Source organism: Melitaea cinxia, chromosome 2 (assembly GCF_905220565.1).
Source record: "Melitaea cinxia chromosome 2, ilMelCinx1.1, whole genome shotgun sequence".
Taxonomy (NCBI): Eukaryota; Metazoa; Arthropoda; class Insecta; order Lepidoptera; family Nymphalidae; genus Melitaea; species Melitaea cinxia.
Genome location: NC_059395.1, coordinates 7,408,995 through 7,481,083, shown reverse-complemented (window position 1 = coordinate 7,481,083; position 72,089 = coordinate 7,408,995). Strand labels below are relative to the sequence as shown.

The following is a 72,089-nucleotide window of genomic DNA, read 5'->3' as shown; positions in this document are numbered from 1 at the left end:
TGCTCCTACATGGGGAAAAAGGCCTATGCCCAGTAGTGGGATATTAAGGCTGAAGCGATACAAAGGTGCACGTGACAATATGATTCTAATTTTTGTCTCATTTGTGATGTTTCTCACATTTCAATCCGTTCCTGATTTTTATTATATTCTTCATTTCAGATTAAACATAATAAATTCCTCATATTTCAGGTATTAATGTATCTCTAAATGGTACACATACATGCGTATATTTAATGTTCCAGTTAGGAGGGGATGGTCTAAGTATGTAAGCAAACCTAGAAAAATAATATGTTAAATAATAGTTAAAATACGATTAAATTTACGCTTTTTAATTTCAGCTTATGAATTTGACTGAATGCATTTATCTACTGACATTTAATTTTTTTTGTTGTTACGTAAATATCTTTAATTTATTAAATTATAGTTTATCAATATTTTGCCTTTCACAATTGTTTTTGGTTCTCGTTCTGATTCTTGATCATATATTTTTTTTTTAATTAAAACTAAATGTTGTTATTTTTATTTATGTATTTATTTATTAATATAGATCACAAACAATATAAAAACAAAGCTCAAAGATAGTTACAGATGTGTAGCTATACAGAACAATGAGAGGACTTATTAACTACGAGTATTTAACCGTTTATTCCAGACAACCCCATCATTAGTTATTATATTGAATGAAGAAATAATAAAAATGTCTTTGTTGTTTGTATACTTTACGTATGCTTTATGATCACGATAACGACCAATTCGTAACATCCCACTGCTGGTCAAGGCCTCTATCTCCATATATGAGAAGGAGCTCAATCCATCAGACTGCTCAACTGCGGGTTGGCGGATATATTCCCTACTATTAGTAACGATCGCTACCGGTGAACATGATAATAACCGGGACCAACAGCTTAACGTGTTCTTCGGTAGGACCCACAAAGATGGACATCCAAACTGGAACGAAATATTTGTACAATACAAATATCCATTCTGAGTAGGAATCGAATCCGCAAACCACCGATAGTTAGGCGCATTCATGGTGCGCGCACTACTACACCAGAGCAGTTATTTTATATTATTTACGTAATTCTATATAACAAATTAAGAAATAAGATCAATAATAATTACTTAGTACGTTCACTAAAATGTACAACATACTCTTTATATTTATTATATGAGTATAGACATGTATGAAATGCACTTCTTTCACATTTCACAGGGTAAATATAAATTTTTACTACTTTCGAATACTAACTATATTAATACATCATGGGTATTTCTATTCTAAGACTGTAGGTTACGTAAAGGCATGTATCGGCTGCGGTGGCACGTACTATTCCAGTATCTAGGCGTTGTTTACGTACACGAGTGTTACGAATTTCAAATTTCGTATACGGTTGCGGATACCTATTGCCTATCGATATTCAAATAATGTATGAATCATGAAAGCGCAATAGATGAAGTGAATCCGATTCAGTACTGATGAAATGAAAACTCGCAATGAAAATTATTTCTCAAAACCCACGTTTGTCTGGTGTGTGTGTGAATGTGCGTGCGTGCGTGTTTGCGTGCGTGCGTGCGTGCGTGCGTGCGTTCGTGCGTGCGTGCGTGCGTGCGTGCGTTCGTGCGTGCGTGCGTGCGTGCGTGCGTGTTTAAAATATAATATGTTCGTTACAGGCAACTTAATGCCTGTGTTTAAGGCAACAACCTTATCATATACGATTTAGTTATAAATTTATTTTTAAATAAATAGATATTACTTACGTAAATATTGCACCCACACTCAGGGCGAGAATCGAACCCAATCTTGAGTGGAAAAGCAGGTACTGTGCCTACGGGCCATTGCTGCCTATGTGTATGCGTCTGTTATGTATGCTGTAATACACATAGCTTTAAGTTACTCAACAGGATAACGCACGCTAAGCCCCATTGCCCGACGCAGTCCTCTTAAACGGCCAACAAAGGATCTTGTTTTTTAATTAAAATGCAGCAGATAAAATAAGGGTTTAATTTTTAAATTTCATTAATTTAACTTCTTTAAATAAATATTTAGTACATTTAGTACGCTTAGCAGACTATTTAGTACGTTTCTCTCATTCGAGTGTCTGACAAGTTCCTATCAATTTGATATTATTTTTTGTCATGATAATTACAGGTTTTGTGGAGAACTATTTTTTTAATAATTATATATCCTATAAATATTTTTAAATATTTTGATCTAAAAAATTATCTAATATTTTTCTGTACTTATAGCGTTTAGATAAATTCAAAAAAAGGCACACTAATAAATCAAATTATAATTATTCGCACTAAAAATAAATAATTGTGTTTGCTCGCAAACAAAAAAAACCGACCACTTAAATCGACAAGTTTCGTTAATACAAAAATAGCCAAGTAACGCATTATTAGATATAACTCAAAAAGCATTTGTTACCCTTAGTTATGTTGAACCCGAGATTATTAACTGAGGTAGGGTACAGCAGGAAATTTTCTGCTCAAAATATGGAGCAGCCCGACTAAGGTAGTACCTCGACCTTACAGAAGATCACAGCTAAATAACACTGTTTTCAAGCAGTGTTGAGTTCCTGTTGGTGAGTAAGGTGACCAGAGCTCCAGAGGCTCCTTTTTGGGAGACGCTTAATAAATATCAATTCACGTTAAATTAAGGACAGAACGTTAAACGCGTCGTTGAATAGCCATTCTAATTCTCTAGTGAAAAAAAATACAAAATGACAATATTATATTAATGACATAGTAATTATAACAATTTTTAATATATATTTTATAACATTAAATTACCTATTACATATTAATCGTAAAATCAACACTTTAAAAAACGAAAAGAAAATTATTTCCTAAAATTGATTTAATCAGAAGAGTAAGAACGCTGAAAAAGACCTTGACTTAACTTATGAAAGGAATCTTGATCAGTTTAATCGTTAAATCTTCACTCGCGTTCTCGCCCGCATAATAACTAAGAATCAGTGATAAGGGAACAACGGCGGAAGAAACAGCGCAAGACAAAGGGCGTAGGGAAAATGCGAGCGTTGAGACTTAACTGTAACCGAGAAAATGAAAACGAAAAGAAAACCGAGTTCAATTTTATTAAATTAAATGGACCAGTAGTACAACGTAGGTAGACGTAAAAATAGTCAAGCAAATACACCTTACACCGAACCAGATTTTGATTAAAAAAATTATTATCGAAATCGGTCGGTCGATGAAGTATAAATACAACGTACATCGACGAAAAAATACTCAAGTAAAAACGCATTATTAGTGATAACTCAAAAAGTAGTTATCAGATCTCAATAAAATTTATATGTGACCACATGACAAACATCAGGTTTCGATTAAATTAAAAATTATTAAAATCGGTACACCCGGTAAAAAGTTATTGCGGATTTTCAAGAGTTTCCCTCGATTTCTCTGGGATCCCATCATCAGATCCTGGTTTTCTTATCATGGTACTAAACTAGGGATATCTTCTTTCCAACAAAAAGAGAATTATCAAAATCGGTACATCCAGTAGAAAGTTATGCGGTATATACAACGTAGGTCGACGAAAAAAGCGTCAAGTAAAAACGCATTATTAGTGATAACTCAAAAAGTAGTTGTCATTTCTCAATTAAATTTAAATGGCACCACATTTTAAAAGCGTTTATTTAACTTACAATATTATATGTATGATTTTTAGGGTGGAATCTTGCAATACAATTTCGAATATATATAGCGACAAGCTCTTATCTAATATAAAAAAATCTCATGTCACAGTGTTTGTTACTGAACTCTTCCTACGGCTGGACCGGTTTTTATGAATTTTTTGAAGTTAAAACTTCTTTTGGTGCAACGCACATACATTTTTTTCGTAGTTAGTAAGTTAGGCTGATCCGTGACGTTCTGAGGTGAAAGGCTCAATCGGGTGAACTCAGAACCGCCGAGTGTACCCGAGCGAGAAGGATACAGACAGCTCTGCTCATCGCTGCTGAACGGTGAACGTCTCGATCAGGTGAACTCGGGACCCTGCTCGGGCTTCGATCGGTTCTACCGAGCCGGGGATCGCAGTAGAGACTGAACCTTCTATCAGCTACTGTATCGCCGCTTTAGATTCGGGGAAATTTTTCATAGAGGCTTTCGTCCTGGCGGTCCGGCCAGCTAAGGTCCCGGAACCCTCTGTCCCGTACGTGGCCTGTCATAACCATGACACCACGAGACGGGATTAAGAGAGGACTTTATGATTCATGTTTTACAATCTATTCGATTTTATTATTCTTTAAGAAAAAATCGGTGGAAATATCGAAGATTCTGTCATTAATTGAAAGAATTAAAAGAGAAGTAGATGATTTATCTATATAATCTATAATATATATAAAAGCGAAAGGTCACTCACTCATCACGAAATCTCCGAAACTATAACACCTACAAACTTGAAATTTGGCAGGTAGGCTCCTTATAGAACTTGGACATCCGCTAAGAACGGATTTTACAAAAATCGACCCCTAAAGGAGTAAAAAGCGGTCTGCAAGTTTGTATGAAAGTCCTATGTTTTTGAAGTAAGAGACTTGAAATTTAAAATATATGCTCTATAGATGACGAGAAGGTGTCCAAATAAGGTATCTTTAGAAATCAACTCCCTTTTGGGGTTAAAACGGGGAATGGTAGGTTGACTCACTCATCACAAAATCTCCGAAACTATAACACCTACAAACTTGAAATTTGGCAGGAAGGCTCCTTATAAGGCGTAGACATTCGCTAAGAACGAATTTTACGAAATTCGACCCCTAAAGGGATAAAACGGGGGTTGAAAGTTTGTATAAAAGTCCTATGTTTTTGAAGTAAGAGACTTGAAATTTAAAGTGTTCGCTCTTTAGATGGTGAGAAGGTGTCCAAATAATGTGTCTTTAGAAATCAACTCCCTTTTGGGGTTAAAACGGGGGATGGTAGATTGATTCACTCATCACGAAATCTCCGGAACTATAAAATCTACAAACTTGAAATTTGACAAATAGGCTCCTTAAAGGGCGTAGACATTCGCTAAGAATGGGTTTTACGAAATTCGACCCCTAAAGGGGTAAAACGGGGGTTGAAAGTTTGTATAAAAGTCCTAATATGTTTTTGAAGTATGAGACTTGAAATTTAAAATATATGCTCTATAGATGGTGAGGAGGTGTCCAAATAATGCATCGTAATCTATATATATAAAAGAGAAAGGTCACTAACTCACTCATCACGAGAACTCAAAAACCGTTGGATGGTATATCCATCGAGGTTGGACAAAGATAAAATTTGGCAGGGAGGTACATTATAGTTAGTAGACGTCCGCTAAGAACGGATTTTACGATATTCCACCGCTAAGGGGGTTTAATTGGGGTTGATGGTTTGTATGAAACATATTATACAGCCCGAAAATAAAACTAAAAATGTGGTGTATAGAGAGGATTTATAAAAATAACTATTAAATTATACTAAATTGTGCCTTTTAAAAAGTTACTCAGTTTGATAAGCATTTCAAGTGACTGAAATAAAAAAATAATTTGCGTTAAACATCTTAATAGTAATGCATATCTTCATAACCACGCGGAAGTAGTCGCGAGCAACAGTCAGATCGATTCGCTCAAAAACTACTGAACGGATTTTCATGCGGTTTCACCATTGGAGAGAGGGCTCCACCATTGGCAAGACGAAGGTTTATGGAACGGCTAAGCCGATTTTGATGAGAGTTTCACTGGAAGTTTGCCGGGAAAACTTTGTGACACACTAATTTCAAGGCGGGCGAAGCCGCGGGCACAGCTAGTAATAATAATATATATAAAAGCGAAAGGTCACTCACTCATCACGAAATCTCCGAAACTATAACACCTACAAACTTGAAATTTGGCAGGTAGGCTTCTTATAGAACGTAGACATCCGCTAAGAACGGATTTTACGAAACTCGACCCCTAAGGGGGTAAAACGGGGGTTGCAAGTTTGTATGAAAGTCCTATGTTTTTGAAGTAAGAGACTTGAAATTTAAAATGTATGCTCTATAGATGATGAAAAAGTGTTCAAATAATGTATCTCTAGAAATCAACTCCCTTTTGGGGTTAAAACGGGGGATGATAGCTTGACTCACTCATCACAAAATCTCCGAAACTATAATACCTACAAACTTGAAATTTGGCAGAAAGGCTACTTATAGGGCGTAGACATCCGCTAACAACGAATTTTACGAAATTCGACCCCTAAGGGGGTAAAACGGGGGTTGGAAGTTTTTATGAAAGTCCTATGTTTTTGAAGTAAGAGACTTGAAATTTAAAATGTATGCTCTATAGATGGTGAGAAGGTATCCAAATAATGTATGTTTAGAAATTAACTCCGTTTTGGGGTTAAAACGGGGGATGGTAGGTTGACTCACTGATCACGAAATCTCCGAAACTATAACACCTAAAAACTTGAAATTTAGCAGATAGGCTCCTTATAAGACGTTGGCATCCATTAAGAACGGATTTTACAAAACTCAACCCCTAAGGGGGTAAAACGGGGGTTGAAAGTTTGTATGAAAGTCCTATGTTTTTGAAGTAAGAAACTTGAAATTTAAAATGTAAGCTCTATAGATGGTGAAAAGGTGTCCAAATAATGTATCTTTAGAAATCAACTCCTTTTTGGGGTTAAAACGGGGGATCGTAGGTTGACTCACTGATCACGAAATCTCCGAAACTATAACACCTACAAACTTGAAATTTGGCAGGAAGGCTCTTTATAGGGCGTAGACATTCGCTAATAACGAATTTTACGAAATTCGACCCCTAAGGGGGTAAAATGTTGGTTGCAAGTTTGTATGAAAGTCCTATAGTTTTGAAGTAAGAGACTTGAAATTTAAAATGTATGCTCTATAGATGATAAGAAGGCGTCCAAATAATGTATCTTTAGAAATCAACCCCCTTTTGGGGTTAAAACGGGTGATAGTAGGTTGACTCCCTCATCACGAAATCTCCGAAACTATAACAGCTACAAACTTGAAATTTGGCAGGTAGGTTCCTTATAGGGCATAAACATCCGCTAAGAGATGATTTTACGAAACTCGACCCCTAAGGTGATAAAACGGGGGTTGGAAGTTTGTATGAAAGTCCTATGTTTTTGAAGTAAGAGACTTGAAATCTAAAATATATGCTCTTTAGATGGTGAGAAGGTGTCCAAATAATGTATTTTTAGTAATCAACTCCTTTTTGGGGTTAAAATGTGGGATGGTAGGTTGACTCCCTCATCACGAAATCTCCGAAACTATAACAGCTACAAACTTGAAATTTGACAGGTAGGTTCCTTATAGGGCGTAAACATCCGCTAAGAGATGATTTTACGAAACTCAACCCCTAAGGTGATAAAACGGGGGTTGGAAGTTTGTATGAAAGTCCTATGTTTTTGAAGTAAGAGACTTGAAATTCAAAATATATGCTCTTTAGATGGTGAGAAGGTGTCCAAATAATGCATCGTTATCTATATATATAAAAGAGAAAGGTAAATAACTCACGCATCACGAGAACTCAAAAACCGCTGGATGGTCTATCCATCCAGGTTGGACAAAGATAAAATTTGGCAGGGAGGTAGATTATAGTTAGCAGACGTCCGCTAAGAACGGATTTTACAATATTCCACCGCTAAGGTGGTTTAATTAGGGTTGATAGTTTGTATGAAAGATGTAGAGCCTGAAAACAAAACTAAAAATGTGGTGTATAGAGAGGTTTTATAAAAATAACTATTAAATTATACTAAATTGTGCCTTTTAAAAAGTTACTCAGTTTGATAAGCATTTCAAGTGACTGAAATAAAAAAAATAATTTGCGTTCACCATCTTAATAGTAATGCATATCTTCATAACCACGCGGACGTAGTCGCAGACAACAGTTAGTGTACTATAAAACAAAGTCCCCAAAAGTGTATGTGATCGATTCGCTCAAAATCTACAGAACGGATTTTCATGCGGTTTCACCATCGGAGAGAGGGCTCCACCACTGGCAAGAGGAAGGTTTACGGAACGGCTAAGCCGATTTTGATGAGAGTTTCACTGGAAATTTACCGGGAAAACTTTGTGACACACTAATTTCAACGCGGGCGAAGCCGCGGGCACAGCTAGTAGTAATATATATTTATATATAAAACATTATAAGTATAGAATAAATAGAATAAAAGAGGGTAGAATATGTCAGGGGAAAAGCTGACTAAGGAGACTGACTAAGGAAAATTGACCGAGTAGGCAATATGATAAAGAACTTGAAGGTTTTGCACGTTTCTTTGTTAAACTTCAAACGTTATAAACTGTGAAGTGTCACTCATGTAGTCCCGTTCATTCACCATGGATATATCAGCATATCTACCTGCTTTTTTTCAACATAATGTTTTAAATATAATGTTAATCTTAGTGTGACAACTGTATTGCTTGCTATAACGCTCTATTTTTTTATAATGTAAAATATTTTGTCACAGTAGGTACATATATGTACATATATACAGAATGCTCGACTCCCTAACTGCAAATGGGGGGTGGGGGTGGTGGTGTGGTTCATTTTGTAGGTGTTTAGATCGCGCTCCGTGTAAAAAAAATCTAAGCCCCTTTTTCAAAGTTACTTTAAAGCCATGCTTCCGCGCTCAGGAAAGGTATCATAGTAGCTCATCCATTTAAACAAATTAAAATTTAAAAATGGGACACATGACTTAAGCCCGAAAGAATCGCCCATTTGAAGGAGCGTTCCTTCGTTAGGAGGCGAACACCTTAAATATATACTAGCGGACCCGGCAGACGTTGTCATAGCAACGCCACCTACTGGGTCCAATTGAGATAAAAACAACCCTATCTCCCAAGTTGGACAAAATTACAGATGTTTGCAAAATTTGATAAAAATTGGTTCAGTAGTTTCGTAGTTTATCTGAAATACATCGTGACCCGAAATTTTTAATTATATAGATTGGAGTCTTTCATTTGTATAAAGTTTTTAGTATTACCTGGTAAAAAAATAAAAAATTTATTAGCTCTTTATATATTTCGCCGTAAAATATAAGAAGTTTACCTCACAACAAAAATTTTCCTTATCAATATTCCTGGCAAAGATTCAATGCTATTATACCTATAAAAAAAAAACAAATCCAATAAAAGAATTTATATTCTCGTTCGAAAAATACAGTCGACGAGCAGACGCTGCCGACATGTCCCGTAGTTTGGTGTCTAAATAAAAGAATTATTTTGATAACAACCGAGCGAATTGTGTGACTTTGTTGAGAACTTTCTTGGCGTTTATTTGATTCAATTGAGAAAATACACGCTATCCACGCTAAACACCTGCTACAATACAGATTTTGAAATAACATTAATGTGTGACGTTCTATTTCTTTCCAAAAATAAATCAATTCATTTTGATATATCGTCAATATCTTACTCATATTATAAATGCGAAGATTTGTATGAATATGGTACTTAGATAGCTGCTGATAGAGAAAAACAAATACGATATATTTTATCCCGACATTCATATGACGACGACATAAAGAGACCAGAAATTACGCGGAAGAAACCGCGAATCACAGTATTAATATTAAAATTAATAATAAGTTATTGATGAAAGTTTAGTTAAGTAAGTTAAGTATTATTATTACGAACTAACACTCTACTTTGTGAAGTATAAGGTAATATTAGGTTAACTACAAAGGTGTATAGATCTCGTCAAAGTGTCAGCACTATTGTTTAACTAATACGAGCAATAGAGCTTTGAACAGTATACAGTCGTAGCAAAACACTTAAGTTTAGTTTGTGTTTCAAGGCAAGGATAATGTCACATCGTGACTATACGTTAATAAAGCCTTAAAGACAAAATATATGTAATATCAAAATACATACCATAATAATTTTATTGCAAGGTATAAAAAGAAGACTGAGAAGCAATAATTATAAACATAATAAATAACTCCTGCCATTTTGTTTTTTTTTTTTCAGTAGGTATACAACCTGAATACAAACAAAAAATCAATATGCATTTAAAGGTCGAAATAACGTTCATCGTTTGTCAGGAATGTTTTCCATCAATCAGGAAAAAATAACTTCAGGGTGGAAAGAAAGCATCTTCGGACCTGATTCATAAATTAAACGAATTTTTAACTTCTTCATAAAACAAGGAATGTAAGTAAACAAAATAGTGTGCCATCAAAATATATTAAAAATATAGTCATAGTGAATGGTGACGAAATGCAATGTCAGGAGAAAAGGGTGAATGAGGTAGAATTTTCCACTTCAATCTTTTTACCGCCAACGCCCTCAGCGATGCACCACCTAGTTAATCAATAAACATACAATAACATACAATGTATAGAGTAAAACAGTTACAGGACTATCGATCTGTAGTTTTAAGTAATAAATCGCCTGTAGGACAAGGATAACTATAATACACGCATGCACAATAAAAAGCATGGGCATTTTAGAACCTTTAAATGTTAAAATTTAAATGTTTAATTTGTCGTTAGTAAAGGTTTTTTAAACTAAAAAAGTATAAAAAAAATGCATTAGCCCTTTTTTCGATAACATTGTCACTATGCCAAAGTAATGTTGATATATGTATGTTTATGACGACATTCTATATTATTTGACAGTTCTATAGAAATCGTTGGCGATTAGGGCACTGAACTAGTCGTTTCGTAGAAACGAAAATATTATTATTGACAAGAATGATTTAACCTTATCACATTTAAATATGGCTTTTAAATATTTTAGTATATTTACCACTAATTACTCATTTTATATTGAAGTCAATATAGAGTAATTAATACTTCTTGGGAATGAAATGATTGGCGCCAATTAGGAGTTCGATATTGGTCAGGTTTCTTTCTAGTAAACTTAAAAAAATATAAAATTTACCGTTACTAAATTATGAATATTTAGTTCAATTTAATTTTTTTATCTATACAAATAACAAAAAATGAAGTGTCTGTTTGTAATATTAAAATAACCGCTTTTTACTAAATTCATATGTATAAAGTGTGTACACGGTACATATACCAAAATAACATTTTTACAATTTTTGTCTGTCTGTCTGTTCCGGCTAATCTTTGAAACGGCTGGGCCGATTTTGATGGGACGATTTTGTAACTGCGAACTAAATTTATAAATTTTTTGTTACATTCCACGCATACGAAGTCGCGTGAACAGCTAGTTATATATATAATTAGTTTGTATCCATAATACTCTTTCAGAACTAAATCAAAAACTTCACTAAAGTTGTTGGCGTTCAGAGCATGATAAAATTTTCGTTTAGTATTCGATTCAGCCTGTAACATCCAACTACTTATATAGGCACAGGCCTCTTTTCTAATGTAGGAGAAGGATCGGAGCTTAACTTATGTTTAGTATTATTATTATTATATTTAACATAATAATATTTATATGTATAAGATACACCTACGAGAATGATGCCTAAGAAACTAATAAATGTTGTTCGTAGTTTACATTTATGTTAGCTTAAGACACGCGTTAAGCGCAACTGTATATATACATGCCAACTTAAGTTTAATTTACTTTCCCTTTATGAAGACTGGCCGCTGAAACTCTTTTGTCCAAGGACTGTAGCTGTAGCACAAAGTCAGACAAATTAATTTATTATTTATATTTAGGTTCATGTTTTAGTTTTAAAGTTTTAGTTATTTTGAGCGAGGGGTAAATTGTTATTGTGTGTTTGACATAGATTTAATTGTCGAAAATAAGTTTTATATTCTCAAAGATAATCAACTTGCGTTGCATATTTGAATTTTTTTAAGTGTACAATTTCATCAATTGAACAAAACGCGGACTTAGCCATAGAGATTAATCCAACTCATCATCAGTCATCTTTAGGACATGCATGAAAAAATGTCAGGTAGATGTCGAAATGAAGAAGACTATCTTTAAATTATTTCAACGTAAATAATTGGTTTATTTTAATTTAAAAATCGAATAAAATGCCCACTTATTTGTTTACAACTACGAGTAGCTGACCCGGCAATCTGCATACCACTAATTTGTTTTTTTTTTTGACGTGACAACGTCTAATAAATCGATGAACGTCGGCTGCATGCACGAAAAAGGATTGACTCATTGTAGCATTACGCTCATAGTGGCGTTTCGCTCAGTGTAGCGTTACGCTCACTGTCCCGTTACGCTTATTCTACGCTTGCGCCGCATCTATTTCTCTTCCACTATAAATTCCTGCGATACAATTTTCTTTAATAGATGACGTACTTCAAAGACTCTTTTATTTAAAAATAGTTTTAAACGAAATTTACGATCTCTTAAAACTATTCATAAAATAATTAAAATCATCTTACAAAGTATGATACTAGGAAAATATTTGACGCGCCATAGATATTAAAAAAAAAATACCACTCTTTACTCTGTGGCAATTTAGATTAAAGATAAAACTGAAAGATTAATTGAACACAAAAAGTTATCGTAAAGAACTTTTTTGATTAATTAAGCGACCAAGAAAAATTGCTTTGTATGTTCAATTTACCTATTAAAAGTACATTAGTAGGTAGGCTAGGTAATATTTACTACCGGTAAAGTTGTTAAATTAAACTAACCTATTTTTTTCAACCTGCCTGCCCGACGTGGTGACTATGGGCAACACAGATGAGTTGACGCCATTTTGGCGCGAACTTGTGGAGGCCTACGTCCAGCAGTGGACTGCGATAGGCTGAAGTGATGATGATGATGTGGTGTTTTTTTTTTTCAATACAAAGAAATAAAACTATTATATTTTAATTGAAATTTACATAATTTAAAATAGCAGGACAGGAAATACAAATATATTAATTAAAATATATTTTGGAGAAACATTAATGGCTAGCGGTTACAACTATAACTAAAAGTCAGGGCTCAAGGCGCAGTGTTCAATCTATTTCTTTACGGATGAGTTCAAAGAATCGTAAATTATTTCCGGATGACATTCACAGAACCGTTTCGGGTTTCTGATGGCACAAGAATGTATTCCGGTTGCATGATAATGCGTACCCCTCGACACTTACTAGAAATTTGATCGTTTTAATATGCGCCTGATGTATTCCGACGGATGGAGATTGAACGAATGTGTAAATATTTTAATTTTTCCTTTAACCGTGTGAGAATAACTAGGCAATTTGAAAAGTAAAAAAAAAAATTAAACTTGCTTTATAATATTTAAGCATTATATTTATAATATAAATTATGTACTTACTTGTTTTTAAACTTAACATATTGAAACGTGTATGACAAAACATGCTATCAATAATCTCATCACCGTGCTACGCTGATACATAATAAGGATACTGACCTAATTCGTTCGTTATCAAGTCCAAAGCAATTGTTTTCATTAGCGAAGTCAGTTGTTTTGTCCCATTGATACCCGTATTTCTAAACACATTTACGAAAATCCTTAACTCACTATTCATAGAGCTCTCGCTATTCAGGCCTCTTCCTAAATATTTATAGAAAATTATAGGGAAATATAACACAAAGAGCTGCTTTGTAATGTAAACTTTAAAATTTTTATCCTCAAATTTACATTGTATGCTTAACCTTCATTACATTTTCACTCCGTCTTCATTGCAAATTCAGCATTTCCAGCTTTATTCCATTTTCTAGAGGAGGTTGAGATAATTTTTGTCTCCATATTTTCTGATTTTGAGTATTCTTATATTTAAATTTTTAAGTTAAATTTGCAATACTTATTAATATTTGTTTGTGTGTCTACATCTACTATTTACTATGTTACTATATTTAATAACATTCGGAATTTATTATTATTTTATTTATTTCGGAATTATTATATACTGTTTTGTTTAATGGATACATTTTTAAATAAAAATCAATAAAGGAACTTAAAGAAAATAGAAATAACGATGTCTTTGCATCAATTATAGTAAACAAAACTCATCATCATTTAACTCATACAACATCTATCAATTTGCGAAAAATACGATATATTTTATAAATCATTGTATTACAGATTATGTTATTCTTCACTTTCCAATTGCGTATAACACAATTTATCATATTAAGAGGAATCACACAGTATATATTATTTGGAACAAACTAAAAAAAATATATAAAATATTATCCTTTCCCATAACTTGTCACCGTGTCACACGCTGTCACGTCGAAAGGGTCCAACGTCAACAAATCGACGTTAATATCTTTTCGATTACTGCGCAACGTGACACGCTGTCACGTCCCGTCACGTCGCGTCACGCTGTCACAGATGGGTCACTTGACACCATGCTTTAATTAATATCACGTTACATTACATGTTTTAATTGTGCCTTAAATCGTGTACCGGTTATTTGATATCTTCAAATTACGTGTTTACATTGATGAGTGGCGTATGACTGATCTTATGTGATCTTGAAATATATTTATTATTATGGTATTTGATGGGCCGTATCTCTCTAAGAAGTTTTAATATTGATAGGTGATTAGAAAATTTGTTTTGTTGTTATTTAGGGTAATTTTCTAAGACTAGATGAGCCAGATTACTGTTCTTACCGTTATTGATATACAGAATTTTCTTAAATAAATGAATTGGCCTGTTACTCAATTGACAGTGAACCTAATTTTCGTTGCATTTTCTGTAAAAAAAATTGTACTTAACCCTTTAATATAAAGTTGGAAATCGGCATTTTATTTTTTACATTCAATAATTACTCATTACATGTAATAATATGAAGAAGAACCTATTTTTAAACGATTTCAAAAAAAGGAGGAGGTTACTCAATTCGACCATACGGTCATATATTTTTTTATGTATGTTCGGGAATAGCTCCGTCGTTTATGAACCGATTTTGACAATTCTTTTTTTGTTGGAAAGGAGATATCCCTAGTTTGGTACCATAATAAGGAAACCAGGATCTGATGATGGGATCCCAGAGAAATCGAGGGGAAACTCTCGAAAATCCGCATAACTTTTTACTGGGTGTACCGATTTTAATGATTTTTAATTGAAGCAAAAGCCGATGTTTATCACGTGGTGATATTCAAATTTCATCGAGATTTGATTACAATTTTTTGAGTAATCTTTGATAATGCGTATTTTCTTGACTATTTTTTCGTCTACCTACGTTGTATTATTTGTTAATATAATTGAAGTCGGTTTTTCTTCGTTTACCTGCAAACACAATTATAAATTTAGCGAATAATTATCAACTTGAAGCGTGTTGCATCCATTTATTAAAAACTGATACCTACTGACCGTTGATTTCATAATGTATCTTATATGTCTCAATTTAATCATCAAATTAAATCAAGTGTTGAAACTTAGCGATACATTCATCCTTTACGTAGATATTCCCATAGCTACATAGCTATAGCAATTATAGCTAGATAGTTATTCGTCCGAACCCGCCGGATGTCCCACTTATCAAGCACCGTACTCGCGCTAAAAGAGCTTCACTCTTCACAACTTATTCAAAGGCAAAACATATAACTAAATCCTTGACTCGTTTCATCATATATTACATCATATTTTAAGAGCTGGTTTGTGTACATATGCATACATATGCCCCAATTTAGTAAAGGAAAAAACATTTAATTTAGCTTAGGTTTGGTTTAATTTAACTTTAGGTTGTAAACTTGTGAAAGATATTGAGTAATCTTGTTGAGTAGTCTTGTAAGTGATGTATAAACACTGATGAAGTGAAATGCGAAAAGTTAGTGTACAATACACAAAATTACTCAACAACGCAGGAAATATATTTTGCATGTACGTTCAATGAATTTAATGTATGGTCTATTAAGAAAATAGTGAGTCATCAATCAGTCAGATAATAATAATAATAATAATAAATACTCTTTATTGTACACCACAAAGAAACATTACAAAAAAAGTGATATATGCAAAGAAAGATGTACAAAGGCGGTCTTATCGCTAAGAGCGATTTCTTCTAGACAACCTTTGGGCATAGGACATAGCGTAGAAAAAGAGAAGCGGTAGGGAAGTATACAAACTGTTGATAAAGAATTGGCATATAGTTAACAAGCAAAGTAAATATACATACATATATACACAATATACATACACATACACATGTACCAATATATATATATATATATATAATATAAACAAAATACATACATAAACATAATCACAATTACTTAACTTAGCTACGCCCCTTGACCAATTAAATCATAGTTAATTATTAGAACATTATTGTTTAGTTCGCAGAGTTATAAAATAAAAATAGCCTAATTTACTCCTTATTACATCAGCTATCTGCCAGTGAAATCCCGTCAAAATCGGTTCAGCCGTTTCAGAGATTAGCCGGAACAAACAGACAGACAGACAGACAAAAATTGTGAAAAATGTTTTTTCGGTATATATACCGTGTATACATCCATATGCATTTAGTAAAAAGCGGTTATTTTAATATTACAAACAGATACTTCAATTTTATTTGTATAGATTGAGGTCAGAGATATATCCTGTTCAAGATCTGAAGCTCCTCGCCGGGGGAAGTTCCTTAACTTTACAGAAGACCACAGCGAAATAGCAGTGCTCTCAAGTAGTGTTGCGTTCCTGTGTGAGTGAGACGACCAGAGATTCTACGGAGGGTCGAGGGGAGGATCGACAACGCGCTTGCGATGCTTCGGTGTGCTGGCGGCGTGCCGGTGCTGCGGGCGTCCATATGCTACGGTAACCGCTCACTATCAAGTGAGCCCTACGCTTGTTTGCGGGACCTAGTCGTATAAAAATATATAAATTAGTAGTTAAAGTAGGGCCATTCTCACAAAAAAATGTACCTAAATATTTTTTCGACTTTTTCCGCTCTCTTGGGACAATAGATAAAATAAAAATATAATAATAGAAAAAAAATTTTTTTTTTGCTTCAACTTATTACTTAATAATATAACCACCAAACGAATTTATTACGACTTTATTACGACTCAATAAAATATATTACGAAAGTAAAAAAATGTCACTTGTATTTTTATTGCACCATATTTTTAAAATTAAATTCAAAGAATGGACCAGTGAAAGCCAGTAGAAACCCTTATGTTTATGTGTCTTGACTCTAGACAAACTTATCTTACTTTAAGTGAATTGAATTGAATTTATATCGATAGTACCGATTGTTTAAAATACTCTGCTTTATAAGGAATTATGTGAACTAGACGATATCATCGGTTTTATCTTGTTGTAACATTGAAGTGTAACGTTCCGCCAGTTGGAATCATTTCAAACAGAATAAAATGAAGAATTTTCATAGTCGAAATTTTATTTTCAAGTGGAACGTAATCGATACGTTCTACAAAACCCCTCATTTAAAGGAAAGCAGTTAGGAATCGAACAAACTATACGTAATGCGTCATGTATATAGTAAGCACGTGTGTGATAAGAGTAGGTACAGTTTCATACATATTCATTAAATAAAATAAAAAATCATATTTTTTCAAATTTAAATTGAACAATGGAAGAGATCTTTATATCGCGTAGTAAAATATTAGAAACAAGTGTTGTACGGACGACGATTGTCATGTTATTATCAAACCAATCATATTGATATTTACAGACGTACCCACATACAAAATCATACACGCGTGTGCGTGTGCAACGCCATAGACGCACATATAGATTATAGACACATACATACATGTTACGCACACGCATAGACACGAACACACGCATAAAGATACAAATGCACGCCAAGACTAGTACGAGTACGTACAAAAGTTATGAAGATTAATTACTTCAGCGGAATTTCATATTTACGCACATATTTCGTACAAATAAGTTTTTATTAGACAGGTATTAAGTTATGCTTTATGTGTTACCTTAAAATATAATAAAGTCAATATTATTATTATTGTTGTTGGCAGTTTCATACTTACGTTCATTAATACGTATAACAAGAGGATAAATAGTGAAAGGCTTCAAGTGCTTAGTTTATAAGTTAATTAAGCTATTTATTTGATAAATATTTTGCACAAATCTGCAAGATCAAGAAACAATTTCAACATACATATAAATCCACTAGTTATTAGAACCGCAGAGTAGAGAACTCTTCTCCTTCTTCGCTTTACAGCAGATCAAGCATTTCGTTTACTTTTTCTAACCCAACCTAAAGGAGAAACTTTTATTGCTCAGCACAGTACAATTTGTATTGCATACTTGCTGTGCCCGCGACTTCGTCCACGTTGAATTAATAAAAATATTGTTTAGTTCGCAGATTTACAAAATAAATAAACTTCTAAAATAAATGTAGCCAAAGTTTTTATTTTTATAGAATAGAATAGATTTATTTGTATAGAATACGAGAAAAGATTACGAGAGTGTAACCGCGGGCAAGCACTAGTTTGTAACTTTACAAAATTTCATTAGCTTTAATTAAATCGCTTTCAAACAAAATATTCTAAAACTTTTATGTTAATACTTCGCATATGTCTACATAGTTCACAAACAATGTGGAATGCTACTTTTAATGAAAAAAGCATTTGAATTAATTAACTATATATAACCAGTAAAGACTTTTCATGGCAAAATTGAGTTATTAAGAATATCGTTATAGAAGTTTATGGTATAATTATTGTAAATCAATACAAATTAAACAAAAGTAGGAAAGTTTGTTTGTTCAAATACTCACCTTAAAAACTGTCGTATCAATTGATACAAATATAGTTTGCATGAAACTTCTTTATTAAGGATAATCAATGCCTGGCTGGCTCTAAAACATAATTTTGCTCAAAAAAAAATTGAACATTTTGAGGACGGGTTAGCAGGTAATGTTAGCACTGGCTGCTGTTCTAGTATTAGCATAGTTGCATCCTACTTACGTTAAATATTTGTAAAGGTTCAAGCTGATTAGTATTTTCTATAATCTAAGCGTAGGTGACAATGTTCAGTGTATTTTCAGTTCCGACACAGGATTTAATCCAACAACAACATAATCAGTGCGATCATGAAAAAGCTACAAAAAATCACAACTCAGATGTCATCACTATATTTTACAAAAATCTTTTATTTAGGCTTTTATTCATATATTTATTTGATTAGTAATGACCTGACATATATCAAAATCTAATGCAGGCGGAGTTGCACGGCAAGTGTAGTGAGTTATAAATATAGTACGTCAACACGAACTTATTAAGCGCCAGAGTATGGCGCCGGTGAGGAACTAATCACAAAGCAATCGCATTAACTTGTTAAGTTCGTTCATTCCTTCGAAGTAATGAAAATTACGCACAATGTACAGTTTTTATCGAATTTTGTAACGTAAATATTTGATGTCATGTTTGATGTCGTGTGTTCTTGGTAATATTATAAATAAACTAAGTATTACAACTGTCTTTATAAACATGCCCAAAAGAAGTTTCAAGCTGAATGGTTGTCACAGGTTATGTAACTTTTTTGTGCAATATAAAATCTCTTTCCTATAAATCTCTAGTATCTCCTAGTATCTATGGCATACCCCAAACGATAACGAAAATGCACTACGGACGTTATATTTAATTAATATATCGTCAATTTCATCATACACACACACACACATCTTACACACTTACAAGCAATATTTGAATGAAATAAAGTGGAATAGATTGTAAGCATCGAGCAATGTTTATGTAGATAGACTAAAATTGTGCGACAATCTATTTATTACTTCATCATACTTTTTTCCTGTCAGTTTAAAAAAATAAGAGGTTAATAAATGTCACTTGTAAGAAATTTTCTACTATAATAAACACATAATTAAAATAAAAATTGATCTAAGATTTTTTTCACCGACCCTGTGGAACACCTGAGAAAACATACAGAAGACTTGGTTCGTTTATGAACTGGTGATATGTTGGATTCTGTCGACTAGATATCTATAAGGCAACTAGGTCAAAGGTTTTTGTTTAAGATGACACGCACGACTCTGACACTTTTGATAGATTACATCAGAACATCCAAATAGCATTCTGACTTTTCCCAGATCCCAAAAAGCTTATAAAGATACCGCATCAGACAGACATCACATCAACGACTTTTAATTAATTTACATTAATAATTTACATGGTTATCAAAGTATCCATATTTTTGTGAAATAAAAATGTACTTCATGCTCATTCAAAATAGCCTATGTGAAAATGTTACGTGTATGTTGTTCAGCCGCTTACGTATTATATAATATACTTTACAATCATTCTAACCGCACTTATGTATAGATAAAGTCATTTAACGGAACCATTTTGATGTCCAAATAAAGTAAAAAGCCCATTTCAATGCGTCAGAGCTATCTCAAACTGAACGGATACGTCACGCGATGTAGGATGAGGAACAATTTTTTTGCCTTATCTTGACTATTTCAATGTAGCTTACATTAAAGACTTTGATTTATGTTCTATGAGGGTTTTACTATCTTTTTGCGAAGCATTTATTAGTGTTTCTTTTATCAATATTTATCAAAAAAATCTATGTTGCGTTGTCGGAATCAACCGTATTTAAATGGCACAACTGAAAGCCATTTAAACTTTTAATCGGTCAATTATAAATACACGCTTCATATTCAAGGGCCACTAGGATTTACTCTTGTGTCGAGGGTCCGGAAACACACGCAATATACAAGCACAAACGCCCAGACTACGATAAAAATCTATATGGCCAATACAAATGTCTGTTGTGAACGGGGATCGAAACCGCGATCGCCAGGGCAACAGCCAGTGCTGTGACCGCTGTGCCAACGCGTCGTCAGTTTATTGTAATAATAAAAAATTAAGGTTTGTACTTGTGATGTAAAGTATTGATTTAAACATATTTATTAATTTGTGGAAACCTTTAGAGTTACCGTAAATAAGAACTTTCTAAGCTTCTATGCTCCGTCTTAGTCTGTCTCATCATTTCAACTGATATTATCACACTCTGAAAAAGATGTTGTTTCGTTTAAAAAACAATTTTTTACTACGAAAATTTAAAAAAGAGAAAATGTTAATCATCCCAATCGTTTCAAAACAAGCTTTAAAAATATTGTTCTCTTATTATTTATTGCCTAAACTGAATCTAACTATAGCACACATTTAAAATCATTGCGTATCGGTATTCAAATCAATACCTTATTTGATTTATTGACAACCTTACCGATGACTTTTTAACCTTATCTGTTCTGGAGTAGTTTAGAAATAAAGTGTTACCAAGAACTCACTGCCCCAATGACCCAAGTCAGACGAATAAGATTTAAATTACTAAATGACACTATTACCTACATGATGTCGCACAGTGACTATTATGTTAAGTTAGACAGACAGACGATTTATTCTAAGATACATCGCATCTTTTTCATCATTGTATATAGTTAGTACTATATTATTAAAAAGCTTTTTTCAACTTTGTGTTGTGTAAATGTGTTTGTTTACAGATAAAAGAAAAAATTTAAGACTGAAATTTTGACAGTAAACTTTATTAATTTGTCAAATAATTTATTAAATTCAAACATTTTTATATTTATTATTAAATCAAATTACCATACCATTTGTTTTGCGAATTTATCGATTTCTTTTTCATTAATAAAAAATATATTATGTACGTAGTTAACAAACATTCGTATCTGACAATTAATTTTAGGACCTGGGTGACAGAACTTTGCTCGGTATTTTTAGTAAATCGTGTTTTTTGGAAATTATATTACAATACGAATTACATATTCATAAAATATGAATAATATTTTCCGATTTTACTGACAAAATAATAAAATATATGAAGTGGTCATTAAAATAAAAGTCACGAGTGCAATTAGAAAAAAAAAGGAAATTTTTCTTTAAGTTAACCTGCAGTAGTGTAACAAGTAAACGATCAGTAATAAAACTAAAAATCGGCATAACAAAAGCACGGGCACTATAAGCCTGTGGAGATAACTTTATATATATATAAAAAAAAACCGTGGTATTCTCGGTTGATCCCGACTGGCCGACTTCTCACCTGAGCTATTACAACTTTATTAACAATTGCGAAATTTACCTTAGTAAGTAAGTAGTTGCCTAAAAACACATTTTCTAAAAATGAATCCTAGCTATATTGATTTATCGCCCCCCAAGTCCCCTGCGTACTAAATTTCACAAAAATCCTTGGAGCCGTTTCTGAGATTCAGATTATATATATATATATATATAATCTAGAGTCTAGATTTGCCCTTGTTGTATACTAAAACATACTTACCTATATATCACACTTAAGCATTGTCAATCTTTCTACATACATACAATCAGATATATTAAAACACAAGGCATATGCATGATGTCTATACATCGATATATATGAATGTGATTGATGGATCAAACTTTTGACAAGAGTATCGGACAACAAATCGTTTCCTGTGGGGTCTGGACGCGGGGTGCAACGGGCCACGGGACGGATGCTTCCTAATCACATAAATGCAAATTCGAACATTCAAGCTTCCTGCATTTCAACACACGCTTTATTAAAACGTTTTAAATGCCATATCTGTATCTGTGTAACTAACGAACATTACTTAGATCTCTCTCATTAGGCTGTCATTTCCGTCATAGGTGTATTTTTTTTCTTTTAACGTTAATTGGACAGTTAGTTTCATATAATACTACATAGGGTTAGCAATACTCTAAAGATATTTACACTCTGAACTTTACTGTTTCCTAACAAAGTAGAGAATGAGTGCTTTTATGTAATTTGTAGTACATAGCCATTTTAAATAGTTTTAAATCAAGTTCTAAATTGTTAGTACCCATAATAAGATCCGTATTAATAATTCAATAAATAAATTAATAATTTGATTACTGGTATTTTAACACATGAGTTCACGTTATTTTTGACGTAAACTTGTGGAGGCCTATGTCCAGCAGTGGACTGTATAGGCTGTAATGATGATGATGATGGTATTTTAATCTGTTTAATGATAGATCGAACTTATTGTTATCGGTACCTTTTTTATTTGTTTAATTTTGTTAATAAGATAATAAAAACTTTTATTAATCTTTTTTTTTTAACTATTGCAAAACATGTGAAAACCCTAGAAATATAATTGACAGTATTTATTTACTTGTCGTGCAATAGATTAGATCACATATACCATGTAGGGCCGGGGTTAGTTGAAATGAAAACAAGTTTAAATTTCAAACATTTTATTACTCCAGTATCTGTAAATACATATCTACAACGATTTGGTTCAGTCGGAAACTTAAAAAACTAAACACTAGATTTTGGTACTAAAATTGCAATTATGCAATTATGTGTTGTTATTATTTTAACTAATATACCGTTATGGCCAATTATCTACTATTTACAACTATAGCTACACTGAGTTAACATTTTGACATTTAAATTTATACTTAGTACACATTTAGGTATAAAATATTTATTGATAATAATAATTTTTTTTTTATTGTATGTGTAACGAAAAAATAGTATTTTTAATTAACATGAATATTTTTAGCTATTATATTAGATATTGCAATAAGTTTTGACTGAAATAAATTTAATATTTTAAATTTTTTTTTAAGTATAGGGTTCAATTTCAAAAGATTTATAATTTCCTAGTACATATTACTGTATATATATTTATGTATTTGTAGAAATAGAATTGTCATTTTAATTATATAATTAATTTCTTTATTAGACAATACAAAACAATTAATTTAAGTTGACAAAAGTTGACAAATATGACTTTTTTATTACTGAAATTCCAAAGCAATTAGCACCTATTAAAATCAATTATTGAATGTCAAATATTAATGAAATGCAATGCAATTTTAACACATTATATTTTTACCTTAATACTGACGACTTCTATTTTGAAGTTTAGACATATTTCATCTTACATTATTCTGTCTGATCATAATCAAATTCCATTCAACAAAAGAGTTAACTAGATACACTCTCCAATCCATAAAAATATATATTTTATGTGCTTATATAAATGCTATTATATACTTATTTACAATTTATTACCAGTACTAAAGCGTACTATAAACTAATAAACAAGGATTGAAAAATATTTACGTATATCTTGGAATTTAATAGTGATGTTAAAAATCTTAAGCTAAATGAAAGGGAGGAATAAGTTATGAAAACATTCAAAGTAAATTCAGTCACAATAATAGTAAATTTTTCTTTTATGTCTTTAAAACATTTCAATCAACGTATCAAAATTTTCACAGACCTTCAATGATAATTATAAAAAGTAGATAATAATAATAATCGAGTAAAATGTACATTCGTATTTTTGATTAATTTAAATTCGCTTTGTTTAAGAAAATAATCGGTTTTGAGACGAAAAAAAATACTAATTTCTGAACTCTAAAGTTATTTCAACTTAACTCAATAGAGCCTTATGTTGCTAGTCAAAAGTTACACAATAAAACTGGGTTCAGCCGCCTCCCGGTATAATCCGTTTTCAAAAGTAATCTCTACTCGAATTGCCTTGTTAAAGTTAGCTAAAACAGGAATACTTTATAAAGAAAAATGTACGAATATACTATTTTAAATAAAACCTCAAACTTTATTATGAAATACGAAGTCTTCGTCTTACAAATGTATATAATATCAACGTACTGGTATTATAAAAAAAGTATAAAGCTGCCGCGTCAAAAAAGTAAAGCAATAAAATGCAACAACATTAATTTAATTAAATTTATAAATTTAATATTAAATTTTGCAAGATTAAATTTAAGCTTTGTCATTTTTTGCTTAGAGATAAAAAATATTACCAATCTGTCACATACAATCAACAATTCTAACTTAATACAGGTTACAAAAAAAAATGTTCCGATGTCATTCCAAATCATACAATCGATTTTGTTCTTTGGTTCCATTCACTGAGAATCGTATTTATTATAAAACAACGTAACGACACAATTATAATAATAGGTATATAATATATACAGAAGTTTAAACAGCGATAGACATCGCTACAACCATATTTGTCTTACACTAAAAATAACTATTTACAACACATGAAAGACGGGAATATTTTCAAATACACTGATGACATTTTTGATTAATGAGCGACGTAATACAAATACCTATAAAAGAAAGTTATGTAATTTTATCGAGTTTCAGTAATATTAACTGAGTTTCTGACATTGACGTGACATTGGGCAAAATCATCGGTGCTCATTTAACACTATTCAAAGCCATTAACCCCAAAGAATAAGAAGAAAAGAAAATTAGACAGATAAGAAATATACTTCTGAACAAAGTTTATAACAATTAAGATAGAAAGCAAGAAAGAAGCTAAGCGAAGGAAGTATGTAGTGTAAGAAGTAATAATTTCATTCTTTTTCCATATCAAAATACTAAAAATTTCAAACCGACGTAAAGCGTGAATCTCCAATTTATAATGTAAGACTAAAAATGGTGAGCCATCACAAGAGTTTTATTAAACGTTTATATTTCAATATGCTTTGACTTGAAGCGCCCAAATACCTAGTTGCACATTCTTACTTCATACTGGTTACCGCATATAGGTACCAACTTCCCGCTTGTAAAATATTCACATAAGGTATTTAGGTTTTTCACAGAATCTGGTGCTTCTTTCAACGTTCTAGTCTCGGTATACCTGGAGGAATTTAGGCAGTTTATCGAGAATTACTTTACATTATACACTTGTTTACGTGACCCGGAATTTTCTTTCAACTTGGAAAACTAAGGTTTTATGAAACAAGGTTGCATATTCTAAATTAGAACATGACATTTTTTTAAACTTTTTTTTGTAGAGAGACGGTTCAGTATTTAAATTAAAAAAATAATATCAATTGGAAGTGTAGAGACACACATTATCAGGGAGATCAGACAATTTTTCAGAAAGCATTTTAAATTAATCTTTACGGATACTTATTTCCATAAAAAATAAAATTTTATTTATTTTTAGCACTATACAAAAGCTTTTTACATTATTTGTTATCAGTACGATGTTTTTTTTTTTATTGACACTATTTAAATTTTTAAAAAATAATAATAATCAGAAGTACGATACGCACATTCAGCTAATTGAAATCCTTAGTAGAAGTTCTTGCACATGTGGAAATTCCTACATTTAATGTAAGAGGTATTTGTAATTAAGCATCGCTCATCAACCAACAGTGTCCTTTACATATAGCTACTCTAGGTTCACATTTCGTTGGGTTCGTTCTATTTAACCTACCCTGTAACTAAATCAACGCCGATTGCGATAATATCTATCTATAAGCTTACACAAACTTTAGGGGATGGATTTATAGCACATTTTGTAGACATTCACAAACTAAGGATCACTTATAAAATAAACTAACTAATTACTTAAACATACTGTACACAATACATGAAATATAGTCCACAGAACTGCAAAGTTTCCGAGAATTTAATCATTAAAAATATTATTTTCAGTATCTCGTTAATATAAATCGTTCAACGCTGTCAAATCATTTTTAAACGTTGTCTTAACACTCACTATACATAGAATATCAATTCCCTTGATCGAAATGACAGCTGTCATTATTACAATTGTTTGATCTTTTGTATCTAACGTTTGCTACTACTCAACACCTCATGATGACACGTTCTAGACTCATGTGATAATATTTTTAACACAATGCACCGTAATTCATTACGATTATATTAGATGTAATTGGAAAACGATTAGTTTTACCCATGTAGCGTTAAATATCGAACACGAAATATTCGAATCTGGAACACGAAATATTCGAAATTCGAATCCGAAATATAATAAATTTAAGGATCCGTTAGTAAAAATGAATAGTTTGTTATAGGTAGGTGGCCTTAATCGAATAAGCAAACTATTTGAACAGGTCCTTCCCATAGCATTACCCTATTATGTTACGTCGCTTCCCCTTGTCACATTACGTCCTCAATGATAGCGTACGTGCCGTGCCATTGACAGTACCAAACTTTAGACATTTCCTTTTTATCTTGTTCTATTTTGATGTTAGCTGCCTCGGTTAATGAAAGGTGCACAAATTATTTCAAATAGATGCCAAATAACTCCAATATAATTAATAAAGTAGTCTATTCATGTTAAGAAAATAATAAGTCATCACTGTCACTTAGCCTAGCCATACCTTGACATATTATATTTCTATCAATCAAACTTAATCAAAAATTGGCCAAGGCGCGTGGCTAAGCTGAGTGAGAGCGGTGAGTTACTATTTTCTTAACGAGTATATACCATAGTTTACAATCAAAGAACTTAAATCAATTTTTATTGACTAGTCTTATTATGCACTTAACACATATTTATTATCTTTAACAACGCTTGTGTTACATAGCAATATACATGTACATATATAATTTTATTGGAATAAAATAGTTTTTTTGTGTAGTTTTTGTTGGATAAATGCTTAAATTCTTTCTATATGAACACAAATAGTTGTTAAAGAATACTAAGGTACTAAGGTACGTCTAAAACATCGGCGTCCTTAGATATAAGCATGCACCAATAACGTACAATTTTCACCCACTGAGCTGTGGTTTGCCGCGACTGAGGTCTCAAACTTTCTTCTACTTAAAGGATTTCCCTGCACACGAAATAATACTATTACAATTGGATAAGTAAAACGCAATACAGGAAGGATTTAAGTTTGAAAACTTCAATGAAATAACTCAAAAACCAGACTGCTGGGGAATAAAATTAAAGAAACAAAAAAAAAATCCTTAGAATTTAAAATTTGAACCTTAGGATTATATAGTATTGGATTTCATGCCAACATTAAAAAACTTATTTTAATTTTCTCCCAGTAATAATAAGGTAATGGGTATCCATCTACTTGCCTCGAGACCTCTCAGTAGTGGCGTCCTCCAGATTATTGTCCCAGTCGAACTCCGTGACTCCGACCTTCGGCGCCACCTCGCCGAGGTGCCGCCAGCGGAATTCGAAATCACTGTCACGTTTCTTGAGCGCTTCGAATCTGTTCGACCAAACATTTCACATTTTCCACAGATTCTCGGGAGATTTAAGGGTTAACTTTATAATGACGTGACAAAGATCGAGTTATAGGTATTTCTGCATAAATTTGACAAGAAAAGTTTTATCTTCTATATAAATTAGTGACAAGAGTCCTACATTTGTATGTTCTTCATTTTATTTTGAATTAGATACTGAAACGAAATGTTTTTTTAATCATTAATTTAATTACATTCTCTAAGTGGTACGTAAGTACGTAAGGCAGACTTACCTTACATGAGATCGTAGCTAAATGATATTGATCTCAAGTTTTCACTAGCTTCATGTTCCTGTGGTTAGTAAGATAGAAAGAGCTTCTACGGAAAGTTGGGCTAGAGCAACGCCCTTGCAATGCTCCTGACGTTGCTAACGTCCATAGGCGATATCCTCTTACCATCAGGCGGACCTTAGGTTTCTTTGCCAGTTTATTGAAGTAATATAAAACAGACATACCTTTTAAACATGAGGTTCTTAGCGAATTCGTAGAGTTCCAAGTCGAGCGAGTTGAGCCGTCGTATGTGCGCTATTTGCGAGGGCGAGAGCGCGGCCAATGTGGCGCCAGACACAGTCGCGTTGTGCTGCGTGAAGGGCACCGCGAAACGTAGATTAAACGTCTCCTCGAACACGTACTGAGATATCTGCCGGGAAAAGATTGTTTTAAATGAGTTGAACTAAAACAGCTTATATAAGAGTACCACAGCTGGTCAAGTCACATAAAATAGGCCAAGTTTGCACACTGTTAGTAGGCAAGGTCTTTACTCTATGTCGAAAGGTTTGAACTTAATCTCGAACTGGCGGATATTGTGTGTTTATCTTAACGATCGCGTTTGATGGCGTTACGTGCTCTTCAAGAAAAAGTAAATCCACCAGGTAAAGCAAACAGTCAAGAAACAAATATTTGCATAAACATAAATACCTGATTCGTGAGGGAACAAATCTGAAGAATAGATACAAATGAAACTTTTACATAATTGAAAACTTGACGTTTACTTGACTCGTGATTTTCTGAGTTTAATTATGATATATTGATGACAACGTATTAGTACAGTTCATCAACTTACTATAATTTATCACTTCTTTTTCTGAATCATAGTCTAATAATAATAAACTTTATTGCAAATTTAAACAAAGAACAAAATTTACATTACAAGCAATCATAGACACAAATTGTACAACCAGGCGGCGATCCTATTGCTAAAAAGCAATCTCTTCTGACATGATAATGAAAGGGATATTGCTTTTCAGATGGAAAAAAAATAATGAATTAAATTTAAATTAGTAAAAAAGTATATATAACAAATATATAAATACATATACACTAGTATATATATAGTCTAGTTTTGTTTATTATCATTTTAAAAATATTCTTTTCAAACTAGACCGGCAGAGCGTATGAGTGTGTACTAATTTTCATCTATATAAACCATTAGGTATATCTTATGAATTCTTACATTGTTCATAAAATATTACACTCAAAGTCTCCAACCAAAGACACTTGCAATTCTTGAGATATAAAATATGTCGTTCAAGAACTCCTTTATACTCTACAGTTATTTTTATACACTTGCCAAAATTACTGCGCATCAGAGTAACTCCAACCATAAAAGTTATTCCAATCTTACACGTTCAACATTATATTCCTCATATTTAAATAATAACGATGAAATTTCCTAAGCTTTCATCCTAAAATAATAAATGGATGCGGTTATTATTTTTAGACTGAACAAAATTAACTTTTACATAAAATGGAACTCATTACACAGAATTAAAGGAAAACATAGACCTATTTTAACGCTATACTTCCAAATAACTTTTGAGTGTTTTTAATCTAAAGGAAATAATTATTTGTTTGTTTTATTCGATTAATAATAAGAATACTGGTTTTAATCAGTGTTGCAAAAGTGTAAAATAAAAAATCGGTATATTTGGCTCCGAAAAATCGGTAGAAATCGGTAGATTTTTACTCGGAGTAAAACAAAAGTATTTTAAGTCAATAATGCGTTCATTTATTTAAATTTGTTCCGTTAAATTAAATCAAATTCTTTATTTGCATGAATATAGTTAATACATAAGGTGTCATTAGTTACAATGTCTCATATAATCTAGTTTAAACGGCGTGCAAATTTTTGTTCCATTTATAATTATAATTATTTTACATTACAGAAAAAGAAAGTACTCAAAAGCTATACGTTTTATCACTAAGAAACATTAATTATAGAAGTAGTATATACAAGCATTATAAATACAAACAAACCAAAGATTGCATAATTTCATTCTTCGCAGCAACTGCTAAATTGCTAATAATGAAACAGATTATTAGTATTCCCGACTTCCCGTGGGTCCGATAGAATAGCACGTTGCCGCAAAAGAAGTATGAATTAGCGATGAATTCGCTTAATACTTCACAAAATTTCGCAACTACATTTAATTTGTTAAATGTGAATTGAATCTTCCCATGTCAATAATGAATCCGAATACTAATCCTAATCCATCGATATAATCCAAAAATAATCTATCACTAGTCCTATACCTAATTCAAGAAACAAACCCGAAGAAAGGTTTCTTCAGGGATTTTCCCTTCTATACTCACCAGACAATAATAAACTCTATTATATGACGTGTTAGTACAATTTGTTTTAACACACCGCGGATTTGAACGGTCATATTCGACGTGGTGGGAAGAATTTCGGGAAGTCCTCGTACATTGATTTTGTGTTACCGTTTTCTTTTAGTGTTACAGTATTACGAATATTATTTTACCTTTTTTTTTAGAAAATTATTTTACATTAGTTGAAAATTCAAAAATTCGGTAGATAGCACTGCTAAATCGGTATATCGGTAGACAAGGGCCAAAATCGGTAGATCTACCGATAAATCGGTAGCTTTTGCAACGCTGGTTTTAATAACAATTTTTAACCGACTTTTTTTAATGTATATCAGAACCTACCTCAGAACTTTTACCTCAGTGAAAAGAAGTGTTGAAAGGTGTTGCGTGTTCTGTGGTCCCATTTCAATTTGATTGAGATCTGTTGACTAATTTTGAGTAATCTTTGATAAAAATAAAATTTACTTAACTTTTAAAATAAATTTTCAATCGTCATTATAAAACAATGTTTTATGTAAAACTATCCGTTTCAGAATATACAGTACCTGAGAAAAACTAGTAAAAAGCTCAAGTTTTACTCTTTTCATCATTACATCATCATTACAGCCTATACAGTCCACTGCTGGACATAGGCCTCCACAAGTTTACGCCAAAAATAACGTGAACTCATGTGCTTTGCCCATAGTCACCACGCTGGGCAGGCGGGTTGGTGACCGCAGTACTGGCTTTGTCGCACCGAAGACGCTGCTGCCCGTCTTCGGCCTGTGTATTTCAAAGCCAGCAGTTGGATGGTTATCCCGCCATCGGTCGGCTTCTTATGTTCCAAGGTGGTTGTGGAACCTTGTTATCCCTTAGTCGCCTCTTACGACACCCACGGGAAGAGAGGGGGTGGCTAAATTCTTTAGTGCCGTAGCCACACAGCACTCTTTTAAAAATCGTCAAATCATAATTTGTGATGTTCTGCGTGAATGTAAGCGAATGGATTTAAATCCAGATACAAATCATAGTAATTTATGTTATAGTTCGATAAACCTACACACAATGTAGTCTATTCCTAAGGTACGCAACTTAATGCCTGTATTTTGCCTGACATAAATACTTTTTTCCTAATAAATACAAATAATGAATTAAATATATTTTATACACAGAATCCAAGCGAAAATCGAAATCTAAATTGAATTATTTTTCAATTAGTAAAGAGACAGTCACCATTAATATCGTTACAAGTGAAGCCACAGGGGCATCTATTATCACAAAACATCCTTCATGATTATAGATCACCTCGGCGCAACGTATGAAGCAATTCGATAAATGTATAAAACATTTTTTATGTCGAAAATAAATTTTATCACTATACCGTTTTTTATTTTCGTAGGTACTAGTAGGAGATCCGAACTAGATACGAACTTCACCCATCTGTTTTATGGATGAAAAATCTCTTAGATTTATTTTACTATATTTAAAAATAAATAAAGGCCAGGCTAAAAAATTCCTGGCCAGCTATATTTAATTCTACATGAAAAAAATTATTTATATTTAAAAATGCACCTACGAATTTAAACAATGAATTTAATAACTACTTACAATATGAAGCCTGTAGAAAATGCAAACGTTGGGTTGTCTATTACTTTTCTGGCGTAACTACTGGTCAGCAGATATAAAAAGGGTATATTAATATATATTGATACGAGTTACTTTCACCCACGTGCACTCACATGCAAATAAATACGATGATATAGGGTTGCCTGCAAAAATAGTGGTTTGAATGGCAGTTGCCGAATATAATATAGCCTGGCCAGGAATTATCCAGCCAACTCTTTCGCGATTTATCTTTAACAAGCTAAAGCAGATATAAAATAATTTTGATCCATTGAGCTAATGAGTAAAGATCATGTCTAGTTCTGATCTTAGACTATATGTAAATAAAAAAGAAACGAAACATTCAAATGATCGTGGAATAAATCCCACTCTGTATATAAAACTTCGACCTTATTGTGGTTATACTTTTTATTTATACCTACTATATATTTTTAATACATAACAAATACACACGTTTCATAAATAATTAAATAAATAAATATGTACACAATACACACACGGTCGTCTGTTGCTAAAGTTAGCAACTTAATGCTTGTGTTATAGGTAACAGCCGACTGCTAAAGCTAAATTTTTTTTCGATAAAATTACTTATAAATGATACGTATATAAATAAATATATATATTACAGCCAGACTCGAGGTGGGAATCGAGCCCATAACCCCCGGAGCTGAAAGCAGGGTCGTTACAAACTGCGCCAACGGGCTAGTCAAAAGTTTGGAACGATTTTTTATTTTTATTTTTTAAGTCTTGATAATCTTATTAAGTTAATTAATTGATACATACATATATCTAACTTAAGTAACTTTTAGTAAATGTTGATATATGCTTATAATTGACCAAATTAGTTTATGTAAGTAAACCTCGGCTATTAAATGTCTCATCTTCTTAAAGTGAGCACAGTAAATAGATACATTACATATTCATAATTTCTTACTGAATTCATTGATAAGAAAGTGTCGATTTAAAGCAGTCAGCAACTACTATGTGATTTATAAAATTACCTACTAGCTGACCCCGGAAACGTTGTTTTGCCATATATTTTATTAACCTTCCCAACCCCCCCCCCCCCCCTTATAACTTAGAGGAATGAAAAATAGATGTTGGCCGATTCTCAGACCTACCCGATATGCACACAAAATTTCATGAGAATCGGTCAAGCCGAGCAAACTACCCGATATGTACCAGCCGTTTCGGTGGAGTTTGGCAACAAACACCGCGACACGAGAATTTTATATATTAGATTGTTTCAGTGTTACATTCTACGACAGCGCACGCTTTCTATGAGATCGATCGAATAAACGCACGTGAAAATATCGTTTCCACGAACGAGAACTAATAAATAAATAATTAATGTTTACGAAGACACGAGATTTGCTAAGCTCGTGCTACACTTCCTTCCTAATTAAAATTAGTGAAACAATTAAACCCTCTATACATTTAAAATGATGAATAGCTGAATGAATCCACAAAAAGGTACGTGTCTCGACAAAATAATTTTTCTGTGGAGCAATATGACGGAGAGTGATGATCCATTCTTTAGCTATTTACATCTATACTACATCTATACCATTCTTTAGCTATTTAAAGCTACACTATTTAGGAGTGACCATAGGCTATTATTATTTTATTGTGATTGAACAAATAATTCAGTGAAAAATCATATATATATAAAATTCTTGTGACACAACGTTAGTTATAATATTCCTCAAAAACGGCTGGACTGTTTTTATGAAATTTTGTGTGCATATCGGGTAGGTCTGAGAATCGGCCAACATCTATTTTTCATACAAGGTTATAAGAGGGTTTAATAACATATATAGCAAAACAACGTTTGCGGGGTCAGCTAGTAAGAAATAAAAGGGAACAGAAATTACATAGATACTTTAAGAAATACTGCTAGTTTATAATAAAACTACTCGTGTAACAACAAGATAAATATAAAAATTTAACGGCAAAAAAATGTATTCCTAAGTCTACAAAAGTCTATAGAGTAGTTTTTGATTCCATTTTGGGGACACCGGATCGAGTAAAGGGACAATCCCGTTCGAAACGGAGTGTGTGGTCAGCCAACTACACCCAGTAATCCAAGATGTAGAGCAAGTCCCCGTGTAAACCGAACATTAACTATACGTAATAAATATTCATAGAAACAATGGAGGCTCACGCCGGCAGTGGCAAATAGTCACGGACAATGAGTAAAGTGCAAATAATGGCCGTACTTATTTGCGAGGGTCGTTGGACTGGAGTAGGTTTAATAGGAACGTCCCGTACATTGGTATTAACTATTGCACGAGTTACATGTGTCTATGATTAGTGACTAGATGATGCCGGTAGTTCGTCGGAACTGTATATTTTAACTATATCAATTATTTATAATTTATCTTTTACACATATCTTACCTTAGCATTTAAGAATTCAGAATTACTCAACTTAGTGCAGTCTTTACGAAGTTATGATCATTTTTATTTATATAGATTTCTAATCATCAATGAAACAATAGTAAACGTGTATTAAATTAAAAATGAAAGTAATTTCTTTCGTCAAAGAATTACTAGTTATAACTCGAATTTTATGTTTGGAAATTTCGATGTTGAAATAGTGTCCTAAATAGTGTCCTCTGACCTATAAAAAACAGCAAGCAAGAAAAAAACATATCGATCCCTTGCTATATCTAAAACAAAACAAATCTATCCCACAGGAAACATACATTTTCCGGGATAAAAAGTAACCTTATGGGACTTTTACTTTCTGACCTCTATAACCTATATATCAGCTAAATTCCACACAGATCTATTCAGTATTTCTGGTGTAAGTAAATGAGTAAAGAACATAGGAAAAACCATGTATCAAAAATTTTGAATTCATATAGTAGTAAAAATGAAACTAATTTCAAATTCAGTTGGTGTCTCAGAAACTAAAACATCATCAGAAATCGACACAGATATGATCATAAAAAAACCTTACAACTCAAACGTGTCATGTATTTAACAGAATTTTCCATAACAAGTTTCGTTATACTAAGGACCCTTCACCGACTACTAACGAAATCATCTGATTTCTAACGGTATCCAAACACAGACATAAGATTTTTAATACGTTTTTCTTTTTAACATCAAACTCCACTTTCAGATTCGAACCGCATTCGCTACATTTGAATCTAAAATTTATCTTTACTGGTTGAGAAGAAAATAGTAAGAACAAAGAGCCTTTTTTCACTCCTGTTGATAATGCTTATCAACAACATATATGTGAGATAAAGAATTCAACTAGTGAAATGAGCTTTAAGTACAACAACACCGAATCTTCAGCCTGTAATATCCCACTGCTACATGGCCTCTTTTCTCATGTAGGAGAAGGATCAGAGCTTAATCTACCACGTTGCTCCAATGCGGGTTGACAGATATATTCCCTACTAGGAGTAACGATCGCTATCAGCTGTACATAACAACCGGGACCGAAAGCGTACGTGCTCTCCGAGGCACGGTGGGGTACAAGGACAAGGACAACCAGACTGGAAATAAATATTTGTACAAACATAAATATCCACTTCGAGCGGAAATCGAAAAAAATAAATGAAATATATTCACAAGATAAAACACAGAGCCCGGGTACAATTACATCTTTCCTTATTATTGTTACAGTTTCCTCACATAGCGAACAAGTCGTGTTATGTCGACTAATTCCCCATACGACAGAGCACACTCTGTACCCTCTGGACAAATACTACAGAATACGTGCATAAAATATCCGACACTCGTATAAACTTCTTCCAGTTAATTAGGAAAATATTCCTTTCCTCTCCTTCATCAAAAAAAATAACGACGATTCTTGAGCGAAAATATGAATAGTAAGAAGCGAAATTACAGCAAAAAAAAAAAATGTATCTTAAGAATAACTAGAAACTGGATTAAACGTTATGAAAAAGTGCTTCCTCACAAAGCTTTGAGGATAACCCTTCAATCCTTCAAATTAAATGAAGCTTTGGCCTTTCAGACAATAGCTAACTAATTACACTTCGTTTTTTTTCTCTCTCTCAACTTTTTACGGAACATGAAAAGATCAAGTAATACGAAATTAAGCTATAAAGAAAGATAAGCGAATTTCTTTTAAAAAAAAATATCTAATTTATTATATGAAAAACGTGAAGTGAAAAAATTAGTAATTAGTTCTAAGAAAACATCTCACAAATTATCTCGGATTATTCGATTCAGTGCCTACTAATAAGTTTATTTTCCGTTGCTACCGAATTTTAAATATAAAATAGGATTATCATCTGATGTTTTTAGTGTTATTTAATTATTCAGTAGGCAGAGTCCGATTATATAGGTCTATATTTGTATCAGTAGTAGTCTTATTATAATCCGTCACAGTGACATTGACGTATAATGTTATTTTATGCATCACTCGCTATCGAACACGTTAATTAGATTTACGGATTACTCACATCTTTATATATATATTTCTTGTGTGCGTGTGTATGTCACTGAACTCCTCCTAGACGGCTGGACCGATTTTGATGAAATTTTTGTGTGAGTTCAAGGGGATTCGAGGATGGTTTAGATTCACAATTTGGTCCACTGGAAAATGTTTATTTAACTAATTTTTCATTTATAAGTAGTTGTTAATTTTGGAATCTTTTACATTGGATCCGGTAGACTGCGCTACCATCGCAGCATCACAAATTAAATATTATTCTATTTTAATTTCAGTTTGTCCCGACAGTTGGTGCTACGATCAAATCGAAAAAAATGGCAAAACAACGTTTTCGGGGTCAGCAGACGATAAATCCAAAATAGTTAATCCATACAGATTCCTCACATATGCTTGATGCCTGCTTGAATTAGCTGTAACTACGACTGAAATCTTCGACCTGGAGAACTTCGTACCGCCATATAATTTTTCAAATTTTAAATTTTTTTGATACAAAACCTAGTCATGACAATAACGAACAAAAAAATAAATAAAGGATTTGGTGCAGTCGTTCATAAGTATGTTTTTGTAATTTAAAATGTCATTTTATAACGTGAATTTCAGTCATAACGTGTCAGTTATAATGTGAATTTAGTCGCATTAATAATATTGTTGGCTATTTCTATTTCTAATTTGTGTTAGACAACAATTAGGACATACCTTTTGAAATTCAGTGAGTCCGAAGTACGCCATGGCGGCCAAGTTTCGTTTGGCCGACGCGAGCAATACTCGATCCGTATCTGAAGTCCGATGCCGTAATGTCCCGTTGTAACAGCCGACGAGAGCCAAGTCTGCGAGCATTCGAGTCTGCCTGTTGTTTGCCAAGTTCCAGGGACAAGCCGCAAACTCTTCTAAAGTAACCCCTCGCCAAGAATCGCCCGTGTAGCACGCTGGTACCTCCGCCGCTAGATACAATAAAGAAGTTCCAGTTTAGCTATTCTTACCTAGCTAAGTCGTTAGTCTTAAATTACACATATATATCAAAATAATTAATGACTACATTTTAAATAACTTTTAACATTATTTTTGTATTTGACATACAACTCGATTATTCTACCAAAGAAAATATCTGTATATTATTTTTTATTGATTTAATTTAAACAAGATTTAATATAACAATAAATTATACGGTCAATTTATAAATTATATTTTATTTTTATTTCAATATTTTAAAATATTATATATACTAGCTGTTTTGTGCGTGTGAATTTAACAAAAAAGTGATTGTTCAGTTCCCAGAGTCATAAAATAAATAAATTTCTAAAATAAAAGTAGCCCAAGTTACCCCATACTACATCATCTGCCAGTGAAAGTCCCATAAAAATCAGTCCAGCCGTTTCAGAGATTAGCCCGAAAAAACAGACAGACAAAAATTGTAAAACATGTTATTTTGGTATATGTACCGTGTACATCCATATGCATTCAGTAAAAAGCGGTTATTTTAATATTATAAACAGACACTTCAATTTTATTTATTTGTATAGATTAACACTTTACAACTCAAGAACTAATTATAAATAATTTATAATTTACTTTAATTTTTCATGTTACATTGACTCAAAATTAAAAATTACGTCTATAAATCATATTTTTTGTGAGTACAATGTAACAATGGTTTATTTAATTAAACTCACCACAAAATAAGATAAAGAATAATGATAAATCGCTAATTAATTATAATATATTTATCATTTAATTATAATCGCGTAATTAGACATGGTATGAAGTTTTCACGACGCAGAATCTACAAGCGAAATCAACAACTTTGCTTTATAATTTATTGTAACGAAGTGGTCGCTGCATTAAAATAGCCTATTATTAGCTCCTACGTCCCAGAAACAAGACTTTCCATGCAATGAACTAGACACACAAAAATTAAAAAAAAAGTTCATACTTAAGGAAACAATTGTACTTATATTAAATTTTTAATGTATTATATGTGTGTATAAGTGTAGCCTCTTATAAGTAACGAAATTAGATCAATATAATTATCTATCAAATTAAAAATACCAAATAGTTATTCGTACAGTCAGTCACCTATGATGTATTTAGCAAAGCCAAAAAAGAAATAATACTTGGAAAGAATCAAAGATATGTTTGAAAGCTGGATCTTTACTTTTGAAAAAGAATTCATAAATGTAGTGTTACATACATGAATTAAAATGAAAAATATCATCTCATATCCAATCGAATACGTCGATATGATTACCATATTCAAATTGTTCTTTTAAATACTTTTAATATTAAATTTATTATAATGTATATAAGTAATTCGAACAGATAAATAATCAAGTTCCATAAACCTGTCACATAATTTAATTTTTAATTTGCCGTGATATATAGATGTATCGAAACTTCAATCTATAATTTATTCAAGATGTTGACATATTTTATTACACCTAACTTCTGAACAGAATAACATCTGAACAAAAAACACATTGAACTTTAAGTCAAAATTGTTTAAAAAGTGTATGACATTGATTTCATCAGTGAAAAGTTATTTGAATACAAATACATTGTTAAAAAAAATACAAAAAATACTCCAAAGTATAACTACGATTACTTCTTTGAGTTTAAAACTTAATACCGGGTACTTATGATATCTTTACGTTGCGTGCAGTATATGGTCAAACCTGGCTATACTATATCAAAGATCAGAAAATGCAACCGGTAAGCAGGTTCATTTAAAACGTTGTAAAAAATATATTTTTTTTAAAGAAGGAGCTATTTACAAGGCACTCTTTTACGTAAAATAAAAATAAAAAAAAATAAAAATAAAAAGTTGTTACTGAAATATCAAAGAGTTTTAGGACGTGTAATTGCAGCATGTGCTTTACATTTTCTCATCAATATCTGCACAATTATTGCATTCGTTCGCTTTTAGAATGCTTTTTAAAAGAAACGTCTGATCTGATATTTTAAAGAAACATATGATGAAACGTGATGATAATATGTATATATGATGATATGATGCGTTCCACCTTACACATCATCCTCTTCTTGAATTATAAATGTTGCAGTGATGGTACTCACCCGACGCCGTGCGCCCTTGGCACCAGTGTCTCGAACCCTTCCACGTAGCTCCGCGCTTTACATGTCGGTATTCTGACAAATATCTGCAGAAAAAAATATTACATAAATGACACGTCATCACCCCCTATTTACATAATACACTAGCTGACTCGACAGACGTTGTCCTTTCTTGTTAACTGTCAGAAGCGTAAATGTGAATAATCTTGAAGTTTTCTTAAATTTTTCAACTTTTTACGCAGTCGCTTTAAATTTTCTTTCCGTAAGAACTTTCTACAAATTAGTATTAGGATAAAATTAAAAAGCTGTAGTCGAGTTTTACGCTTATCAACACATTTGCCGTTTTATTATTACTTATATAGAAGATATATAAAAAAAAATTAAAAGCAAATAAAACAGCCAGCACACATAAATAAAAATTATCATGTATGCATTACAATTTCAAACCAATATTTTTTAAACAAGACTTAATAATTTTAAAAGAAAAACTCATTGGTCAAAGCGTTGATCATATAGCTCACCAAGTTTCTTTTTCTCGATTTATTGTACAAGTTCCAATGAAACCTTTAAGTCAATAAGTTAGAGGGATAGAATTAAAATTTTAAATGCCTACTCGAATAAAATATGTATGTAATAAAATATTTACACGAAACAAATAGGCCAGTTAAAGTTCGGTTACACAATACATGTCATTAAATTATTTACCAGCTGCCACCTGCAACTTAAATCGAGAAAAAAGAAATCAAATTACGTTCTCCATTTCAGGCTTTTTAACTTTTTGTGCGAAACCCCTATTTTTTTTAAATCATAAACAGTCTTAGAAATGAACCCTTACGATAATAATTATTTCGCAGTTAAAGGCCAGTCAAAATCGGTTCAGCCATGTTAAAAATTGTTAAAAATACCGCTGACGGTAGGAGCACTAATGTGCTAGAAGTCAAACCTGTGCTATGAAAGACGACATCAGTAAATCACTAATTTTTGCGCGCAGTTTTTGGGGGACATTGGTTTCTGGTGGGATTGGAGTCTTTGGTCGTAAGAACTTTTAAGTGGAGAAACCTATATCCATCCAGCAGTAGAAGTTCATTGATTAACTTTAACGAAAATGAACAATCTGAGACAAAGGCCTCCTCAGTACATTGAAGGAGGGTTGGTGTTTAGTCCATCACCAGCTCAAAAAGCGGGTTGGCCCATAATTTTACTACAATGACTATCGATAGCTATCGGTATTTTTGATAAAATCTAGGCAAGCATGGCTAAGTTGAAAATCAACCCCAAGAGGAAATCATCCCCACTTTTATCAACATTAATGAAATTTTCGTCACTACAGTAGAATAGTTATTATAAAATGTTAGCATAATCATTAAAACACGTTATTTGTTAGAGCTTCCATTATTAAAAGTTACTACGGATTGATATCTAAATCTGAGATAAGCGTTATCGATTTTACGGCCACAAAGCGCTTTATTGTGACTGGCGCAGGTTTAAAATAATATTGAACTTATAAATACCCTTTTTAATAACCATCCATAATATTAAAAAACGGGAAAGTTTGTGACGATGGGTGAATGATTTTTTTTACTCTGTAACGCAAAAACTACAGCACTAATTATAATAAAACTTCGAATGACAGCTGTAGATCTAGAATAATACATAGGATATTTCTCATCCCAATATTCCTACGGGATCCGAAATAATTCGGGTGAAACTGCAAGGCACAGATACAACAAAATAAAAGTATTCTATAATATTTTGCACGTAACAGAATAGAACAAAGAATTATTTGTATAATTATACAAACATACCATTTCTAAGCTATGTTATGTATATAAAAGTGATAAAAAAATAATAATTAAAGAAAAAACAAAAAACCCGCCTGCGTGAAGAACAACTAATAGAAAATCAACTGAAAAAGCTGGAACAAGATAAAAATTCAATATGCACACAAAGTCAGCGAAATAAATAGAAACAATATCAAACATTTTGTGCTGTACATTTAAAATATATTAATACGGTAGTCCTTCGAAACTTTATGCAAAGTCGTACATCACATGCAGTCGGAGACATGCACAAAGAGAGAATGATTTGACTTACCCTTCAATTTCATGCCTCCGACTGCATATTATCATATATAAATTGAAGGGTAAGTCAAATCATTCTCTCTTTGTGCATGTCTCCGACTGCATGTTATGTACGACTTTGCATAAAGTTTCGAAGGACTACCGTATTAATATATTTTAAATGTACAGCACAAAATGTTTGATATTGTTTCTATTTATTTCGCTGACTTTGTGTGCATATTGAATTTTTATCTTGTTCCAGCTTTTTCAGTTGATTTTCTATTAGTTGTTCTTCACGCAGGCGGGTTTTTTGTTTTTTCTTTAATTATTATTTTATTTATGTCTTTTTAGTCAGACAAATTACGTAATCGGTTCAATTCATTAAAACAGTTTACATCATGTGGTTGATTAAGTAATTTTTTAGGGTCAAGAGAACTGATAGCAAGCCCGGAGAAAGATCTCACTCTGCTCAAAGCAACGTAAGCCTGACCTTTAACAAATAGGTGACTGCTTAAGTCAACAACTATTAGTTTTTATATAATGAAATAATGTTCTCCACTCTACGTGACATTGGCGGAATCAACCGTGCTTCTCTGGCACAACTGAAAGCCATTAAACCAATCAATCAATCAATAATGAAATAATTATTAAAATTATTTGTTTGTATTTGGTATTATGTATTTGTTATTGATTTTATTAATGTAATTGTAAATGGGTACTAATTAAACAAGCTTCTTTTTAATAGCATTATTTGCCTCAGAAAAAATAAGTTACCTTCTAAATTACTAAGTCGGCGACAACCAACGCGCGTCTGAATAATGGTATCTCAGCCACTAATTATCTTCTATGTAAGCCACTGTAAATATAACTCAGCATGATGGTTATTTTTTTGCATCTAAATTTGTGGCATGCATTCAAATAGCAAACTTCTAAAATAATAATATATGACACCAAAATAGTAATTCTATTAGCTTCTAATTGTATAATTTAGTATGTTTAAAATGTAAGTCATCCTACATTAATCGATCGTCAAATTTGCCTAAAATTGTCATTAAATAGTATATTAAAGCCACTATTATTACATATGAACTATTGAGGACAGACAGAATAAAACACTTTATTTATAAAAATCTATTTGTGTATTGAAATACAATCATTTATAATTATTAATTAAAAAAAGATATACTTAGCACGTATAATTACGTAATTAAAAGAAAAAAAACATTACTGGATTATTAATGCCGCTCGCGCTTTTGTTGGCCTTCCACGCTTTCTTTTCAGTCCAAGCGGCTGTGCTTTTGCCTCTAATGGTGGCATTACGAATTTCAGTCTTATTGCTAGACCTATCAGATGCTTGCAGACGTATTTGCGATAAAAGTCAGGACAATCACAACAACCAGTTATCCAGTCGGTCTGATTGTTTGGTAGTGTTACTTTCCAAAATGAAAAATACCCTTTTTTATATTCGTCAAAATGCTTGAATTTTTTCTCAGCTTGATTATTTTTGGGCGAGTCTTTGCCTGGAATTAAATATGTGTTGCTGTCTGGTGTTGATTGTACAACTCTAATTTTGGTATCAGTTTTAGCCCATTGATATCCGGTTGTCCAATCACATAGCTCCAATACAGGTTGTGTCGCGAAGGTTTCTTCTGTCGCTTGTTGTGACCAGCTAGTAACCATTTCCTCTGCCACCACTAAGAAACGGGCCAACGGTATACGCTCGCGGAGGGTGTTGTGGTCTTTTATAACTCTGTTAAAAGACTCGAGTGCGTTGTTGGTCGCTGGTGATACTGGTGCTGCACCCAAATACCAGTTTGGGTTTTTTATTAGCCATTCTTTTTTAAAATATGTGACGAATGCTTTTTCGTCTTTCCATTTCTTCAAAAACAACTCCGAAGCAGCAGAAAACACTTCAGGAGATGTAGCTGATTGCAGTGCATCAATATCTTCCAATATGTGTTTTCGAATATTCTTTTTTGTCGTTTGGTCCAATTTAGTGCAAATTTTCTTCTTAGCGTGAGCCCAGCACATTTTCACAATCGTCTCTTCTCCAAACACTTCACGAAATGCGTTTTGTATACTTTTCGCAGCGTCGCAAATTAGGATTTTCGGTTCAAATGTTTTAGAAAAAATGGACAGAAGATTGCTCTTTATACCTTGAAACATCGTTTTAAAATCAGCTTTGCGTTCGTTTGTAGATATTGTCAGGCAAATGGGGTGAAATTTTCTGTTTTTATCAGTAGTTCCCACTATCAATACCGGAAACCCCTGCCAAATTAACTTATATGTTGCATCTGCGTGCAAAATATCAGTGACAATACATTGTTTCAACAAGTTCTTTGTAGATAATACGATGCGAAAACTAGGCGGATCACTTTCCAAAATATAATAGGCTATTACAAAAACTTTGTTATCGTTATCTGGCACATTAGTGTGTTTAATTATCCATTTTTCCAATTCTCCTAAAGAAATAGTAGAGGGTCCATATTTGATACGCCGGCGATCTGCTAAATAGTTATAAAGCTGCCTTTTTGTAGGTATTCTAAGTTCAGAGTTTTTCTTTAAACACTCCAAGATTGATTTCGGCTTTAGGTGGAGGTCATACAGTTTGTTGATTTCAGATTTCGTTTCGTTGCTAATACCATAACCGTAGTTATTCTTAATAGAACCGTGATCATGTGCGCAATCTGTGCGATAAAGTAACACTGCTTCTGTATCCGCCTCAAATAGCAAATATATTTCTGCAGCACACTGTACTCCTTTACGTGGTACTTTGTTGCATCTATAAAATCGTTTTTTCCCGTCCATGGAGTCGTGTGTAGTGCGTACTGCCCACGTATTTTCTGCACGCACGGCTTCATTGGCGGAACTCACAGTCGAAAATTTACTTACGAATATCCAGTTCTTAGATTCACCTCGCTTTTTTTTCGACGGCTGACCTTCTTCTTCCGATTCCTCGTCAGAACAGTACAAAGGTACTTCGTTTTCACTTTTAGATGTCATAACTAATTAAAACTTTTCGAAAACTTTAATTAATTATAAATGAAACAATTGCAACACGAACGCACCAACGACAATAAACAAACACGGGCGGGTCGGTACATGAATCGAATGACACTCTCTGAACTCTGATTGGTGCAAATGGCCGGTTGCTGTCATGTCGCGCACTCGCGCCAAATCGTACAGTGTGGCTGTTTTCACGATAAAAGAATATGAAGTATAATTTTACATGTTAAGTTATAATATATGATGTTGTTTATTGAAGCTTGAATATATAATTTTTGAGAAGCTTGTATTGCAGCTGTAAAACGTAAAATGATGATGAGTTGCAAATACCGTGGCCGAGTCAGTAAATTAGTTGGCTATGTATAAATCAGAAGGACAAGTAAAAATAACTGTTGATCTTGACTTGACGCTTTCTTTAATATTTTTAGTTGGCGTTGTAAAGAAGATGAATTAGTTTATTAGAGGCTATCTCATTTTCCCGATGCTTAGTTATTAAATGAGAAGATTGACCACGTGGCCAAAAAAAAATTCTGTGGCCGAATTTATTATTTCTGATTGTAAATTGGTGTGACATTTATTAATTTTTATTTGTAATTTTAATTGTATGTTTTTTTTAACCATTGTATTTTATTAGAAAGGCTACACCCCGAATTTATTCGTCGCCTAGGAGGCGAGTTTAGCATGGCATATGCGTGGGAAAGAGCAAAGACCACATTTTTTAAACTTTAATATTGTATTTCCTTATTAGTATTACGGTAATAATAATCATGATATACCTTTTTAAAATCCTTGTATTGTGTCCTTCAATTTGATACCCATATTGTAGTATTCGAGAAAAAAAATTTTTTTTTCATTAACTACAATGGCCTCGCGCAGCCGCCATGTTTGATTTTTTTTAATGTCACCTATCTAAGAACACTTGGGCAGCTAAGACAAACCTAACGATACCTCAATTATGTAAATCCGTCCAGTGGTTCTGGAAATATGAGGTAGTAAATAATATTACATACATACATACATACATACATACATACAAGATACGCGCGAAAAACATAACCCTTCCTTGGCAGTCGGGTAAAAAGAAGCGGCTATGGCTCAGGGTAGAATTACAACTAGACTTAAACTACTGCTTCTATTTACTATTTTTTTACAAAAAAAAAGATACATCGTTTATTTTTATGCCTGTTTCTTGTATCAACCTGTACGTTCGATATTTGTTGTATTAAGTTTTTCTTTATTATAATATTTCAGTTGTGGGTAAAGTTTAGGTTAGGATATATTTAATATCTAAGGAGAGGTATATATTGCACGCCGGTTCGGTTCCGTATAGATCGTAAACTAACTCGTGTTATAATATCGTGCATAATTTTCCCGCCGGGGTCGCATAATTTCGTTCTGACCTTGTAATTTTCATAAGTTATTTGAATTCATATACGCTTTCGATGGAAATACTATGAATTAAAATATTGAGACTGATATTTCAGAATAATATTTTGGTATACAAATAAAAATATCGGGTATTTTTTATCTTTTTTTTTCAAGGTTCTTTTGGGAATCCGTTAGGGATTTCCTGTGGGTCAACAAAAAAAAGAATCTTTTGGGAAACGTATGACAAGACAAAAACGACCAGAAGATAATACCAACTGCAAATATATCCAAAGGTATCAATCAATAAATGATTTATTAATGAGACCATAACAGTAAGTTTTTTATAAGCACATCAATTCAACGTCGTAACGATTCTCAATAACATTAATAGCATTATGTTGGTGTTATGATGACACTAATGAACTCAACACACATATGGCTACATATTAGACGAAACAATGATTTCATTACCTGTCCAAAACACATTCAAAAACTATACCTATGTTACTGCACTTACTTTTTGTAATTACAAATAACATGACTTTTTAACCAACTTCCAAAAAAGGAGGAGGTTCTCAATTCGACTGTATTTTTTTTGTGTATGTATGTTACATCAGAACTTTTGACTGGGTGGAGCGATTTCGACAAATTTTCTTTTAATCGAAAGGTGGTGTGTGCCAATTGGTCCCATTTAAATTTATTTGAGATCTAACAACTACTTTTCGAGCTATATCTAATAATGCGTTTTTACTTGACGCTTTTTTCGTCGACCTACGTTGTATTATACCGCATAACTTTCTACTGGATGTACCGATTTTGATAATTCTTTTTTTGTTGGAAAGGAGATATCTCAAGTTTAGTACCATGATAAGGAAACCAGGATCTGACGATGGGATCCTAGAGAAATCGAGGGAAACTCTTGAAAATCCGCAATAACTTTTTACTAGGTGTACCGATTTTGATAATTCTTTTTTTGTTGGAAAGAAGATATCTCTAGTTTAGTACCATGATAAGGAAACCAGGATCTGATGATGGAATCCCAGAGAAATCGAGGGAACTTCTTGAAAATCCGCAATAACTTTTTATTAGGTGTACTGATTTTAATGATTTTTAATTTAATCGAAAGCCAGTGTTTATCATGTGGTCACATTTAAATTTCATCGAGATCTGATAACTACTTTTTGAGTAATCTTTGATAATGCGTTGTTACTTGACTATTTTTTCGTCGATCTACGTTGTATTACTCGTCGATGTAATTGAAGTCGGTTTTTTTTTTTCGTTTGCGAGCAAACACAATTATTGTATTTTTTATAATACAAATTAAAGCTCGCGCGATTCAGTTTTTAACAATCATACACTCATACCATCTATACAAATAAATAAAATTGGAGTGTCTGTTTGTAATATTAAAAGAACGGCATTTTACTAAATGCATATGGATGTCTACACGGTACATATACCAAAATAACATTTTTTACAATTTTTGTCTGTCTGTCTGTCTCTTTGTTTCGGCTAATTTCTGAAACGGCTGGACCATTTTTGACGGGACTTTCACTGACAGATAGCTGATGTTATAAGGAGTAGCTTAGGCTACTTTTGTTTAAGAAATTTATTTATTTTATAACTCTGCGAACTGAACAATAACTTTTTTATCAAATTCCATGCGGACGAAGTCGCGGGCACAGCTAGTAGTTATATATGACGTTCGGTGAAACACAAAGCAACTGTGATTTACCAACGACATGTTATTTGAATCATATGCGTTTTTTTACATTACCTATAATACCGACTTCAATTATGTCGACCGAACAGTATAAAAAAATAATAAATAATACATCATAAACCTAACGATATTAGAAAGTGATGTCTATCCAGACAACAGGATTTAGTGTGCACTAAATATTGGGACTAAATTAAGGTTGCTGGGAAACACGAGATATTTAATACGCTAACCTAAGTTTGTATTGTACCTAATGTTAAAATGTAGCAACTTTTAAATTGATGTTTGTTTTTGCTACCTCGACTTTGTTATATTACGATTTGTTAATAGTTTTGTGAGATTCTTTATGTGTCTACAACCTACAAACCTTTTAGCGAAAGAAACATTTTTATTTCATTTAATTACCAACCTGGCAACAGGTTCCCTTAGTAGGGTTATGTAGAAGTACCGCCGGTGCACAGCGGAGCCCTCGTGTCGGTCCAGCTCCCCGCCCACGCAGGCCGTCAGCTCCGTGAAATCGGCGTGAAGGCCACATCTAAGGACAAAGAGAACCATCATTCAATCTCACGTCAATTGCAGATAAGGCAATAACAGAAATTTCGCTACATTTACAAGACCGGAAACTAATAGCTAACTAAACTGATCTTTATACTTCGTTTCACTTCGAGGACTTTTTCACCACCTACTGAAGATAGCTAAAGCTCCAATAGCCTTAAAGTAATTTGTGTAATAAAGGAAAACTCTTCTCAGGTGTTGCTGTAGTTATTCCAATTTTACACATTCAATAATATTTTCTATTAATTGAAATGGTAACGGTAAGATTTCCTATGCTTTCACCCTAAAATAGTTAATGGATACGGCTGTAGGTATATATAATTTTTAGAAAGTACAAAACAAATTTTATGTAAAACGATACGTTACTCCGAATTAAAATAAAACAAAGGCCTATTTTAACGTTATACTTTTAAACAATTTTCAAGTACTTTTAATATAAAGATAATAATGTTAGAAAGCAGAATAAATTATTTATTTGTAATCGACAAACTCAGAAAACGCTGGACTGATTTGAAATAAGGATAAAATTATATTTTATATTCTTTGTATTGTATTAGTACTGTGTGCGATTTAGTTACTTGAATGTTTCCTAATAAATTTTGAATAACAAATGAAAAAGTGCATAAGAAACAACCTCGAACGTGTTCGGTGTACCAGCGACGTGTACTAGATCGTGAAGCAGATAGTTTGGCACCAGGACCGTCTTGTTTATTGCTCGTCGAGCAAACATTGAAAAAAGTATAAGAGAAACTTATTAGCAGGAATCGAACGGAGCAAGTAAAAGACGATCTTCAATAATGCACGCGCTTCAAATACAAGTGCTTTGATCAGAACTAGACGCCCCACGCAATTTTTCCTGCTTCGTGGATTTGTGGTGGATATTTGAAAGACTTGCTATGTGATAAACTTTTCTAAAAAAAATGTTTTTATCATAGGTTTTTCATTCAGTAATTTTTTTTTTTCAAATCATCAACAGTTGTTCTGAATATAGCTTCACGCACCCTAGCTTACAAAGTTTAACTCCCCTTGTATCAATGTTTAATAAATAATTACAGTAATATTCTATACGCAAAGTGTGTTTTAAAGCTTTCATAGTGCGTTTTTTAATCATTAAAACGAATTTTTAAATAAAGTATATGTTCTGAAACTAACCTTACGCGGCTCTCTTATATAACTTCCTTTCTCTTTTTTATTAATTTTATGTCAGACACAAGACAGTTGAACAACAAATGAACTTGTCACACGCTTATTAGAGTAAGCATGCTTTGATTCATTAAAAGTTTTATAAGAAAACTGACATGTTAAGACTTGGTTATGACGTCTTGTGTTTTAACTGTTTCCGGGGCAAAGAGAATAAAAGCTCAGTTTGAGACAGCTATGATTTTCTAACAAAGATGTTATACAAAATCTTTATGAGTACAATAAGGACTTTAAGAGAATGGTCCTTTAGTATAAGTAGATTAGGGAACACCGTATCTTTTGGTATATGTGCGACCTATATGGAAAAAATTAGTGAAGCGTGAAAGAGATTGTTCGTAAACGACACGTACTCATTAATATAGATTTATCGACATAAACTTGTACGTACGAGTATATGAGATACGAAAACGTGACCAGGTTCGAAAGGGTTTTTTTTACCAATTTTGATTTATAAAATAACACAACTACTCGGCAAATTTATGATGAAATATTTGCATGCAGTTCGTAGCTCTCTTTTCTGTTAATACTCTAATAAAATATTTTATAACACTTTTTCCCTGAATTCATAATAAATACACAAATAGTTACGAGTTTACTTCGTCATCACTATGGAAATACTCAAAATCCAAAACTAAACAGATATATTACAAACTATATTTTCGACCCATCAAAATATTTTTATAGCCCATCAGTGACAGTAAAGCATACCTCCTGATGAACGAATTTTTAAAATCGATCCAATATTTATTGAGTTTATCTATTACAAACAAACAAAATCATCAAAACGTTCCTTTTTATACCTAATACATAAGTATAGATGTAGAAATAGAATAAAATAAGTATATATGACTACCTCCATACCTGTATACAAAGGAATACAAAATATCGATCGCAATTACCAATATGTGCATTTAAGTCTTATTAATATTCTAAACGGTTTCATTCGCAATGGATTTTCATATTTAATAGACCAATTCACGTTTATCCGTTGCTTGTATGCACCTGTGAGTCGTGTGACGCGAACATGACATTAGAATAACAATTTAAAAAGTGTGTTGCTTTAACATATAAGTTTAATTTATTATACAAATAAAAATGAAACGCCGGTATGCCTGTACGCGCATATTATGTAACTTCCAAACGACTGCACCAGTAGCCAACTTTTTTTTTGTATTCGACATTGCCAGAACGAGATTTGTATAAAAGAAAATTAAAAAAAAATTATATTCACGAAAAAAAAGACAGGGTCACGAAGTTCAGAAGATCAACTATTACTACTTTAAAAAGCTTACTACTTTAAAAAGCTTTATTTCAATAATTATTCTATTTATCTAGACAAAATATTTATTTAAATTCTTCGTACTGTCGGATGATAAGTCTTCACCAGCAAAATTTCAATAAACTAAGGCATGTGGTGATTACACTAAGTTATAAATGGCTTCAATTATCTTGCTCGATATAGACCATATTGGCTTGGATTAGTTACATTAGCTTCAATGCTCGGGATAATCGTCTTCACTCATGGGGAAATTGAATTTACATAAATATATATTATATAATGTAATTATTTATCCCATACAAGTTGGCTTATGTTATTATTAAAAATTTACAAATTAGTTATTCTTCAAAATAATCAAATACTGGTTATATCATGGTTGAGTTTAATTTTCATTGCCATGCAAGTAACCGGACAACCCACTATTTCATTAATATTTACTATTTTTGTATTGCTATTTTTAACGCCTATAAATATAAGTAATTTAAAACAGACTATCATTCGATCGTTCTCGACGGGAATCAAAAATTCTGTAGTCAGCGCCTTTAATACCACAACATTATTTACTACGTATACTTAGTAAAAACCAAGAAAGCGAAATACGAAATAGACATGTCAGTTGTTGTCAAAAACCAAAATTTTCCTCGTTTAAAAGACATTTTGATTTCCCTATGAGGAAATGAAAACGACAACCCTAACTTAATTCGTACTGACAATAGAAACAACGAATTTCAGAACGAAATTAACAGAATCGTGCCTGTCAAGAGTCGAGACATTTATTTGGGTTACGTTTCCCCTTATAATACCGTTAAATGAGAAAGTCCACAATCTATATCGGAGCCAAGATCGTAATTACACGATTTCAAACTGCTTCTGACATTTTGCAAAGTTAAGTTGACTCTTAAAACTTGTAGGCTTAACGAAGTTAGAGTGTAAGTAACAATTGGATTGCCTTCAGAGCAACTTTAAATTATACTTATGCCTTAATATAAGGGTTACAGCTTTAATTTCATAAGAGTTGTTGCTCTGTTTATTCTTCAAAGTTAAAATGTACTTATCATAATGCAAGTTGTTGTTGAATTTCATTTAAATTGGCGAGTGACAGTAAGATCTAATATTATAAAAAATTTATATACCTTTTCAACAAATAAAGGGCTACTATAATTTTCATGGTATAATCTATATTAAAAAAATGTCAATTGTTCGCAATATGAAAAAGTTTTTTTCATTTAATCAATAAAATATATAACAAAAAGCGCTGTTATAACTCAGAACAGAATACCTGTTTGATGATGAACAAAATATATTCACAAATAACTTTAAAAACGAAATCTGGAATGACGAAAGACGCATATCATACATAATCAACATGACATAATGTCAATTTGGTCATTGACATAATATTTGTAGAATTTTATCTAATTGTATTTTATTAGAAACGTTTGGACAGAGAATTGATGGTCACCGGATTCACATAGTGGATAAACTGGTTTTAACTGGAGCGAATGATGTACGGGTGTGTTTTGCACGAGTTTTCCATAAATATGCACAAGACAGATTTCCTTATTGGAATTGTTCGAGAGGTTCGCCTTCAGACTGCGTGGCGACGCGACGTGGGCGGGTTTATAGCTGGCCGTATTTGATCAAAATACGAGATTGAGCGCGCAATGAGAATTTAATGTTGGCAGTGTTCAAATTACTTCCCTTGCAATTTACTTTCAAAAATCTTGATAAAGTAGTAATTTTCATTTTCGTGAAATTGTTTAATGAATGATGCTACAAAGACTGCATTACATTAACGTTAAGCCATTCATAAAACTAAATTTATATAAATTAAAATGAATCGCTAAATGTTTTGTATGAAAGAAAATTAAAAAATATTATCTTTAAGAATAAAATATATACACCTGTACGATGTTCGCCGTCAGCTAGTATATTTTTAATGAATATATAATAATTACATCGAAAATTACCTTCTTAATATCTGTGTCATCTGGAACCTGGAATTCGTTCTATCGATCTTAAAAATGTCATCGTAGAAATTTCTCGAATGTCAAAGACTATAATTACTATGTTTCGGAGAATCGAAATTACTTAAAACGACTAACAGTGGACGTTAGTCTCCTATACTATGGAAATCAGACGAAATACAGCCATATAAAATCACAGAAAAGAAAACTATAGGTTATCTTCACCATATCAACCTCCTCTTAATCTCTCAGAAAGAAAAAACAATAAAAAAAAATTAATCGTATATATACTAACAAGAATACGACCTCAAAACGTAAACAGTATTCATACATAAATGTTCGTTCTCTGAGCATAAAATGTAAAATTTAAAACAAACATTTTGTGAATAAATGTAATTACTTAATGTGTCTTCACTGAAAGTTTTAAAAAGCTAGTTATTTTGCTATATAAATTTATTAGTCTGTATAAACTACGCAACAGCTTTAATTACGATTTTCACTATAATTGATTAAAATATTTGTAAAACGCGTATTACAATAATTAAATATTACATAATAATGTAACAAAGCAGTTGATGTACTGTAATTGTGTCATATATACAAACGCTTACATAGCAAACATGTAACAAAACTATAATAATCATCAATTATTGTTCAATATAATACTAAATCCCATTGATGTGTTATTATTATATTAAAATCTTTTGGATACTTATGACGCCTAATGAAGGCCATGTCATAAAAATTTGCACCTGGTTGAGTTTGGACGAGTCGATAGTTCAAGGTCTGATATCTAAAAAGTCAGACGTATCGGGGACTTAAATACTAAATACATTCTACTAGAACTATAGAAATATTTTACAGATATATATTGTATATTAGAACTATAGAAATATTTTACAGATATATATTGTCGTTTCGTGTTTCATTTCATTTAGTTACTTCTTTTAACATACCTATAGGAATATCTGTTCATAAAGTAGGCAACCTAAAGCCTGTGTTAGAACACAAGGTATCAGCAGGCTGAAATACATACATTTTTTAAAATAGACTCGCTTAGACTTGAAACAGGAACAGAATCGATAAACTTCAAAGCAGAAAACAATGCCACTACAAACTGCGCTAACGGGCTAGTCAAAATTTTACTATTTAATAAAAATACAATAAAAACAAAATACATTCTACTAGAACTATTTGCTGTTGTATAAACTCACTTCGTGTTTTATTTAACTAGCTCTTCTTTGACAATCAACAAAAAAGTATAATAAGCGTGTGTGTGTCAAATACATGGTAATGTGTGTATTTTTAACCGACTTCCAAAAGAGGAGGAGGTTCTCAATTCGACTGTATTTTTTTTTTTTTTTATGTATGTTACATCAGAACTTTTGACTGGGTAGACCGATTTCGACAAATTTTCTTTTAATCGAAAGGTGGTGTGTGCCAATTGGTCCCATTTAAATTTATTTGAGATCTAACAACTACTTTTCGAGCTATATCTAATAATGCGTTTTTACTTGACGCTTTTTTCATCGACCTAAGTTGTATAATACTACATAACTTTCTACTAGATATACCGATTTTGATATTTCTTTTTTTGTTTGAAAGGAGATATCCCAAGTTTAGTACCATGATAAGAAAACCAGGATCTGATGATGGTATCCCAGAGAAATTGATGGAAATTCTTGAAAATCCGCAATGACTTATTACTGCGTGTACCGATTTTGATAATTCTTTTTTTTTTGAAAAGGGGATATCCCTAGTTTGGTACCATGATAAGAAAACCAGGATCTGATGATGGGATCCCAGAGATATCGAGGAACTTCTTGAAAATCCGCAATAACTTTTTACACCCAGTGTACCGATTTTAATAATTTTTAATTTAATCGAAAGCTGATGTTTGTCATGTGGTCACATATAAATTTTATTGAGATCTGATAACTACTTTTTGAGTAATCTTTTATAACGCGCAGTTACTTGACTATTTTTTCGTTGATCTACGTTGTACTACTCGTTGATGTAATTGAAGTCGGTTTTTTTTTCGTTTGCGAGCAAACACAATTATTTTTATTGATTTAATGTACTTTTTTATGCATACTTTTAAAAAATAGGAGCATTCGGCACTTCTTTTCTATGTAAACTATAAAAGTGTGCAAAATTTCATACTCCTACGTCTGCGTAATTTTCGTAAAAAGGGGTACAGAGTTTTTGCTTCACGTATTAATATATAGATAATACATAGGTATATATAAAAATTTCATTAATATTATAATATAATTTATACAATATACAAAGATAAAACTTTGGCGCAACGGTCACAGTACTGATTTGTGGCTGTTGCGCTGGCGGTTGCGGGTTCGATCCCCGCACATGGCAAACATTTGTATTGGCCATACAGATGATTGCCGTGGTCTGCGCGTTTGTGCTTATGTATTGTGTGTGTGTGTGTGTTTCCGGACAGGCGACACAGGAGATAATGGGGGGCCGTTGAGTGTGAAGCGTTTGTTTATTTATTGATATTCGCAAACTTCTGCATTAATAGTATTAGTAGGACTAAACAGCTGTATAAAAATAAGTTAGATTATGAAAGGGCATACATACTTAGTAATTTGATCTCAAAATGAATGGTTTCAATCAGTACCTTGTAATAATGAGCAAAATCTGCGATAGCTAATATGTGATATTATAAACGAAATTATACGGAAATTTTCGTTCATAAATGGAAAACTTTAGCTAAAACAAAACTTACCTAACTTCTCAAACGTTCCTGACATACAGAGATAAGGTACAATTTGAATTCAAGTTCTAAAGTCAATTCAATTTTATGACATCTAAGATGATAGGGGCTCGTAGGCCGTAAAGGATTTCAACGGCTTAAGTTTCAAAGTTCCTTAGGCCTTGTTGTGTCACAAGTCAAGTCAATAGCCCGAAGGCTGTCCAAACCACAATGTGAGTTAGAGGCTGGGAGTCACGTATTTGCCAGTAAACAATAGTGAGGTTTTGCTCACATCACTAGTATTTGTGACGGACAAATATGCCTTAAGGTGCTCATATCTTATTATATACATCTGTAATAAACATTATTATATTTATATTAATATTACTAAGAATAGTCTCTTATTTTTTTTATATCAAACATTTATAACCTGTTTATCGAGGGTAATACTACAATTTAAAAATATATTTTAAGTGTGTAAGTTTAACATCGGTGAAACTATTATACAGTTTTTTTTAACATATTTAATTTTTTTATATTAATATAAACAAATAATAAAGGTTTATGTAATCAATTTTTTTACTTCATAAACAAATTTCAAACAGAAAATCTGATCACCAACATAGTCACCATCACAGGTACAGAAAGGCCTCATCTATATACTCCATACAAATAAATAAAATTGGCCTGTCTGTTTATAATATTAAACTAACCATTTTTACTAAATTCATATGTATAATATACACGGTACATATACCAAAATAACATTTTTTTACAATTTTTGTCTGTCTGCCTGTCTGTTTGTTCCGGCTAATCTCTGAAACGGCTGGACCGATTTTAGCAGGACTCTACAATAACTAAACTAAACAATAACTATTTTGTTAAATTCCACGCGGACAAAGTCGCGGACCCAGCTAGTAACAAATAAATTTCGAGTCAGTTATTCGAATTCTAGACACATATATAACATTGTCTCGACGTCGAACGTAATTATGCAGGTATAGGTTAGTGGTATACTCGAAGTATTCACAAACCATGTTTAAGTCGTTTTATTTGTTCTAAGAACTATACAAACGACGTGTTCTAACAAAAACAAACCTGCACTGATGTACAGTAAGATATAAAATCTATCCACATACATACAATATACAAGTTTGTCTGTATGAGTTATTTTATTGCATGCAAATAACACGAAGACCCGTGCGATTTTAAACGTCTTTAACAACTTTTTTTCCTATTTCTAGACTTTTTAACATGAAAACTATATTATCCCGCTTGATATATATATATATATATATATATATATATATATATATTAAGTGAAGTATTTTCATAAGAGTAATCGACACTGATAATAAGAATTGAATTAAAAATTTAAAAAAAACCCGACACAATAACCTGAGTTGCCTTTAAAAAGTAAAAAATAATTAAAGAAACTCAATATTAAAGTACCTAAGTATGTACGAGTATTAATATTTCTAAAAAAAAATATGTATGTATGTATATTAATATTTCTAAAAAAAAATATAATATATATATATAATATAAATAATATCATGTTCTTAAATAAAATATGCACACGGCATCGTCATAATCACAGTGATTTTACGAAATTGCATATAAAAAAAATTTATACCAAGAAATACTAAACGAAAATGAAAACTATCTTAAATGCAGACAAAATAAAACAGTTATAACGTAGAAACATTGCGATTCTTAAATTTATTAATTAACAAGTTTAAACTTTCACAAGAACTTTTTTCACTGGTTTCTGATAAAACTATCTGATGTATAACTGTATCCAACAGATCAAAATTTATGATACATACTGCCCGCGACTTTGTCTACTTGGAATTTAAAAAAAAAGTTATTGTTCAATTCGCAGTTATAAAAAAATCTAAAACTTAGTCTAACTTAGCTGTCTATCTATAAGAAAGCCTCAGCTATCTCCCACCAAAATCAGTCCAGTCGGTTCAGGGATTTGCCGGAACTAACAGACAGATAGGCAAACAGACTGACAAAAATTATAAAAAATGTTATTTTGATATACGTCCCGTGTATACAAACATATGAATTTAGTTAAAAAGAGGTTATTTAATATGAAAAACAGACACTCCAATTTTATTTATTTGTATAAATGTATAGATTTCTTTTTCACTAGCAAATTCCGCTATGTTAGTCATGTGTTTCTACTCGCAACCTTGTAATCTAAAATTGTATTTGAGGTTAAACAATCCTTTAGGACCTATATTACTTTATAACTGATAGAGTATATCAGTAACTAAAATAAACTTAAAACTGTCACCATTCGGTGAAACCGGTACTTCCCCTTTAATAATAATACCAATAAAAACTTCAGGATTTACACACATTACATATAATGTTTTATATATGTATGTGTTAGAACATTCAAACACATATTAGAATAAATATACATAGATAAACTTATTACCAGTAATGTTTATAGCAGTTCCATGAACAAGTTTCGCAATGCACATTCATGTATACTTATGATCTTGAACCTTACAACTTATGATGGAGTCTTCTCAACGTACTTACAGAATTTGTTGTTAGAATCTAGTGTTTAGCATCAGAAATAAAAAAACAGATTTCATTGTTTCTATTCATAGATTATATCTTTATATTAATACGGAATCAAAAACTTTGTACCCCTTTTTACGAAAATTGCGCGGACGGAGGAGTATGACATTTTGCACACTTATAGTTCTAAACAATTTTTTTTTTAATATCGTATCAAAAATCGACCGTTCCAGCGGGGATCGAACCTGCATATCCGACTTAACGTGTCGGTGCTTTAGCCAATTAAGCTATGGAACGATGTACTCGCTAGATCGTAATTTTTGATATGATGATTTTATATTCGGTCTAAGCGACCGTGGCGCCGTCTATAGTGAGTCCTTTACAGCACTCGTAACTATTCAAAGTTTCACATTACAATGAATTCTTTGACAGGAGACGACACCATGCTATTTTTAATGCGTACGATTTATTTTTGTGTTACTCACACATTCGGAAATTAGGAGTGCAGAATGCCACTATAATTTTAATTATGCTTAAAAAATACATTAAATCAATAAAAAAACATTACACACACTACCATGTATTTGACACACGCATATATACTCTTTTGTTTAATATTCAAACTTATAATTTAAATTAATCATGTTCCAATTTCGACCACTAGGCGACCAATATTGTGAAATAAAAATAACATATTTGATTAATTTTAGATACATATTTTTAATAAAACTAATCAAATAAAACTGTAGCAGTCAGTCAAACGTCTCAGTGCTTGGTGAAGTCCTACTGAATGAAGTATGCAAAAAGATTTTGTGCTAAATATGCAATAAAAATAAATAACCAGCAATATGAAAAAAAAACTGTGAAAATTAAGCTACATTTTACAAAAATATGTCTGGAAAGAATTTATATTTTTCTTTTTGATAAGTCGATTTATTAAAACATATTTTACTAAAATTATCACAAGTAATCAACACTAAAACGAAGCTTTGACAAACATTCCCTTATCGGACGGAGCCTTTTTAACATATTGATGTCTGGCTATTATATCGGCGTATTTCAAAGCGATTTTCTTCCTCGTATGATAAACATATATCTAACATATAGCTTAACAACGTTTGGCACCCGGCCATAACCGTTACCGATACAAATTACACATGGTCGTTAATTTTACCATTCTAATTTAATAGAACATCGAATGCGCATATTACAAATTTCTGGAACATATTTGCGACCAAAAACGGAAACTAGCTAGTGATATTTGGTTAATATTTCGAACTAGTGGCCCCCGCTTATATACCCTCGTTTGAATATGTGTAATAATTTCAAATTTCACGAAGCTTCATAAATATACAATATTATAGACAGATTCTTTATATTTCCTACTAAAATATTCTTTTACTCGTACTTTGACTCGTGCACGCAGACTTAACCTTTAGGTGTCTTTTGCGATAGTTTCAAATTGTGAAAATATGTATTAGAGAACATTATTATTTGATAAACTTTTTAAGTATAATCATAATAAGTAATATAAGCGTGGGGCTCAGTAATGGGGCTGCGTTGTCACCCTTTTGGGACTGAAGCCTTAAAAACCTTTAGCGAAAAATTTTAAAAGCACACTTCTAACTATATTATACCTACTAATATGTATAAGTACTATAATCAAATAGGGATACATGTCTATTTTTAAATACAAATCGAAATATTATATCAAATACATATAAGGCTTAAGATTACAGACATTTTAACATACGGCCACATGCAACGTTCCCTTACAGGCTTCCCTTAACGCTCGCACAAAACATGACACGTGAAACATATTTGTAAAACATTGTTTTTAAAACTCTGGCACGCTGCCAGAGTCGGACAGAAAATGTAAAATATTTTATTTTTATATCCATCATTTAGCGGAACCGACAAACATTAACATAAGTATATGAAATAACTTCGCATAAACACTCATGCATAAAAGTTGTTGTTTTTTTTTTACTAATTTTCACAAAGCCGTTTCATTTGATCAATCGTTAGAAAAGTATTCGTGTACACGGAAAATTCCATTCCAGGAATTTACATTTTATATAAAATGTGAGATATATATACAGTTGTACATTTACGTAAAACTCAAATTGCAATACATATAAATGTAAATTTTGCGCAATAGTTCTCCATTTAGCAATTTTATTCTTATTGAACGTAAAGGCGTGCTCAATTCACCCTTCATCGGTCGGACAAGCAATAGCTTTGCGGAATAAGAAATTATTGAAGACAATAGGATAACTTAGTTATATTTTAATATTAAAATCGAAGTCATTTAATATAATATTAGAAAAATTTTTAGATTCAGATGGATAAAATCTAAAAGATATAACTTCTCGTATACCCCTCGCCTCTACTTTTGATAGTAGTTCATTTTTCGCTCATAAAATTGGAACTGCAATTCGACGGACAAATCCTGCAAGCATTTTCACGTGGATATGATTCGTACAGCAATCTCAAAACTTTTAAATAAAATTTTTTAACCGACTTCCAAAAAAGGAGGAGGTTTTCAATTCGACTGTTTTTTTTTATGTATGTTACATCAGAACTTTTGACCGGGTGGACCGATTTCGACAAATTTTTTTTTAATCAAAAGGTGGTGGGTGTCATTTGGTCCCATTTAAATTTATTTGAGATCTAACAACTACTTTTTGAGTTATATCTAATAATGCGTTTTTACTTGACGCTTTTTTCGTCGACCTATGTTGTATTATACCGCATAACTTTCTACTGGATGTACCGATTTGGATAATTCTTTTTTTTTTTTTTTTGTTGGAAAGGGGATATTCTTAGTTTGGTACCATCATAAGGAAACCAGGATTTGATGATGGGATCCCAGAGAAATCGAGGGAAACTCTCGAAAATCCGCAATAACTTTTCCTGGGTGTATCGATTTTGATAATTTTTAATTTAATCGAAAGCTGGTGTTTATCATGTGGTCACATAAAACTTTATCGAGATCTGATAACTACTTCTTGAGTAATCTTTGATAACGCGTAGTTACTTGACTATTTTTTCGTCGATCTACGTTGTATTACTCTTCGATGTAAATGAAGTCGGTTTTTTTTCGTTTGCGAGCAAACACAAATATTTTAGTTTGCTGCACATAAATAGTCTTAGCCATTTTGTGTGACCACAGCGATCACCTGTCCTACTTTGACATTGTAGGAGGTTATTCATCAAGGAATTAATGAACGAATGGTAAATATAATCACGAAGATAGCACATAAATGATATAAAAATTAAAAGAACGAACAAGAGTGCGACGAAGCGAGTAAGAAAATCGAACAACGCATCAACGCTTATCTCAGCAAATACGTTACAGCCGGTTTGGTAACATTACAGTATGTTGGCAAATATTACCGTCTATTTGGTGGTCGTAGTGAAGTGTTACTCGATAAGGTTTTCCGTGGAGGATATTCGAGCGGTTTGGCAGGGTGCCGGCTCGGAAATCTAACCCACGATTTCCCTAGTTTTTCGGCGCAGTTATGTCAAACCTTTTATAAGTCCATAAGTCGTAACGGAAAACAATATTTTATGCATGTGTACACAATAGTTGAACACAATTAAATACGTAATCTTAGTAATAATCTATATAAATGCGTGTGACTACCATGACATGACTATCAGTCACGTCAGAGGAGGATATTAAAATACGTGCATAAATTATTGTGCACCTCTTAAAACACAGCCGTAAATATGATCAAGTGCGATTGTAATTAGCGTAAGTGAGCTAAGGTTAGGTATGCATTAGCGGTAACTGCATGCTGAACCATTATTTCTTTATATACACACTTATAATGTTTTAATAATATTCTGAGATTCATATACAAATATACAAGAAAAGATTAATACGATTCAAAAGCCCATTCAAGTGTGTTATCAATTCCCTTGATTGATAATGTTGAGTACTATTGAGTACAATTGAATAATAAAATAGATCTATTACGCTTTGCTTCTCATCTATGTCTGCATAGATAAACTAGGAGACTATACAATTGAAGTTCATTAGTAACATGTAACATAGAGTTGGGTAATGTAGATTTTTTTATACAACTAAGTCGGCTGACCGACTGGACTGTCGTCTGACCTAATGGTAAGTGATTACCGTAGCTTATATTCGTCTACATCACCAGATTCTGGTGACAAAGCATCGCAAGTGCACTTTCGATCCTCCCTCCCTGCCTTGAAGCTCTGGTCAACTTACTCGCCACAGGAACACAACACTACTTGAGACCAATAATATTTTGCTGTGGTCTTCTTAAGACAAGTTACTTCCCCAATGAGGCTGCTTCAGATTTTTATTAGGATAATTCCTACTGTGCCCTAACTCGGTTATAGACTAAACTCTATAAAAAAAAGAACAATTTATGGGTCACTATAGAGTATAGAGTGCACTATAATACTTTAAGATACCATACAGTAAAAGGGAAATTTAATATTACTTTTTAACCGAGTTCAAAAAGGAGGAGGTTACTCAATTCGACCGTATATATATTTTATGTATGTTCGGGGATAACTTTGTCGTTTATGAACCGATTTTGATAATTCTTTTTTTGTTGGAAAGGTGATATCTTAAGTATAGTACCATGATAAGGAAACCAGGATCTGGTGATGGGGTCCTAGAGAAATCGAGGGAAACCCTCGAAAATCCGCATAACTTTTTACTGTGTGTACCGATTTTGATGATTTTTAATTTACTCGAAAGTCGATGTTTATCATGTGGTCACATTTAAATTTCATCGAGATCTGATTACAACTTTTGGAGTAATCTTTGATAATGCGTATTTACTTGACTATTTTTTCATCTACCTACGTTGTATTTATTACTTGTCGATGTAATTGAAGTCGGTTTTTTTTCATTCGCCAGCAAACAAAATTATTAATTAAAAATACTTTTACTGTTTACTACCCTGGGAATACGTTTTATTTTATGTATATATATATATATATATATATATATATATATATATACAAAGGTATTTAGCAGTCCAGTGGACTCATTGTCATGCACTAGGTGCTGGCACGGTTTGTGTATCGATAACATTGGCTGGATAAGAGCATTTGGCATCAAACCACAAACGATCTCACACCGATTCCTACGCAGTTCATTCACTGCGACCAAATTCCTATTTATCTATCCAGTCTGCACATTTTCTGCTACATTACTTTACCTAATACCTAACATATAGTGCCAATTTCATGTTCAAATACATTACACATATGTTAAATGCATACAAAATTACAAGAACAAAGGCTTTTCGTTTCTTTGAAATGGATAAATTCAAAGATTACAGAACCAATTTGAAAATTCTTGCACCAAGAGAACGGTACGTTATTATTAAGTGACGTAGGCTATATTTAAACAAGAGAAAATGGAACAGCTAAAATCATGTAATCAACGTGAAGCCACAAGCGGAAAGCTAGTATTTATATATATTTGTTTAGTGCAAAACTGACAAATCGATACAATCGTATTGACGATGAGAAACGGAGTAAATGATAAAAGAATACTAAATAGGTATTTATTTTGTCAACTCGAAGGTTTTTATTGTTTGAGATGGTACGTGGTTAAAGTTCGATGTGTTTTTTTTTTTACTTCAGTTCCGTCGTAGATTCGCGATGCGATAACATTGTCTTGGACCCTGAGTAAAGGAGCAGGTAGCCTAAGGGCTCTGAGGGAATTTACTTTGTAGCGTATCCCCGTCTAAAAACTTTTTAAATTGTAAGAGAGAGGAAAACATTGTCTAATGTATGAAAACAAAGAGGTGGTACTTGGTGATAGCGCAGCTGCTGGCGTCATAAAGGATTACTTTGGGAGAAGCAATTTTCGTATTAATCTTTTGAAACGTAATAACATGTAACAACAATGTAATAAGATACTGGTGTATGAATGTTAAATATAATTTAAAGTATTACATATACTCATTGCTAAATATAATGCTATTAAATATAATTAAATTTTAACGAAACTCATGGATTACTATTCTGCGTTACATTTTTTTTGTATCGTTTAAAACAAGAATTTTTTTAAGGGTTTGTGAAAATGTATAACGGTATGTCCATTTATTACAGCTTAAGCTAAACGAGACACAAGTCAATGACTTGTATTTTTTATATAATTATTTTGAAGAGATGGTACTGAAACCACAATCTGGATTCATTTGTTAATTATTCGTTTTGTTTGTAATGTATATGAATATCGTAACAATGCATGCAACTATTCATTAATTTTAAATAAATGAAATTGAAATTTCCACTTGATTTCATTTAAACGTAAAACGAAAAACAAAAGAAATTGGTATATCATGAACGAAGCTACGAGCACAATACTAAATGTTATATATTTGTATGAATAACTAAACTTTACAGGCGCGGCTTTATATTCATTATACGATTTTGCGTGTTCCGTTTTCTCTCTTTTAAATACAGTCTATATCAATCAATGATAACATAGCCTTTCCCTGGTCAGATATATAAACATTTAGGATAGGATAGGCAACTTAATACTCGTACTTGTTTTAGATTAGAGCCGGCTAATAATGCTACATTTTGCTTTGTCTAAAATTTATAATATACTATCATATAAATATTTGAAAACAATAACCGTTTTAATTCAAGCCAATTGTTTGTAAATTATTCGAAATATAATTTCATTTCAATTGGTAATAAATTTCATAATTACAACCTAATTAGTTTAAAAGTAATACATTCCCGCACAATATAAATTTGATGTGTGTGATAATAGGAAACCCCATTAACGGTGATACCATCAGATCGATAGATTATTAAAAATGACAGCGATGCAGGCACAAATACACTTTTGGGAACACCAATTTTAATTTTCATACAGTTAAATTATTCGTATGTAGTGGCGGGTTTTATCCGATCATGACAAATTTTTGTATAGGATATATATACAGATGTTTGATGTGGTCTGGGCGTTTGTGCTTTTGTGTTGTGTTACCGGAACCCCAACAGAGAAGTTAACCCTGGTGAAGGGGGCATTGAGTGTGAGGTATTTATGTTAAATTTTTGTAAGTAATAAAACCTAAGCATAAGGTTAGCTTTCAGGAATTTAAAGTAAATGTAGAACAAAATATGTATTGTAAATGTAATTTACGGCATCTTTATACATTTTTATACTAGTCCGTTGCCGCAGTTGACAGTAACCTTGTTTTCGGCTTCAAGATGGGTACTATTTCCGTTTTAGTCTAATTTTCTTTACAGTTATAAATAATACAGGCATTCGTTTGCGTGTCTTTAGGAACAGTCGACTATGTGTGTACTTTAAACATTTATTGTATTTTTAATACGAAATTTATATTAAAAACAAAAAATGTCGCATTTGATAAAGGAGACAATATACTTAATAATTGTTAACACAAATGATCTGTTCATTAAAGTACTGAAACCAAACCTGAAGGAGATAACAAAGCCCTAATACATGCCTTTGAACATTGTTCCTCATTGTATTAAGTTCGCTATGATGTTATAAAGACACAGCTATTAATAACAACTGATCCTTTGTGTGGTTTTACGTAATATGCTTTGACAGCTTCGTTATTGCGTTCATTATGGGATGGATAAGTCCCATAACACTTGCGATTCAATAAGCTAAGTTTGTGTGCATGTAGCAAAATGGTACTCAACGATAGTGGAATATGATAAGGAAATATTACACCTATTCCAAGGATACGATAAGTGCCAAAATGCTATGATATGTTTGGACTATGTTTCCTAACGTTTACAGATTAGAATGACGCTGGAAACGATTTTTGTTAAGCTCTAGACCGTTTCGTTATCTATTTTCGTTCTAGACCCTCCCTGGATCCCGGATCCCGCCCCGGCTTCGCACAGGTATTAAAAAAAAATCGAAATAATTTTTTCCCTCTAATTTACCCTGTCACCCGCGGATAGTGTAGCTTCAAAACAGTAAATATTTTTTTAAATCAGTACTTTCGGAGCCTTTTGCAACAAACAAACAATCAAATCTTTCTTCATTATAATATTAACATAGATAAAACTGACAAAACAATTAAAATTATTTTATTCAAATTACATTAAATTGATTCTATCAATGAAGATGAACATTTTGTTAGAACAAAGAAAAAACCAAACAATTTCAAAAGATCACACAAAACCGACTTTACTTTAAAAAAAAAGAAAAAGCATGAAAACTTGTTTATTGACCGTTATATTATCAAAATAAGATACGATTTTTTTATTTGCCAATACCGAGATATATGAAACTGAGCATTAAAACTTTAGGATTATTTAAAAGAAGACAAAAACGGATCATGAAAATATAGCATAATAATATAAATATTACTAAGCGCCACATACGCTTACAACCTCTTTAGTGCTCTACAACTATGAGTTTCAGCTTAACATTTTATAGCCCATATTCTTGCACAAGCAAACAATCTAAATCAGACTCACAGATTCCTACATAATCGTTCCTTTAGCTTTTTACCTATAATTATTACAACAAAAAACAAACTTTTATCTCAGTCAGTAAATGATGGATGGTAAATACATTAGCGGGAACACGAAAAAAAAAACGAAAGATTTATCACTTGATCCGAAGCCCTTAGATTAGGAGATACAATTATCATTTCCAATCGACAATTCCCCGGTGTCAGATTGACAAGAGACAATGACAAACGACGTTTGCTTCCTTTTCAAAAGAAAGCACTAAAATAAGCCTGGCCATATTTCTACAACAAAGGAGTTTTTGTTCGAGCACTTTCGACGGCGACTGGTATCGTGAAACAGCAAACTTTGTTTTCAATCTCTCATGACGCTACTATGTAAAACCGTGCTCAGTATTCTCAGTCTTTGCATAATAAAAAATATAAAGGGTATGGCAATGCTAAAAATACGTTGTGGTATTAAATTACTTAATTTTTGATAGATATCGACAACTTACCTATCATTTTACATTTTTTCATTATAACTTTATATTTTGCTACGTGTGTATAACTTTTGTGTAAACAAAATTTTATAAATACTTCGGAATCATTTATAGAGCCCCAACCGCTCCAATGCTCCAACGAGAACTAACTTAAAAACTAGCCAACTGCGTGGAATGTCACGTTTTTCATTAAAGAATGTATTTTGACTCGAACGATAAATCACTCAACACACATTGTTAATTTTAAAAATCAAAACACTATCTTATTAATAAAAGGAAATCATGAAACAAACTAGAAATCATCTAAGTCAAAACACACACATTAATTTTAAAAATCAAAATAATATCTTATATAATTGAAAATCATGACATTTGGTTATTTTATCCTTTAATAAAAAATTAGCAATAATTTTAAAGATATTTCACATAAATCCACTAAAAGTAAAATAATTAAATTATTTTTTTTATATTTGCCACAACGTATACAGATTTACGAAATCGCCCAAAAGGAGTACCATTGACCAGCAACCCATTTCCACTATTAGGTAGATTATAAAATAGTTGACAAACTTCTGTCTCGAAATCGAGGTGCAATTTTTTGTTCTTAACGAGTTTCCACAAATCCTCTCAGAAATTGGTCGAGGGTACAAGTTTGAAAAGCTATCCAAGCTATCGCGAATATCCATTAGGAGTTTGACGTTCAGTGTAATTTTCCATTGTTGTTAAAATCTTTTCGTCTCGAAATTGTAACAAATTACTCTCCCATTATATTACGATCGATACGATATATTACGATCTATACGTAATTTATATTACATTTGTTTTCAATTAATGGCTATATTTTCTGGCCATCTTAATATATTTCCCGTTTTATTTTGACCTTTTTGTTTCTACAATCTAAAAGATCGCTTCGATAACTTTTGTTCTTTTATAACAATTGTATGGAACAGTCTATGGTTGAGTGAGAGACGACATGTGAGGGAAGGTTATGAGGGAAACCAAACCCAATGAAAGTCGATCTAACACTAAATTTATTAAGATTGTTTTGAGTATATATAGGCAGAAGTACAGACGTCATTTGACGTCATTCGTAGCAAACAAATATCAATTTCATTAGAAATCTGCATAAGAAAAATAACAATTTCGTAATAAATCAGCTAAATTAAAGAGGTTACTAATTAGCAAAACAATCATATTGCTTAATGTGCGTTAACCCGTACAACAATATTATTTTAGAAATGTGTAATGGCCTTTATTACTTTAGTTAATTGTACTACATAATAGATTTAAGAGATTAATTAAAAGTCAAGGCCTGTAGAATTTTCTCGAAACAAAACAAATGTTACGACACACACCGAGAAAACATTATCGTGGACGAGAAACGTTGACGAAAAGCCACTAATGGTCATTACTAATTTCTCGATCAAAGATTTCCCTCGACCCTTTGCAGTATTAACGCGGTTTAAACATGAGAACGAAATTACATCTTTTATTTTACTCCCTTTTTCCGTCTAATGAAAACCTGTATCAAAGTAATCCTCAAGGGAGGATCGGTGTTACGTAAGCGCGCATACACAACCATACAATGAGAAAATAATACTTATAAGGGCTTAGTAATGGAAGTTATTATTGTGGATATAAAAGTTGACAGCGCTTGATACAGTGGATTAAATATAAACAACTTGAAACATTCCGTATTTATATTTACTATGACAAGGCTGAAGAGGTTTTGTTGATTTATTTGAACTTGCTAATCTGAAGATTTAACGGCTTGAGTAAAAAAAAAAATCTTTTGGATTGGAAAGCTTGTCATTGACAGTTTAACAAGTATATAGGGCGCATAAGTACTTAACATGATACAATTAATAATTATGTTGATTATTTTATTATTTGTATACAAATAATAAAATAATCAACAAATATAAAAGCTTATACTATACTTTCCAAAAATCGTATTATTTTGATCGATATACGTATATTTCGATCTATATATCGATATACAATACTATTTCTGATCCGGGGGCTATGGATTCCACACTCACCCTGACATCGGGCATCATATAGGTTTACCTTAGGAACAGACGACCGTGTGTGTGTAAGTTACGCTTATTTATTCATAACAAAAAAGAGGCTTAACCAAATTTTGTTGACCGATATAACTATATTATGTTATGTTATATTCGTGAAAATTTAAATGTTGCAACGCTAACCGTAATAGCATAATCCAGATTATCCTCAAAACTTGCTCGGCCAATTCTATTCGGCCAATTCTGAAGCTGTCAAGGTTGAGATCCACGCATCTCGACTGTTAGACTAATTTTGCATACATATTCATGTCATATAACTGAGCGTTTTCGTGTTAATCCTTTTAGTATTTATATAATTTAAACGTCTCATTGTTTCACGTATGTTTAGCTATTTAGGCTGTCCGTTATAAAACCTGTTTCAATTAAATATATCTTAACGTTATTAAACATTTATAATCTTCTTTGTTAAGGCCTTAATACGTTAAGATGATAAGGTAAGAGGATTTAATACATTATTATATATTTTACAGAATCGCTAGATTATATGCACATTTGAATGCTATTATATATAATATACCTATGTTTATTTATACAATTAAGTATTACAATGTTTTATTTTGACGTAAGGGATGTGGAAGTGTGTCTATAAACAAGCGATGTTTATTTTCTATGTCTAGTTTATAATCCCAGTATTTATTATAGGCTCGAATCCGTGATATTATTTTGAAAAAAAGTAAACGATCTTGTTTGTTTAATACAACTCGCTAAACACAAGATCGTGGAAGTGGAATAGTTTTTTTTTTATATAAAGTTAATTTATCGAGAGCTTTTAAAACATTTAGCTATCATAAATAGAAAGATAGTAATGACTTAAGACTTTCAAGCCGTTAAACATTTAAAAGTTTAACAGTTCGTAAGCAAATAGTTTTCCAAATACACATTCTCCGTGCGAAACAAAAAAAATCAGGACGCTAATTAGAATATGAGTTTAGTTGCACGTTAGCGTCGGACAACAAGTCTGTAACCATGACATAACCGACGCCCTTCAACCGAGATGGCCTATGACTAACGCTATTGTTTCACCTTCTCGTAATAGATAATTGATACTCTTTGCCTGCAACACTGTTAATCATCATATGTATGTTATGTTCTATAATAATTTTTGCTTTAGAACCGACCAACAAATACTAATAGATGAGCCTAAAACAATTATATTCAAATAAACATCCTATGACGCCATACTTTAAAGATATAAACAAAATAGCTGGCCTGGCAAACTTCGTACCGCTTTTTTTTTGTTTATTTAACAATTATTTATATAGAAATAAAATAAAGCCTATGTTTCAAGTGGATTAAACTGAACACGACGTGAAAATTTGATTAAAATCGGTTAAGTAGTTTAGGATTCCATCGCGGACAAACAACGTGACGCGTAATTTATATACATATATTAAGAAGATTTCCATTTACCATTTCATATATTAAATTATTATGCGTATATAAATGTCTATTTAGTATTATTGTTATCTGAAAACAATTTTTTCTTATATCGTAGGTTGTCAGGTGAAAATTGCTTTTTAGCAGAAATTATGCGTCTGATTTTGTATCTTCTTGTTTCTAACTTAACTGTTTTGATGTATTTCGTTTGGTATGCGATAAGGTACACATTATTATTCTTATAGTGTAACCAATCAGACGTTGCCGTTGTCATGTGTAGTTGAGATGGTCGTTGCATTTTCTTAATTTTTTCAATTTTTTCAACCTCTCATAAAGTATTAGGAAACTAAAAAAAAAGTTTTGCAAGTTGCTCTAGCGATTCTCGAATTCTGCGCTCAAGAACGCGTTAAGCGATTCATCTTATTTACATAGAATGCAATTTTTAAAAAATAAAGAAATATACATAAAATTATTCAAAAATGTAAGATGTCACCATTACCTGCATCTTGTGATAAGAGTAGCCGAGTGGAGAGTAATTGTATTATCCGGATAATCCGCTAACTGCGTCGGTAGTAGCCTCCAGCTTAAATAAGTTAGTGCCGCTCCTATGACGGATGCCTGGTTATTATATTTATGTACTAACTTTTACTATATTTAGCATAAAGAACTAAGTCTGCCGTCTTAAAAACACTGTTATACTGGGTTTAGAGTAACGTCGCTTTATTATTTGAATTACTCTCCATAAACCCTTTCATTTGGTGCTCATATTGTAGAAATAACTATTCCGCCATCTTGGTCGCTATGCTGGGCTTAGAATGACGTCACAGCTTATCATACATTGTCATCCAAACTAAACGTGTATACAAAATTTCAGTTGGTGTAGTCAAAATTGATTTGCAAGATTCAACCCTAATGTATGTCATATATACATTAGAAGTTGAATAAAATCTTTTAATATTTATTGTATAATGTTTTGGTAGTGTATGCTGTGTGGCTACGACATCAAAGAATATAGCCACCCCCTCTCTTCCCTTGGGTGTCGTAAGAGGCGGCTAAGGGATAGCATAGTTCCACTACCACCTTGGAACTTATAAAGCCGACCGATGACGAGATAACCATCTAACTGCTGGCTTTGAAAAACACAGGCCGAAGACGGGCAGCAGCGTCTTAAGTGCGACAAAGCCAGCTTTGCGGTCACCAACCCGCCTGCCAAGCGTGGTGATTATGGGCAACACACATGAGTTCGCGCCATATTTGGCGCGAACTTGTGGAGGCCTATGTCCAGCAGTGGACAGCAATAGGCTGAAATGATGATGATGATGTTGTATTCGTAAAGATTTGAGTAAAATTATTTCCAAGTAAACAAAGTTAATTGAAAACAGTTTAATTATTCGTGATAGTAAAAACGTAATTGGAATGTATATATTTTATGTTTTTGGAGTAGCGTTTGTGATGGCGAATTTTAATTTACAACAAAAATTTATTATCCTGAGCCTTCCATTACTAAATTAAAACAGTTTAACGTTCGCATTTAATTTCATTAATTCATTCTCATTAATTCGTATCATTTGTTCCTAAAAAATAAAATAATTAATTGACTCATGCTTGTTTGCAAAAATAATTTAAATTATTTAAATAAGTCCATTTCTATACATGGTGAGA

The 72,089-nt window shown here is 32.2% G+C and overlaps 1 protein-coding gene across 1 annotated transcript; it reads right to left on the bottom strand.

Moving 5' to 3' along the window:
* Positions 1–27,665: 27,665 nt before the first annotated feature.
* LOC123659142 (heparan-sulfate 6-O-sulfotransferase 1-like) lies at positions 27,666–48,310 on the bottom strand. The gene is made up of 5 exons (XM_045594401.1): positions 48,165–48,310; positions 39,605–39,687; positions 37,232–37,476; positions 28,351–28,535; positions 27,666–27,862 (listed from the first exon to the last, which is right to left on the bottom strand). Exons 1-5 carry the CDS (start codon positions 48,308–48,310, stop codon positions 27,718–27,720), a joined length of 804 nt encoding a protein of 267 aa, XP_045450357.1. The 3' UTR covers positions 27,666–27,717.
* Between the last annotated feature and the right edge of the window lie 23,779 nt (positions 48,311–72,089).

What these genes read in the sequence shown, in the direction of transcription:
- LOC123659142 (XM_045594401.1), bottom strand. Translation starts at nt 48,310, where the DNA reads ATGGTTCTCTTTGTCCTTAGATGTGGCCTTCACGCCGATTTCACGGAG. An exon ending in CCAAGGGCGCACGGCGTCGG is followed by an intron (nt 37,477 to 39,604) that starts GTGAGTACCATC and finishes TATTGTATCTAG; the next exon opens with CGGCGGAGGTACCAGCGTGC. An exon ending in AAGAACCTCATGTTTAAAAG is followed by an intron (nt 27,863 to 28,350) that starts GTATGTCTGTTT and finishes TTGGTCGAACAG; the next exon opens with ATTCGAAGCGCTCAAGAAAC.